The sequence below is a fragment of the Lepidothrix coronata genome, unplaced genomic scaffold (assembly GCF_001604755.1).
Source record: "Lepidothrix coronata isolate B3197 unplaced genomic scaffold, Lepidothrix_coronata-1.0 Scaffold82, whole genome shotgun sequence".
NCBI lineage: Eukaryota > Metazoa > Chordata > Aves > Passeriformes > Pipridae > Lepidothrix > Lepidothrix coronata.
The window spans coordinates 744,962-817,050 of record NW_016690262.1 but is presented as its reverse complement, the minus strand read 5'-3'; positions in this window follow the sequence as shown (position 1 = coordinate 817,050).

Sequence of the window (72,089 nt, the reverse complement as noted above, 5' to 3'; positions counted from 1 at the left end):
TCTCACATTTCTTCAGGTGAAAGTTACATATAAAGTCTCAGCAGAGAGGTCGGTCCCCCGAATTTAAGGTAGTATTTTAGGACAACTGAGTACCCTGGTGCCTGAGACAGGAAGGCTAGAACTGCTTGGTCAATTCCCTGACTTTTCCACGGCTAAGGTTAGATGAGATCAGCCCTATCTTGGGTGCATTCAGATGTAGGACATACATATTGTTCTAGAAAGCAAGCAAAACATTGGGCTATACCAGGTGTAGTGGGACATTTCCAAACTAACCAGCCAGGATACACGCTTAATTCTGCCTCTTTACAAGGGATACAAACATTGCTTACAAGAACAAGAGAGGGAAAAGAAGTGACAGTGCTGCACAGAGCAAAAGCACAGTTCCCATCCTTCAGTGGTTAAGTAGATTTGCCAAGACAACATGCTTTGTTACCGTCCTAACGCTGAAACTCGCAGCAGATTAGAAAAGACAGCACACTACGGAGCACGGAGGGAAGGGGATGAAGGGTGAACACACCTTGATTGTGTTTCTGTACCAACTGTTATTAATCCACTGGATAAGCATCAGCACCCACAGGTCCCATCCACTTTTGGGTCTCGTCCATCAAGAGCTGTGATAATTGGCCTTTTGTTAGAAACAGCTTCAAGCAAAGCAAACTTAACCTAAAAGCGTGTATATATATATATATATATATATATATATTTAAAACAAGAGTTTATTCATTAAAATATCATAGAGCACATCTTTTTATTAAAGAATAACTGAGAAAAGATCCCTAAATTCCCTTTTATTACATATTACTACATTCTTTAATTGACTTGACAGTTGCTGTAGCATGGATTCCAGACAACTACCAACAACAAAGTCTTCACATTTTCCCACTAGGCCTACAGATCTTACTGAAGCATCAGTCTCTTCACTAAAACACTGATTTGTGTTTTAGCGCTTCTAATCTAAGGCTTTATTGAAGATGTTTTCAGCATTCAAATATGGACACATACTTCCCAAACTCAAGCAAACTAAAAAGAATACAAATATTGGTGTAATATATATAGCCTGCTGAAATTCTGTGTTAAAAATTTTATTTAGACAAATGACACACAAGTGACGGGAGTGTTAATTGACACAGACATTTCTCATTTCTAAAGTAGCTCATTTGCTGGAGCCGCTATCAAATAAAATTCTGTAATGGTTAAATTATGGGGCATTTCAAAGCACCAAATTGATCAAAGTGGTTATTTTTTTCTTGCTCTGAACACAAACAGTAGATAATTTTAGTTTGGTTGGTGCTTGCATACTTTGTACTTGAAATGTAATACAGTGAGGATCTGTATTCCGAAGTAAAATGAGGATCCCTTTTTCTTCCTGAGTACACTTTAAACAAGTAATAGTAATAAATATCTGAAGATATATAAAGACCATGATCCTATCAGAATTTCTGCACTTAATCTTTCCCCATTTAGATTACTGACATGCAATAACAGAAGCTGTATCCATTTGAAAAGCTTTCTGAAGCCCTGGTTGAAAGGTAATATTCACAGTAGGATGTGCATATTCTCTTCCGAAAAATTCTTTTCCTCTTCTAATTTTTGACAAAAAGTTCATCAATATTTCCATTTGTCAAAATTTCCATCCTCACTGTGGTCACTAAGGCCACAGGATTGCAAGGTAAGCAATGTTTCAGATCTGATTGTATGTATTTCTTTAATAAAAACTTATAATTTTCAGTATTTGCTAAGGTAAAAATTGGATGCACCGAGATACTGCTTTCTAATGGAACAAAAGGTTTTAAAACCAACAAAAGGTGATAACAGGCAAGAAAATATTTATGTTTACCTCAGATATCTCTATTAGTCATAGTACTTTAATGTAGAAATCTGAAATTCTTCCCCAATTTGCAAGCAACAAATATAAAAACACTATAGATTTAAAATACCAAAGTCTGCCTTCTTAATGCTTAGTATCCTGATAATATTTCTTACTTTGTGTCCCAGGCACACANGAAATTTGGCCTAGATGCATGTGCTTAAGCATAGAAATCAAACAGATTCTTGACCCCTACCATAAACTGCTGTGAGACAATAGCTCAGGCCAGACAAAAAAACAAACAAAGAACACCAAACTCCTCACTGGAAATACGAAAAACCCTTTCCTAGGTTTCCTGGGTCAAGGTAAAAGAAAGTGAAACATGTACAAAGAGTCGGCCTTCTTTTAACAGCAGAACCAACACATTTCCCTTCTCTATTCAAACCTGCCTCTGAACTTTGCTTCATTTCACACAGGTGCCATTTCTCGGATATTTGCCTCCTCTGGAAAAATAAATGGGTAAACACTACCTGAGAGTATAGAGGAGAGCTAAGAACTGAGAAAACAGAGAACAGCTGCAAAATAATCAGGAGGAAAATAGGCATCAAAAATGAAGAAAATGTTTCCCAACTAAAGGAAGTCCATTTCAGACTAAAACTATTCTAAACTATTCCTTGTACCCCTAGTTATATAACTTTGCTTTCATGAGCTTTATGACCAGAGTGTTGATTAGATTACTGTCAGTCAAAAAAAAAATGGCATGTTTGGATGTTGATACCATCTTTTCCTTAACCCTCTACCATCTCTCACTCCTCGCTTCAGTGAATACCAACTAATTTCCCCTGGGGAAAAGGAAGTGTTCAGCTGAAATAGCTTTACATTTTTATTTATTTTTTAAAAAATCTGAATACTGTTTATTTAAACTCTATGGGTTCTGTGAAACCCCAAATTATATTCCCTCTAGTCTAAAATTATTTGACTTAAAATGCATTTTCCTCATAGCTCTCTGGTTAGCAAACTCTCCTTTTTTTATGTTTCCAGATACAGAGACCCAAAAGGGTTTTTATTTAACAACAGCTCAATAATTACCTTTTTTAAATTCCCATCTCTCCACTATTGTTTTTGGCATATTAGTTTTCAAGTTCTCAAAGTTCATGGCAGGTTTTTTTGCAAGAACAGTGATAAAGTGCTTGGATTATGAATAGTAATTTTATTCTCTACTACTGTAGCTGAATACAGCGACATACAGGCTACCTGGTTTCAACATTCCATTCCAAATTCCTTCGGGTTCTGTGTCAGCAGCAACATATTTAGCAACCTTGGAAAAACCTTTTTTTTATGTTGATGGTTTTATTTATTTAAAAGCCATCCTCATCAGGGTAGCACATGATGCAAGAGGACTTACCTGTGGGGAGATCCAATGGTATGGAAAATGTTCTAAAATTCTCAACAGCTGTTAAATCAGATTAAAAAATGAGCATAGTTCCAAATACTCGTTAGGTATTGTATTTTAATGAGACAAGAACATCATATGATTATTCTGCTTTGAATGTCTTTGATCTGGGATGTGAGGATCTGAAGGATCTTGCAAACATTAACATTGTAGCATGATCTTGCTTAGCTGGTATTAATTAATTAATTAAGTAAATCTTATTATGCTGAGCCACTGCTGTCTCCAATTTGAAATTTGAAGCAGGTACTTTCTTCTTTATACAGATTTCAATCTTTGGCTACACATACATTTAATTTCAGGTTTAGGTGTTGGTATGGAAATACAGCATCTTGCCAAAATCCTAATTTAAAAGAAATATTTTCATTGACATAGATTGCTTATGAAAAAGAAACAATATGTATAGATGGTTTTTTTTTTCAGTTAACAAAATAAAGTATCAATTTTATGCTTGAGCCAAACCTCCCAAATGAGATTCTATTTCATTTATGTAATCATAAAAATACTGTATACTATTCCTTTTCCCCCCATATACAGTATATAATGGAAATAATACATCACTTTCCACAAGCTATACTGTTGAAACTATCCATCTAAAAGGTGATTTTCATTATACGGATTTAAATTTTATGATTCAAATACAACTTCACAACAGTTTTTCCCTAGCATACTATGTGAAATATATATCTTTGTAGTTCGAACTACAAAACATCATATAAAATGAGAAATTCTTAAACCTAATGAAATTTTTAAACTCAATCAGACCTTCTTAAAATAGCATCTTCTGTAAATATACATAAGTGACTAATAGGAAATCTCTCTTTACATGTGTCACAGACACACGTACAAATTTATTACAGAATTTATCCTTGTAAGACATTTGCATAGATTTCCAGATATTTTTACAATAGTAAACATTCATTGGTTTGACAGCAAAAATTTCAGTAGAAATCCATTTGTTATATTGTTGATGCCGTAAATACAACAGCAACTAGTTTCCAAACAGTGAATTATTTTTTTCTAATTATAGTTGAGTTAGTCTCAAATGCTAATATCACAAAGTTAGTTACAGGAAATAACTTGACATTGAAATCAGCTACCTGAGTTTCAGCTTGTTACAACTCCTTAGGAATGCTTATTTGCTAATGTAGTGTAATTTCTACCACCTCTATATTTATATCACAGTTGAGTTACTTTCATACAACCTAATGCAGTGTAACTGGATGGACAAGGCAGCAGGTGAGAAGGGCTTCAGCTCAGTGCAAGCCTTCAGGACTCCAGCACTCATGCAGCAAAGTGTAAAACCTGAAGCTAATTTAAATGGATAGAATTGCACAATATCTCAATGAACATATTTTTTCATCAGGAAGTGGCAGGCATTGAATATATTATGCACAGTTACAGTGAGGATGTTCTATTGCTCTTCCTTATGCTTGATGGGCTATTCCAGTTAACACACCTGATTTCACACTCTGAAGCTCCACTACCTTCCCAAATTAGGTGGGGTGGAAAAAGCATTAAGTGAGTCAGGTTATTCTGTTCACCCACCTGTTATGAAAAATAAAAGTAAATACTGAATTGGCTAGGCAGAGAAAATTCACTAGCCAAGTTTTACCCTATATCAGAAATAAATGAGAACGAGTTCTCTCAGCTGTGTTATCTATGTTTAGAAGTTCTTCCATAGCAATAATTTATAGCTGTCTCTAGCCCACTAAAAATAAACTCAAACTACATTCCCAAGGTTAAAACCATCTCCACCCCTCAAGAGCTGGAATTCAAATTTAGGAGCACCATATTCCTACCCTGAATCACAACACAAGTTCTAATTTTTAATATTGATAATATTATAAAAAGATCTGAACATACACACTAAATGTGCAACACATGAACTAAGGTTTTACTGAAACTTTGGGAACAATTTGTTTAACAAACCACTTTAATAAATTCAGTTGATCACATTTTAACCATTCCAAGCCTACTTGATTTCTTGTCTGGGTTATTCAATATTTGAACAGAAACTGATGAAAAACACAGATGCTAGATGTACAGTAAGCTGTATTTTGGTATAAATCCAAACTTTATAAGAGCCAGAAAAACCGTACATTCAGATGCATGGTCATTCCTCAATGAATGAGCATGGAAATTCCATAGTATCTAGACATAACTGCAAAATTTGCATTTCATTGAAGCAAAATGAACATCACATCAAATTAAGTTTCTGGATATATTTCTTGTGCTGCATGTTCACAACACTGGCTTAACCTATAATCACTGGTTTAACGCATAATAATTTTGCTCTCCTTTGCCCTCCTGAAAACATCTTCAAATACTTGCAAGACCATATATTTCCTGTCACATTTTGCTTTAATCATCACTAATAGTAATAAAAACATCACATTAATAGTTAAAAATAAGTTAAAGCTACAAAGACTGTTTCAGAGGAAAGGATAAGGAAGGGATAGATATGAAGATTTAAGGTCTTTGACAATAAGAAAGGATAATTAGAGATTATTAACATACTCCAATTTTCCTCCCCTCCAGTGAAATTCTTGTAGAAATAGGTCAACTGAGATTGATTTTTCAGTGGCTTTGAGCTGTTTTCACACCACATGTCCGTCTTTTTGAAGGGCAGAAATACAATCTAAGTCCTAAAAAAGTATTTATAGAGGGCAGAGTAAAGTAGATTTTTCAGAGATACACACCTAAGCAAAGTAATCTATCAGCTCAACTCCAGCACTGCATCTGCAGCACCAGCTCAAGGAAGGTTGAAGTCTCATGATGAGTTGGGTGCAATATCCAATCTTCTAGAAAATATCTCTACATATAAATAAATTTATTTCTACACTACTTCATCCTTGGAAATTTTCTTAAAGACTTTCAGAAAATTTGCTTTAACATAATCCCAAGTCAGATGAATTATGAGATAAACTATGAGATGGAAGGACTAAAGGAGAAGTGCAGGTAGACAATTTAGACCTGAGGAATTAAGCTATTTAGGTCAGAATAACCAACTGCACAGATACAGGGTGAAAAACAAGAGTTTGGGACAATTTCTCTTCAGGAAATTACCTGTGGGATATAATGGATTACATGTGAGACATGATACAGTGAAAAAGGCAAAATGTTTTCTTTAGCTCCATCTAAAGAGTCCTCAGAACATATGAAGTTATTTTTTTCTGCTTTTCTCAGCTCAATACTGCATTCGGTTTAGGACGCTGCATTTGAAGACTGATACAAACAAATTGGAAAGAGTCCAAGAAAAGCACTGGAAATAAGCACAAGTCTAGAAAATAAGATCTCTCTTATAGACTGCATAAACTGGAGTTATTCATAACAAGAAGAGCAATAGGGAAGATACCGATACTCAAAAATATAAAAAGGCCATAAAGGAAAGGACTATATTATGTTTTCAGTGACCATAGTGAATGGTTCAAGAACTGAGAAAGTTAAGAAGATTCAAATTAGACAATGAATTAGAAAAAAAAAAGCTAAACAAATTCTAATTTTAAAAAGAGGTTTCAGTAATCTAAGAATAGAAGAGATTTAATTGAAAGTTAAATTAAAGATTTCAAGAGTGTTGGATTATGATCTATGACATATTGCATGTGTGCTACTAACATTGCTTTGGGATCAGAATCAAGATTAGTTTGCCTTTTGAGGTCAATGTGCAGTTCCACTTCCTTATGTTTCAAGAGCTTAATAAAAACAAGGTAAATTCCACTCCCACTTCAAAACAATCTATTCCTAAGTAAGATAAACTACATGCAACTGATTTTATTTTCTCTATAACTGCCTTGAAGAGAGCAAATAAAACATATTCCCGATTTCTAAGCAAAGAGGATAAAATAACTTCTTTCTGTGAGTTTCAACACACTGAATATTTTTAATCAGAACATGAGATGTATTACAATTTATAACAAGACAGCTCTGCCTGAAATTATGACTACCACTTAAATGCTTGCCACAGTAATTTGCCACACTAAAATTGATACAGCAAAAAGGAAAAGGCAAACAAGCAGAAGATAGAATAAATGTTTTAAAAACCTTCAGATATGGTAGAAAAAAGGATAGGAGGATTACAGAGAGGGTTTTGGAAACTATCCTCTGGGAGCACTGCAGTTACAATTTTCTTTCACATAGTTACTGTCATATGCTAGTGCTTGAAGGGCGCAGCCAAACCAAAGACAATGAACCTTTTGCCTGATTAAGGACAAAAGATCAAAGTAGTAATAATTAAAATCAGGGCCCTAATACTTATACAAGTCATCTCATTTGGACTAATCAAAGTGGCAGAATTAAACACTTGTTTCTGCAGTATCAATGATTAGGTGCATATATAAAGTAATTCTCAAAGTAAGTTCTAGTATAAATGTAAACTACTGAGAGAGTAACAAAGATGAGATAAATAAATAGGTTTGAATGATCCATGTAATGCTTGAGCTTGGAAAGATATATACTTCAAGACTACTTTAAATAGTAATGATTGATTTGTTCATTACAACTTTATATGACTGGCTGTAAATTTATTAACAGAATGTTAATAAAAATTACATGTCAAAATCTTTTTGACTTGCATTTCCAAATGTTGTTGTATGCAAATATCTCCATTGCGATATAGTTTGTTGCTGACTATTTTTTGTTGTATTTGTTGAAAATCTAAGTACTAATAACTAACATTTCTTTCCAGTACCAATGGTAGACTACTTAAGAATTCCGTGCATTATTCATGCATTCCATTTTGTTCTAAATTATATTTTGGTTAGAAAGTTATTCTTAGCTCATTTTTCCTTTCATTAATATGAAGGCACATATGATATGAAGTAACTTGCAGCATTTCTGCTAGAACATCTTGTTCATGTGCTTTAATCTTTTGTGCTTAATAGCCTCATCAGACTGAAGTACTCAAACCACTGTTCTAAATATTGTGTTCTCAGCAGTAGCTGTCAAACTCAGATTTAGTTGCACTAGAGTTAGGTAGAGTTTTGCGCTGGTACCTGCAGTTTACCTTCCCATAATTTTTGGTGCCAAAAATATACTCTCAGATTTCAGATGAAAGCGAGATTGATGTTTCTTGATGAAACCAAAAAGCTCAAACATTACTTTTCCCAGTAGCTGGCTTTAAAATCATCACAAAATCAGAGGGGGGGATAAAAACCTGCAGAGTGAATAATTTTACACAGTGTTACACAAAGCATTTTGGTTTTCGACACTAAAGTCAAGCTTGAAGAAGAGAATCTAGAGGCAGATAGATATTACAGGAGCTTTGGTTGGGAATATTTAAATGCCACCTTGTTTGTGGAAAATACTGTGAGTGAGCACCTTAGGACACTGGCTGTGCTTACCCAGAGTAAGCACCATGGGTAAGCACTATCTCTTGGCAAAAGATGTTAATTTTAAGAATCATAAGCCAGTCTACCTTGAAGCAGGGAAGGGAAGAGAGAAAGGTGGCATTGTTGGTTTTGATATATTTGGTTTATAAAAAGCTTTGCTTACCTTGAGTCCTAAATTGAGGAAACTTCTGAGAGCACTGGAAATTCTACCTGCTCATGCGAGAGCCTGAGTTTTTAACTGAAACCCTTTTACAGTGTAAATCACAAACAGGCCACAATGAAAAACTACCACCTACTCCAAACCATAGAAAAACACTATTTTATTTTTTTTACCACAGTTATGCACTGCTCATTTTACTTTAAAAACTATCTTTGTTTTTTCAAACTCTTCTAATTCAAACACTATAATGATAATGGTTCTTGTCAAAGAATATTTATTCTACAACTTGGAATCTTCTCTACATGATCTGACTTCAGAGCACTTTATTATCTTTAAAAGGCATCAGAAAATGTCTATAAATTAACTTTTATTCAACTTATTTTACTAGATGAACTTTCCTTGAAGGAGACTTACAGAACAGAGACTTTCCCAGTCCAGAGCAAGGATGAGTAGAAGTAAGTTGGAGATGACGAAGTGTTATTTGATAGGTTTGTACTTCATCATCTCTATCTCTGTGATTGTTTAAACTTACCCAGCAATGCCATTTGCAGTGAGCCACAACCAGTATGCTTTGCCCTAATTAATTCTGTCGTAATCTTACACACTAGTAGGTGGCATTTTGTAACTTCCAGCCTTTTGACATAGTGTACTGTAATGAATATAACCTTTAATATGTAATTTCCAGGGTAATGAACACTATTGACTTCAGTGCCTCTTCTGGTTGAACTTGTCAGTAAGAAGATATAAACTATGAGAATACAACTCATCCTACGAAATGTTAAACTAACCAGGTCCACTGCCTATAAAGGACTGACTTAACACAAGATGCACATTAAAATACACTCTCAGCATGTAGGTTGTAAAGTACAATCTATAGTTGATTTATAGCTGGTTTATTTAGTGTTAGACTAGAAAATAGTGTGTATTCTAACAGAAACATTGAGATGTTTGAACTTGGTGTCATTTTGTAAATCATCTCAAATGTCCTGAGAACAGAATGATGCTGTTGTTTCATCCTGTGTTGAAGCATAGCCAAGAAGGAATTTGTCATCTGCAAATCAGCAGACAGCAAAAATATAATTTAGACATGGAGATGAAAAAAACTATTGCATCTGGTTGAATAGGCAAGATAAAAAAATAGGAAAATAACATGTAAACCAAAATTGGCTGAAGAAAAGAGTTAACTTTCAGCACTTTCTGAAAAGAACTATGAGGTCTCAACATATCATTTCTCATCTGTGTGTGAGTTCCTGATTGATTCTAAATAATTCCATCACTGCTTCCCAAAATTACACATTCTACTTCACAGCACAAGAAATAAATCCAGCCTCTGAAAATATAGAAATAATTTAATCTTAATCTTGTAGCGATGCTTCCAAACCATAAGGATTTCTTTTCTTTTTAAACTCAATAGAACAAATTTCTTTCTCTGTTCCTTAGAAAGAAAACCATGTTGGAGTCTTGTGTATATATCTAATAGCACAGGCCTACTGTGGTTTCTTGAAGGCATACAATAGATTTTGGGAAATACGGATGAAATGCAAGAATAACAGTAAGAAAATAGTGCTTGAATGCAGATTCCCCAAAGGAATGTCATATAACATTAAAACTGATGTGCTCCTGTGTGATAGCTAAGGGAAAAAAAGATTAAGGAAAGTAGTACATGGTATGATTCTGATTAATTCATATTGGCTTTCTGGGAGATTCAGAGGCACACAAAAATGCTAAATATGATGACATTAAAGACTTTAATGAATTCAGGTGGAAAAAAAAAACCTCAAATGTTTTTTAAAAGTCTTACCAAATAGAAGTATATTCCCAGCAAAGAATTTGGAAATCTGCCATGGTAGATACGGGTTAGTAAGTCAGAAATTTATTCAGGATGCAAAGCTAAGCACCTTGCAAGTCAATATGTTAATCCTGAATTCAGTCTTCCCTTTAACAGTCACCTGGGGTGAAGTTCCTGTAAAACTGATATGATAGGAATTGAACAGTTAGACTGAATAATACTGGGTTTTACCTACTGCAAGTCTGGGAGTATAGAGACTGACATACATTGGGGGCCATTAATCTTGTAGTATAGAGATTATTCTTTAGGGGAGCAAGAAAAAAAGAAAATATGATCTCTCATTGCACTTAATGACTCAGAGTTTGCTGCCAAGTCAACAAATTATTAAAAAAAAGTTCTCTAAAAGATGGTAAATTACAAACAGCTTGACACACACAAGTAGCTAGAAATGAATTTAAAAAGTAACAGTAGCAGTAATGGCGAAATTAAGTTCTTTTCATATGCATATTTGTCTTGTCGATAAGAATAATAATTATATTTTTTTCACCAATTACAAGAGTACTCTTTCAAGCACACAAAACTGCTTAACCCTACCTTTGGCTTGGTCAATAAGAGTAACTTTTAATTATATGTGTCCCATGAAGCCTCAAAATAATTTCCTTTTACAGACAGCCATAAAGACCATAATTGCATGAGTTGAGTATCATGTTTGGAAAACTCTCACAGGGTGATTTATTTCACAATGAATTGGTTTTGAATTTCTTTTCCTTCTCACCTAAGGATTCCCTTGGGAATCTCAGACCGAGCTTCGGACATGCAAATACTTAAAATTTTCGAGGCAGCAGACATTGCTTTACAGATGCTGCTAACTGTGGTACTGCCCAGGCTGTCCAGATTATTTCAGTTCTTTCTGTGCACACTAAGATTTGATTTTTTATGCAACTCATAGAAGGTATTAGCAATATCACCAATGTAGCAATAGCCAGAGTTCATAAAATAATGGATTCAAACACTTTACAGAAAAAAATCTCAGAAATGAAAAGAATTATATAGTCGAGGCTGTCAGAACACACAAAGTCTGAAGACTGACAGAAGTTACCAAAACCCATTTTCACGAAAAGTCTGTAACAGAATGATATATTACATAGTAGCAGAAGAGATGCGAGACAGAGAATGCTGGTACCCCAATGTGAGACCAAACTGAAATAATTACATGTTTCCCCAATAAGAGTTATAGGGCAAAGCAATGCATTACAAAGCAATACACAGCCCTGGGAAAACACTGGCCTGGAAATAAATCTAAAAAAATCTAATTACTTGTTCTAAGCCTGTAGCACATCCCGCTAAGTAGTGACAAACATCATAAGGGCACTATCAAATTGAAAGTCCTATAATATACAATTTATCTTCATTAACACATATCTATTATTTTGTAACACATATCTAGTCTTTTGTTCACTATGTATCCCTTTCACATTTCCCAGTGTTTCAGCAGCGTTGGGGTTTTCAATGTTATACTGGAGTATTTAATTTACTGGATTTTTTTAATACTATGCATGACAGAAGTAAATTGTTACAGAAGCCAATTTTAAAACAATTCAGTGATGACCCACTCTACTATGGTGAACTGTGTAAATCTTATTCTTGAGTTTAATTTCTTTCTGTTTATATTACAGTAACACTTTTTCTAGCTGAGGTTTTAACAGTTAGATTTTTTAAAAATTAATAATTACTTCTGGTGACTTATCAACAGTCTGGTTTTGTGCCCTCTCTCTCTAGTGCTCCTTCTCACAACTGAAGAAGCTCTAAAAATATATTTTTTTTCCTTTATTCTCTTCTGATGAAACAAGCAGAATCAAAAATTTACACAGAAAGTATTAGTTCTTATGCAGAGGTTGTATTTCATGGAGTTGCACGTTAGCAGGGTCAGAAATATTTCATTTGTACTTCATGGGGCTACTGCATCTCCCTAGGAGCTGTGTGCTTCCCAAACAGAACGTGATGAAGTATTATTATGTTTCCTCATCTGTAAACTGACAACTTTTCCTACCACTGAAATGTTCTCTGTGCATTACAAATCCCTCCAAGAGCCACAGGAAGGAAAGAACAAGTGTACAGGTCAAAAAGGCATGCTTTAGGAAACTTAGAAAGAATGAGTAATGTCATAAACAAAATAGGTTTACAACTACCTCTGAGAACTACTTCATCAAATCGTCCTCCTCAGGGAAATAACAAAATTAACTACTGCTCTGGACTCAAAAAAATCACCAAATGTCCCTTTAAGAAATAGTTTTCCCAAACGTTTGTGTTTTTTTTTTCCTGCGAAAGTTCCAGAGTGTCAAGAAAATACATATTTCCATTCATCAAAGGAACAATAAAATATTTTTGCAAAAACATGCTCTTTCCTCCTGTTAAATGTTAACATCTATTGAGAGACTTCAATTGAGATGCAAATTTTAATAGATTTTTATATTAACTCGGGTCCAAAAACTACAAAATGAACATCCTGGGGAACTCCTATAGCATGTAAACCAGATTACATACAGTAAAATACACATTCTTATTCTTTTGACAGGCAATTTTCTTCATGGCATGACTTCTGCAGACCCTTGCGAATCGCTGCTTGCTTTGGGGGATGAAAATATGCCTCCAGCAGGTTACAATAGTTAATCTAGTTACAAGAACAAGCTGAGGTTCATTTTGCTCTAACTTTTGTATTGTTTTGTTCTTTTAACAAAACTCGTGCTCTGGAATTTCATTATGTTGTACAGGAGAGAGCTGAAGTATTACCTGGATTAAAATCATAAATACAGATGTTCTGGCTTCACCACAATAGTGCCTTGTGTACATATTAAACAATTGCTATCTCAAATACATTTTCTAAGGTCTTACAAATTAATACCCGGCCCTGTAAGACCTTCTTGATTGGTCAGTTAAGAAGATCAGTATATCTTCAAAAGGTGTAGGGATATATTTGGCTGATATAAGTAGCAGGACTGGAGTCTGACTGGGCAAAACAAATGACATAAATGCTTTTTGCACACTTTGCAGATGGGAAGCCACGGACCCTAAACATTAAGATAATATTAACAAATATTAACCTTTTTTTTTTCTTTGAACTGTGATGAAGTTTGGCCTCATCTCTGCTCAATGACAGTTCTCTCACACTGATCATTAAAGAGGTCCAGTTAAACTTCATGAGGAAGACTGTGAGTAAAATTAACCACTGTTCCCCTGGGATAAGCATAGTTTGCTCAAGGTCATATGAAATTATTAAGAAAGGTGGCATTTTGAGACTTCTAGTTAAAATCTGGTGCTCTAAGCATGAGCTCTTCTTTTATTTAAATAGCATTTTCATCCCCAGACTACATCAATGGGTCTGCAATGTACTACAGATGCTGAAATTCCTTATTGTTAATATGGAATCCTGTCATGCAAATGAGAAAGAGCAAGAAATCACCAGACACCTTTTCATAGTTGCTATGGCTGGGACAGGAAGCTACATGTCTTGAATTCTCATAAATCTATAAAGATTCCTTATCCTAGACAGAATTAACAAGATTTTAAGGGCAAGGATTAGGATACAACAGTTAGACAGTCAGCCAAAAAGAAAACTCCTCTGTGCTCATCCCTATCGGATTTCCTGAAAAGGACCTACAGTGCTTCATGTAATCTTTGCAGATTTTTATTTCAAGAGCTTTATTGGAAGTTTGATGATAGCTGAACTTATCACCCTCATTACTAGGAAAAAAATATTACAAATTCTGGGAGAGTGAAACTATTTACTGGAGTTGCAATTGTCAGAATGTTCATAAAACACCATCATCCAGCTATTCCATGAAGTTGAATTCTTGTTCTTCAGGATATTCTTTTAATACTTTTACCCTTCAGGACTGTTCTTCTGTTAAATTTGAACACAGTACATGGGAATAATGCCTTGTGAAATCAAAATCCAAATGAGAAAGAGAAGCTTGTTAGCTGACCTGATAGAGTGGATGCAGTCATAACAAACGGGATCTACAATGTGTGGTAAACAAGGAATGCTTCTGAACGAGTTCTTTCCAATACTTTCTTAGTGTTAGGAGAATGAGGAAGGACTCTCAGAATATTTTATTTCTTGTGATATCCAAGGTAACCTAAGATTATAAATCAAATAGAAACTGTTCAAGTCTAGAACTAAAGCTCTTCTTTGTGCTACACCCTCCAATAATTGAGCAGAACTGGCAATTTCTGCAGCTCCATTTTGGGGCAATTTTTAATATCTAAATTCAAGACTGCAGTGTGTGCAGATGTTTCACAGAACGTAAGATGTGCCAAGTTAATATTCTGATTGGGTTCTGAAGATGAGATTTTCTATGCAAAGCTATGTATTTTGTCTTATTTTGCATTCAGCATATCCATAACTGAACCAAACAAAGTCATAATACTACTATTCCCTAACACTAAACATCTCATAAACTCGAGTTTTCCTTATCAGGAAAACAGTGGCCTCAGCACTTGAAACTCCACAAGCCAAAATCACAAGATAAAAAGTTAATATTGTATTTTGCTAATTATGTTCCAGGTCCTCAGTTTCATGATGACTCATGTATTGGACTAAGCTGTGAATCAATGTTATCAAATTCAAAAGCACCTTTAAAAGCACACACGTGGGTGTGACAGATGGTGAATAAACCTTTATTTTCTTGGCACTTTCCCGGCATTAAAGCAGATGGAGACATTTGCAAATAGTGGATGGTAAATCCTTGGAAGGTCAGGCCTTCTCACCACTTCTATGTTGCTCAGAATCTGCAGGTGCACCAGTATTTCAAACACATATTTGGGGGTTAACTTTCAACTTGCAACACTGTATCTAAATTTCCATATATAATCTTTACCTGTTTCCTTTCTTTTCCAACACAGACCACTGGTGTCAGGCAAATTTTCCAGCTCTGTTTTGCAGTAGGTTACTACAGGACAGTCGCGAAGCAGAGCTGATTGCCTGGGGACTTTGAAAGACCAATGTAACACAGCTAAACCATCTATCAAATGCTTTTTTTCTGCTTATATTTCCATATTTTATCAGAACTTAGTCAGCTCCAAATCAGCTTTCTGAATTGATATTGCCACAAAAAAAAAGAGTATTTTCATTGCATACAGATTTTATTAGGCCCGGACCTGAAGTGCTTTTCTTCTTAATTCTCTCACAACTTCTCTTTCTTCCTATCTTTCAGGATCTTTTAACACAACAGCAAGAAAAACAGTGCCTTTCAGTGTGTGAAGAACAGATAGCTGACATTCCATTGTAATTTTACCCCAAGATCAGTCTGGTAAAACTTTTCTTTTACAGAGTTTTATCTAGCCTTTCTCGCCACACTTAGTTCCAGATGAGTCAGGCTCTTCTCTATATCCCATTTCTTCAAGTTAACTAAGACACTTCCAAGAACAGAAATAAGTATTCTCTGTTGGTTCATTTGGCCTAATTACTGCCTTCTTGATCAAACCCACAGATAAGAGCAGTTTAAGCTGTCCACACCAATTATAAACAACATAAAGCCTAACTTGAGCAGTCTCGTCTAGTGGAAGGTGTTCCTGCCCAGCACAGGGGGTTTGGAATTAGATGATCTTTAAGGTCCCTTCCAACCCAAACCATTCTATGATTCACAAATAAAAAAATACGTAATCATAAATTAAATTAAGCAACCCCAATGGATGATAACCCTCACTGGTTTTGGATTCCCTACACAGAATTTCTTGTATATCTTTAAATATTCTCTTTAGTAGTTTAGACTCAATTTCTCTGCAAGCAAAACTCAGTCTCTTGAATGTACAGTAGAGTTGTATTTGTAGAGCAGAGTTCCTGTTCTTTTGCCTAACACTGGGAATGTACAGAAAGGAAAGGAGATCGTTCTCTCCTCCTGCTTGGGAAGAAACTATTCCATACCACCACCTACCAGCTGAATGAGTCTGGGTGAAAATGTCAAAGCATTAACGGAATGCAACTTTCATTGATAAATTTTTTCCTGCTGTTCAGCAGAATCCTGGGAATACATGTGCTAGGCTATTTGTAAAATAGATTACTTTCAGACCTGTATGAATAGGAACATTGTGAGACCTTCAGATGTTTTGCTGCAATATTGTAGTTGATACAGAGTATATATACTTAAATCAAAAATTGGATGTGCTTATGATTTCCAGAATTGATTTCTTGATGGGTTTTCAGCTAGGGTGGAAACTTTCCTGGAGAATATAGTTAAGGATATCTTATACATCTAACAGTCCACTCATCAAAACTATCTCCAGTTTAGAGAGAAGGGCACCATGTTGGGCACCATGTCAAAGTCTGTACAGAAGTCCAGATAAATGACATCTGTAACCCTTCTCTTGTCCACTAGTGTAGTTACCCCATCACAGAAGGCTACTGGGTTGGTCAGGCAGGACTTGTGAATTTGTGCTGGCTGTTCCAAATCACCTCCCTGTCTTCCATCTGCCTTAGCAGAGCTTCTAGGTGGATCCGCTCCATGATCTTCCAGGCACAGAGGTGAGGCTGGCAGGTAATTTCCAGGGTCCTCCTTTTGACCCTTTTTAAAGATGGTGACTTCATCCTGGAGACGTGCCCTGCCCATCGCAGCTGTGTTCTTATCAGTATGGCTTCTATACTTGTGACTGCTGCTTGTTCTAGAACAGATGTATTGGTCACATAATCTGACCAGTGGATGTTTAGGATTGTACGGAGGCAGCGTTGATGGGAGCGTTCTAGGAGACGCAGGTGGTGGCGGTAGATGACCCATGATTAGGAACCATACAAGAGAGTAGACAGCACTATGGCTTTGTAAGCACTGATCTTGGTGCTTTTTCAAGTGTTTATTATGCCATACTCTTTTCTGGAGTTTTCCAAAAAACTCCACCGCCTCCCTAAGATCCTGCTTTATGGTGAACTTGCCACTTGCTGCCGGAGGGGAGGCGCCCCGAAGAGATGCTAGGAGTCCTTGCTGCAACATCTTCTCCTTGTTGGTCTTATTGTTGATCATAACTGGTCTACTCTGGCCTCCAATTGGGAGGCCTGGAGACACACCATCTATAACGCAGCTGTCTCCTTTGAGAACCCACGCAGGATCACTCTCGAGGAGAAAAGGCAACGCAGAAAGAACCGTGTATTGCAGAATACACCATCTAAGGAGTCTTTCTGCTGTGCCTTTTGCAATCGGATATGTCTGTCACGTATTGGCCTCATAAGCCACCAGCGTGCCTGTAGCAAACGTGGATAGAGCCTTCCCAAATCTTCGTTCGCGAAGCCTGGCCATGAATGAAAGATGGGTACAGTGTTTCCCCTTTTCCAAACACCTGGGACTTCTCCTGATAGCCATGAATTTTCAAATATCTTGGAGAGTGTTCTTGGCAACTACAATAGGACTCTGGGATGCACCTCATCAGGTCCCATAGACTCCGTTTCCTCAGGTGGCCACAAACCTGATCTCCTCTAATGGTGCGAGGGACTTTGCTCTCACAGTTCCCATCCTGCTGTCCATCCACTCAGGAACTGTGGGAAGAAAGGTTGCCATTGAAGACTGAGGCAATAAATCTGTTGAGCACCTCAGCCTTCTCCTTATCCATTTTTACCTGTTTTCCAGTGCTGTTTATCACAGGAGGTACACCTTCTTTGACCTTCCTTTTCTGGTTAACATACCTATAGAAGCTGATGCATGATCTACCTTAGCATGCGTGGAATTAAAATACCTCCCTAGGTCATTATTACTACATTTAAAGTGGCTTGTTCATATACTTCCTTCTGCATTTCAGGAAGTTTGTGGGTTTTTTCCATTTTGAAAAATTGCATTTGATGGTTTTAGTCTTAGCAATACTGAATGATAACAGATTAAATAATAAGGGAGTTTTTGCTTTCAAGTTCAACATTCCCCATGATATGTATCTGAAGAGTTCTTTATCATGCATCCAGATGTATATACAGTGAGTTTAAAATTAGAGTCAAGACTTTTAGAAAAAAAATATCTAAAATCAGCTTCCTAAATTCTATTTCAGCATTGAAGTAAATGGTCTTGTTATCAAACTCCTATCTCTTGGCTTGACAGATCCTACTAAAAAAACCCAATCCTTTGCAATGCAGTCTTGTGTTTGCTAGTGGAATTTATGAGTCTCCAGAAGATAAAATCTGAGAATGAACCATTTATCTTTGCACACTTTGGACTCAATTAGTTTTGAAAATGTTTTAAGTCTGACCTAGCTATAACCTAAAAACATATTCCAGCAGTATTAGTTTATGTTTTAAACATATCCATATGCCACATGTAACACAAAAGCAGAATCTGACAACTTATTCTTTTCAAGGAATGTTTTATTTTCTCTTCATCTGTATGAACAGTCTGAAGGAAAGAGATAAAACATGTGAGAAAATAATCACAGAATGAGGAAAAAAATTCATTCCAACCAGAAATTAAACATTACTTTTTACAGTCACATTTTTTAAGAAGAGAAGAATATCTTATTCAAATAAAACAGACTTCCTTACCAAAAACAAACAAACAAACAAAACAAAACCCTTCAATTTACATATATTTTCAGTAAAAAAATAACCATTTTTACATTATTTTACATATTTTTGGTACTGCAAACATTTTTCTTCATACCTTTTAGAAAACGCAACTGAAAAATGCTTTGGAGAAAAATCACTTTTTTTTTCTACCAAAAGTAGGAGTTCCAGTTCCTTTTTAGTCTAGACAGTGGAAGTGATAATTCTTTATGTTAAATTGATACTTATTTCTTCACTAAGCAACTCTCATTAGATAATATGTTATTTCATTTTTCTAAAATACTCTTTCTTCATTGAAACTTGGCATTGACATTTCAAAACATATATTGATGTCACTTTCCATTCACTAACATTTCAGATATCATCTTAAACTGGTTTGCAGATAAAATGACTGACATATTTTTGTCTCAGAGAAAACAAACCTCCTGTTTAATACTAATAAAAATGAAATTATATAAACTTAAAAGCAAATATATATATATAGGGTATTTTCCCAAAAGTGCAGTCTAGTTTCACTGGCATTGTCTTTTTTTTTCCTTTACAAGTTTTATGTTTAAAACAGCTTAAAGGCATAGCATTCCTTAGAATATAATTTTGTTACTAGATAATATTGTTTATACCCAGACTTTGTGTTCTTATAGATTCACAAAATGTAAACATATTTTTTTATGTTTTATTTTGACTTGTTTTTACCTCCATGTTGATATTTACTTGACCATAGCAAGTTGTACTATCCTCATCATTTGAGCAAGCATTGTAAGTAGCTTTGAGGAACTGATGTGACTGTCCACACATTGAGTGCCTTGAATTTCCTGCAAACCTCGTGGGTCAGAGACCTCCCTAATACCCACAAGACTGTTTGGCACATGCAGGGCAGGAGCTGCATCTGTGGATATAGTTTTATATGGCTGATCTGTGAACTCCTGTAACAATCATGCACTGACAGAAATAGCTACGAGTTTGCAGGTCAGTGAATGGCACTGTGGATTTCGTGCTTTTTAGTATAGAGCAAAACAGACAAATTCAGCTACTCACTCAAAATTCTTGCAAAAACATAATTTCTGAAATAAAAATCAGCCCAAAACACAGATGGCACAGTAGGATACGTGCATAATAAGCTGACGGAACTTTGTAAAATACCATCCTTTCAATGCAATCTGCAACTACTGAACAAAGTAATTCCTTAACTTGGGAAAGCCGTTCATTATCAAAAAAGGTTCAGGTCAAAGGATGTAAAAACAAGGAGGATTAATCCAATGTAAAATCCATTAATGATATTTGTGGGGAGCAAACAAATAGTATCAGCACTAGACATTAATAACCGTTGTTTCAAAATAAAACAAAGCAATGCTTCTAACTCTAAACCAGATCTTGGATTCACCAGTTCTCAGCTGGTATTGTTGTTGTAAATAAAGATTGAAAAAAATGAGGAAAACAAGAGTTATAGAGATTGGCTTATTAACCATTATATGACTTGAATATCTTATTTTCAATTTTGGAAGAGTCAGAAGTAGATGTCAAGTCTTTAGTAAAAGATAAGAGTTAGATCTGAGATTAATGTTCAGGTTTAGAAAGACTGGAGTTGTGCAGCTTGAACCATTTTGAATCCTATCAGGTTTGTGAGCAAAGCTGACAGCTGACATCAGGAGATAAAAGTGCCTTAGTTTTAATTTTTAGTTTAGTTCTTACTCCACCACCACAATGAAGGCTGGGTTTGGAATTGGAATCTGAGAAAGCAAAGGATGAAATTAGTGCTGTAGTTAGCAAAAGCTATAGAAAAGAACTGCAAGCTGGTATAAGCAGCTCTGAGTGCCCAATTTTTCATTTCCAGGCTTCGGCAGGTTCCTAATCTTGAGTAAAGTTTACCAATCAAATTGCAATGAGTTTGTAAGGTAATATACCTGAAGAAAATGTTATTGATTAATTTTTCCAGGACTGCAATGATAAACAGATTGCTACCATCAGGAGGCTCAGAAATCCGAATTTAGGAGCATCAGTCTCATTTCAAGCACAGGATAATGGTTTCTCTTCAAAATTAAGTTAAGGATACTTCATGAAGGCAAGGATGCTAAAACTTCAATTTGACAAGCCAACAGAAGTCAACTCCTGACAGGAGTGAAGCAATTGCAGGGCACTGGGGAACATGTGCTCATCTGGGGAACATGGGGCATCTGTACAAAGGCACAGATAGAACTACTTTCACTGGTTTTCATATTTCTGCCCAGCCTTCTCAACCCACGATTGTTAAATGGCCCGAAAGGACTGTACATACTAGTTGTGCAGCTCGGGAAGATTTAGTTCCATCACTACTGCTGTTCTGATTATATCTGTGGTGATTTGAGGACAATTTCAGTTAATCTTAAGCAGGACTGTTCTCATCATTGGGAAGCAACTGGTCAAAATCTCAAACTGCCTTTGGGTAAGATCCTTTATTGCCTCTTTTTATTGCTTGCAATTCCAAGCATCAGAGTGGACTAAGTTTGAGGCTGGATTTACAACAAGAGATTTCTCTGTGAGTGCCATTTGCCCTCTTACCTCCTTAAGCACCTATTTTGTTTCTTCCCTACAACACTGAAGGGGTCAGTAAAATAGAGGGAGTGAGGAGTTTTGACTTTCTAGGCCACAACGATAATTACAGAACCATTTGTTTTTGTGGGTACAGGAGTTCCATTTCCCCTCAGTAGATCTAAGATTTTATAGACCCAAAAGGCTACAACAAAAGTCACAGTGGGATAGACTCCTACCCATTCACTGCATTAAAAAACAAAACCAAAACAGAACAAACAAACAAAAAACAACCAGCCAACCAACCAACAAAAAAACCCACCAACAAAAAAAACACAAAACCCGATGGTTTTTTAACCATAAAGAAATAAAGCGTTAACCCAGAATACACCATGTTGCGTGAGTTTGTTATTAACAGCATTATTAAGAATTATTATTGCTTTTTACCAATCTGAAAAAGTAATACAATCTTAACTGTGAACTGTTAGAATACCATATTGAATACAACAACAGCCAGATAGGTAAGATCTCTCAGAAAGGTGTGATAAATCCATTAGCAGCTGTTAAGCACAATGATCTGGAATGCAATTCCTCAGGAAATTGTTAATACCATTGACTGCACATGTGAGGAAAGGATCATTCTACTCTGCTCCACTTCTTCGATATTTGTCTGTCAGATGCTGTTGAAGAGGTTAAGATATTAGAAGAAATAAGCCTACATTCTAAAACAATATGTTTTCTTTGGTCTTAAAGCTCAAGATTTGAGCCTGAGATGCCTCATAACCAGTAAACTTTCTGGAACATGTAGGATACTGATAAAAAATGGAGATGATGGTGAGAAAATGTGGAAATACAATAAGTGTTTGACTCTTCAAGCCATGCTAAAGAAAAGAATGACACTGGAAACCCTTAGACTCAAACAAGAATGAGGAATGAGAAAAATAATAGGATATGCTGACACCTACATGTTGTGGAGCTTAAGATGCCAGTTCTGTGAGTGTTACATCAGCATCCACAGACAGACAGAGAAGTTGTTCTACCAAACTTGAATGCTAGTTAAAACAGCCTGACAAGTCACAACAGCTGACAAGGAGAATGCTAACCAAGCAAATGCAGTACACCTGGAAGTTATGAGCAAGCTTGAAAAGGGTGTTGCCTGCCACTTAAAACCATATTTAGGGGGGTCAAGGAATGGGCTCATGGGAATCTTATGAGGATTAATAGGACCAAGTGCAAGGTGCTGCACCTGGGTCAGGGCAATCCTCAGTATCAACCCAGGATGGGGGATGAACAAATTAAGAGCAGCTCTGCTGAGAAGGACTTGGGGGTGTTGGTGGGTGAGAGGCTGGACAGGAGCTGCAATGTGCACTCACAGCCCAGAAACCAAATGTGTCCTGGGCTGCATCAAAAGCATCGTGGGCAGCAGGTGGAGGGAGGTGATTCTGCCCCTCTGCTCCCCTCTGGTGAGACCCCACCTGCAGTGCTGCATCCAGCAATGGGGTCCCAGCACAGGAAGGACATGGACATGGTGAAGCAAGTCCAGAGGAAGCCACCAAGTTGATTAGAGGGATAGAGCGCCTCTCCTACAAGGAAAAGCTGAGAGAATAAGGTTTGTTCAGCCTGGAAAAGAGAAGGCTTCAAGGTGACCTAATTGAGGCCTTTCAGTGCCTGAAAAGCCTACAAGAAAGAAGAAGAGACACCTTTTACAAGAGTATGTAGAGACATGACAAGCAGAAATGGCTTCAAACAGAGAGTAGGTTTAGATTAGATAGTAGGAAAAAATTCTTTACTGTGAGGATGGTGAAACACTGGAACAGGTTGCTTAGAGAAGCTGTGGATCCCCCATCCCTGGAAGGATTTAAGGCCAGATTGGATGGAGCTCTGAGAAACCTGATCTAATGGAAGAGGTCTCTGTCCGTGGCAGGGGGTTGGAACTAGATCTTTAAGGTGCCTTCCAACCCAGGCCACTCTGTGATTCTGTGATGATTCTATCAGCACTATACAGTATTGCCAAAGCTTAGACTAATTTGAATTTAGAACAGATTAGCAGATATACGCCCAAAGCAGCTGTGAAGCAAAAGTCATTAGTCAAATATAAATGTAAGTATGATTCCTTGGAAGTTAAATTTAGGGGTTATGTTATGAAACATATCAATCATTAAGAAATTTAAAAATTATGGATTATGCAGTCAAAAATGGTAGCATGGTAAATGATGTTGAGAACAGGCATTATAAAGAATGATCTCAAGACATTCAGAGAGAGGTAAAAAATGTATTTCACTGCTTCTTGTAAAAATGTTCAGAGATGTCAGTCTGCTCAGTTCATCAAAGAAAATTTGAAAAGGGACTTGACAGCAGTAGATGAGCACTTCCAAAGAGAGAAAATATGGGCTTCTACAGGTCTCTAGCACAAAAAGGCTTAATATAATTCCATAGCTGGAACCCAAAACCAGAAAAATTCAAACAATGTATTAGGAAAAACCTACCAAGAAAAGTAATTTATTTTCTACATCTTGATATCTTCAAATGAAAACTAGACAGTTATCTAAAAAATACACTTTAATCAAATACAAGCTATTCTATGAAGTGCCTGAATACACTAGTGAAAGAACTGTTTTCAATATACATAAGATCAAAATATACATTCACAGGTCAAGTTTAGTCTTATAATTTATACACCTAGTTTCAGCGACTATATATATGTAACACTAAACACTGTTCTTTTATTTCATTTTCTTTGTCATGAAATGTTTTTCTAATCATGCTAATTCTTGTTCTTGGAAACATTTACAAAGAGAGACCCCCTATAGTGATATTTATGTTCTTTCTAGTGTTCTGATATACCATTTCTTACTGTTAATAAGCCTGAAAACTATATATAACTGTTTTACACTTCAGCTTACTCAATTTACCTGAGATTCTCTTTTTTTCTTCTGCCAAATATGTATTCTGCAACTTTGCTATTTGTGTTCAAGAATATAACTTGAATGTTTCTTTTACAGTTTTCTATGTAAGAAATTCAGTTTTTGTTGTTCAGTTTGGTACTTCTATTCCTTTCCACCCTCACAAAGAGTTACAGCATGTTCAAATCATTATAATTCTTTTTCCATGACTTACATTTCACCCTATAATTCTGTTTCAAATTATATGATGTGTAAAATACATACTCAACAAAATGCATGAATATTCTCAGCTCTATTACAAACCAATCTAACTTCTTTGGTATTTCTTTCTCAATACTAAATGTATTATGCTCAAAAATTCCTTGGGATTTTTACAATACTATGACTCTGAGCAAGGCAACAATTTTCCCTCTTACCCACACTTCTTTTTTTCAAATGTGAATGCATAAAGTTCTACACAGTTCTGGAGCTGTGGACCATCTGACTTTCACATTTACTATGAAAAAGCCTGATCTGTGCCTATGAAAGCTTAACAATTTTAGGTTGGTGAACTCCAATTACTTTCTTTTTATTTTTTTAATCTTAAAGAATACCTTTATATTTCATGCTGACACCATGGAATAGCAACAATAAAAGCTCACTCACATTTCTGGTCGGTCAACCATCTTTCTTCAACTGCTTTCCGGGCAGTGCCACTACTGACTGCCAGTTCAGCAGTAGGCATGTCACATACCTGGGAACTACTGGTGAAAAGAGTTGAAGTCTCTGCCAATACAACAGAAAATTGTGATTTAACAGAACTACATCATTGTCCAAAATAGCATTATTGAATTGTTCTTTGTTCACCCTGCCTTGGATATTAATAGAGGCATCCAGGTATGCCAGAAGCCTTAGAGAGCTGTGGTAGACTTTTTGAGTATTACTCTGCATCAGTACATAAATTAAGCAACTTAACCACAAACTTTGACTTGCTTGCTTTTGTGCTATCCAGATGTTTCCACTTATCCAGGATGGAGATAATCTATTTGGAGAAGCACGGTGCAATGTTTATTGAACAAATGCTGTATAAACTTGACTTCATCAAATACTTGATTATAGAGTTGATACTTACAAAGAACAAAAATTATCAACTGTAATCACGGATTCCTGTGACCCTGCTCTCATGAAATACAGCTCATTATGAGTGGTCCCTTGAAGTCAACAAGACTATTGGTGGAGCAAATTGACAGCAAATCACAGTAAAAGTACCAGGCTTAGGAACCATAGAATATGCTGAGTTGGAAGGGACCCATCAAGATCATCAAGTCCAGCTCCTGGCCCTGCACAGGACATATTTGACAACTGACAAGTGTTCCGTATGCTAATAGAGGAATTCTGTATGTACTGTGTAACAGGGAGCTTCAGAAAAAAGAAGCCAGAGACAGCTGAGCCTGTGAGGTTTTACTCTGTTTCACTGCAGTCTGAACTATGCCTCTGCAGGTGATTTGGGAGACTTTTGTTCCTCAGTTTCTCCATCCATATAGTCTCCACATTGTCTACGTAATGCTTAACCACTTGCTTCTCAGATATGTATGCCTAGATATTTAATACTTCTGTTAATACTGGTGTTGCTATAATATAATTTCTGTAATGACTGAAATGTGCTGAATAAAACAAGCAAGTAAATTTTAACTTATGATTTGATGAAACTCCTACTTTTTGTTCTTCATATTCATATTAATAGTGACATATTTTTCCTATATATAAGATTAATTTTATGAAATTTATTTACTCTGTGCCTTCTGATTCAAAATATGAAATTTTCCATTTTTTCTGTGCTTCAGTCACAGAAGTAAAAATTGTACTATCAATTTTGTAGAAAACAAACTCTAAGGTAGTAGTATTCATGTAAGACACATTAATATCATCAAATCATAGAATATCCTGAGTTGGAAGGGAACCACAAGGGCTATCAAAGTCCAACTCCTGGACTTCCACAGAATACCCTGAGAATCATATCATGTGCCTGAGAGCATTGTCCAAACTCTTCTTGAACTCTGTCAGGCTCAGTGCTGTGAGCACTTCCCTGGGGAGCTGTTCCAGTGCCCAGCCATCCTCTGGGTGAAGAACCTTTTTCTAATCTCCAACCTAAACCTCCCCTGACACAACTTCAGGCCATTCCTTCAGGTTCTATCCCTGGTCACCACAGAGCAGAGATCAGTGGCTGCCCCTCCTCTTCCCCTCACAAGGAAGTTGTACCTGCAATGAGGTCTCCCTTCAGTCTCATCTCCCCCAGGCTGAACAGACCAAGTGCCCTCAGCCACTCCTCACATGACTTTCCCTCAAGGTTCTTCGTCATCCTCCTTTGGACACTCTCTAATGGCTTAATGTCTTTTTTATATTGTGGTGCCCAAAACTTCCACAATGTTCACAGTGAGGCTGCCCCAGTGCAGAGCAGAGTAGGACAATCCCCTCCCTCGACTGGCTGGCGATGTTTTGCCTGATGCCCCCCAGGACACAGTTGGCCCTCCTGGCTGCCAGGGCACTGCTGACTCATGTTCAACCTGCCAATGACCAGGACCCTCAGGTCCCTTTCTGCAGTGCTGCTCTTCAGCCTCTCGCTCCCCAGTCTACACACACAGCCAGGGTTGCCCCATCCAAGACAGAGAATCCGGCACTTCCCCTTGTTAAACTTCACATATTTGGTGATTGCCCATCTTCCTAATTTGTCAGGGTCTGTCTGTGGAGCCTCTCTGCCTTCGAAGGGACTCAACAGCTTCTCCCACTTTTGGACTTTCTTCAAGTCCTGTGTCCAAGCCATTTATAAAGATGTTAAGAGAACTGGGCCAAGGATGAAGTCCTGTGGCACCTCACTAGTGACCAGTAAGACTTACTTCTGCATCTGAATGGCTGAAATCAAACTGCATAAATACCAGTGAAGAACAGGCAAAAGCAGTACAATAAAGAAATTTTGAATATCAAGATAAGTTTAAAATTAAATTAAAACCTGTGAAATTCAGTCCCTATTTAGCTGACACATATGTATAAAGATTAACACATCTACTCCAGTACATATATACTATATACAGTAGAAAAAAGTCAATCTTTACCAGCATTAGAGCCAACATTACCCAAACTATAACCATATTTTTCTCTTACAGCACAGTAAAAATTTTAGATTTATCCTAACTGAGACTATTATGTGGATTGTGCTGCCATTTAACAAATGAAGGTCCACATGTAAATATTAAATTGGTTAAAAACCAGCTACAGAAAACTCATTAATCACCAGAGCTGAGCAGCCAACAATTCTTCAAACTTGAAGCTATTTTTTACGTTTATGGTGGAGATACAAGAAGCATGTTATATATTGGACAAGGGCATTGTTTTAATTCTATTTTCTATGTATAGTATGGTAAAACCAAGCCACTGCATTAAAAGGTTACTGTGCAGTGAACAGCTTCTTCTTCATCAATTGTAAATATCTAATTTACTATCCTAAGATTAGAAAGTAGATTTGCCTAACTCATATTACTAAATCTGACGTTCACAAAACCATTATAAAGATCACTATGTTACCTTAATATCCTACAGTGGTCACAATTTTAGGGAAAGAAAGAAGATTAAAGAAGGATTTTGTGCCCATTCTCTTTATAGCCAAATCCCTAAACTAATGATTAGTCATAAAAGCTGGAGTCCATTAGCTAAACATCATAATAAGGGGCTACCATCTTGATTATATAATAGAATTTTAGCATTTTAGATTGATGAACGCTCACTCTTTGCTAACTTTTGGTGCTCCTCCAACAGTATTAATTTTAAAACTGTAAAATAACATGAGTTTCTAGAACCTCTTTCTAATTCTAAAGTCAGTATTGGAACTTGCTACGGTGTTTCTGCTGAAATAGCAACAGATTTTTAAAAAATGAATACATTTAAGAGTTTCCAGACTATTATTAAAGTACTGTCACAATTGGAAGACAGAAATAAAGTTCATTTGAAAATCTCTTTGTGTATTATTAACATTACCTTTAAACAGAAGGAAAATGTTGTGAGACAGTGGAAGGGCTGCTGCCCATTGGTACATAAATTTGTACCTCCACTCCACAGAGATCTAAAGTGATTGCTGCTTTTCCCTGTTTTCTAAGAGGAACTACAACGACACGTGGACATATCTGAAGTCCTTATTCATTCATTGTTTAGCTGAAACACTTTCCAAACTTCATTAGTATGTGCAAAAGCATCATGCAACCCATTTCTTCGGATCCATCAGGATAAGTTACTTGCAAGACTAACCAGGCATGTGGCAGTATTACCAAAAGGTGAAGGGGACTCAAGGTTTAGCGTGCCACTACCATCAAAACACGGAGATAATTCTAGTAAATGGTGTTTATTTGATTACTTACTGTGGCGTTTATTTGATTACTTACTGTGGCAGGCTGGTAACTTTACAAAATACCTTTGTATCCATATTCCTTTCATTCAGTTCCTTAGAATCACCAGGAACATTTTTACAAAGAAAACACACACAGACAAGGTCTGTTTCTTTCTTGCTTATTAGTTCTTGTCATTATTCTTCCTTTAAGGTGGTGGATTTGATTTTACATAAATAGGAAAACCATTACCAGAAGTAATTAGAACCGTAGGATGGTATAATAAGCAACAAATGATTTCAAGCAAAATACAACAGACAGATGGGTAAACAAGTGATGTATTTCCCTAGATGCTTTCCCAAATTAAAAAAATAAATAAAAAAAAATCATTAGCAAATGTTTTTGCAAGTATTTTTCAAGCTTTCCTAATTTTTCCACAGGCAAATTTAATACACATGTAATAGGAGATTTCAGCTATTCACACCGAAGTTACATGACACGGTAATTTAAAGACAGCTAAATCAAACTGTTGTCTTTGTTCTCTTTTGTGTGGATTGAGCTCTAGGTTAGGCCGGCAATCAGAAGTTGGTGGTAGAGCAATACACTGAGTGCTAAAATCTTTGTGAACCCGGTCAGGATAATTTTTTTAAAAGCAGTACACTCTGATCACCAGGTGATGGAAAGTCTTTCCTCGTCTATGCGAACACTGATGATAAGAGGATGAAGAGGAAAGATTTAGGGGATGAAAAATAAATCTCTTTGTTTCCTCTTGCAGAAATTAATAACAATAACACCCCCTCCAAATTACAAATCAAATTTGAAATAATATATGCAGGATTTTCTATGGCATCAGTTCTGTCTCACAGAACATCTTAACACAGCTCTTCATTTTCAGTCTAATGTAGTAGATAGGAATGCAGATACATTTTATTGTTTTTAATTAAAATACAAAACATATTGCACAACATGTGCTCATAATTTATTCACTTAAGAAGTAATATCTTCAAAATATGTGACTGAAATCTGTACAAGCAAAGAAAATGAGTCATATGGAAGAGTCACATGTAACTAAGAATTGGTAACCAAGAACAGGTACCAAAGCTTTCTCTTGTTTACTACTTGAAAGATCCAAACAACAGTTTCTGACCATTTTAGCACATCATTTGTATCTCAGTTGCACCAGCAGCATCAAATCTCTGCCTCATTTTACTTTAACACAATATTAAACCAAACAGAACAGTAGAAAGTACAAGTTTGGTTGAAAAGTATATCTACAAGAATTTTCAGAACTTTTATAAGAATGTAGCAAAAACTTTGGTAATCAAACTGTTACAGAATGGGACTTCTTCTTGGTTTTATTATTCTTTTTTTTTTTAATTGCTTTGTATTTCCCATGGAAAAACCCAGATTGTTGAATTCTCTTTGCTGTGCTCTGTCAAACTACATTTCTTGTCTTCAAACAATGAGATCCTAAAGGATTTTGCATGAATAGAGGTTAGAATTTTAGGTTACTATTTTGTCTGAGGGATGCAGAGAAAGCGATAATGGGTGGTGAATAATGGTGACTAAAAGAAAGCATACAACCTGGGTAGAACCTAAATCACAAGTGCTACTTGTGATTTTAAATACTGAGCCCATAATTAAAAGGACTATAAAAATCAGCAAAAATTGTGGATGTAAGCAAACAGCTGAGACTGAAGTTTCTAACACTAGGATGGTACTGATGGTACTGGCAGTGTAAAAATCTGGAACATCCAATGAACTTAAAAGAGTGTAAATTTAGAAGAAGTAACAAAAAACCCTATAGTGATAATCAGAAATGTTATTTGGAGAAAAAATATGGAAATTCCTTTTTTTTTTTTTTAAGCTATTTAAAATTAGCAATGAGCTGGAGAATATGTTAAAGAGAAAACCGTGTGCTGAGAAGTAATTGAGGAAGGATACATTAACAGGATGACAGATCAGTTTGTTTCTAATATCTGTGATTTCTAAAGCACAGTCAATATCTCGCAGGAATATGCCACTAATGTTTTGCAGAATATATATTGTTAGGAGACAATACATACATTGCACTATGTGTACTTCATCTTTTTTTTTTTTTCAATGACCAACTGAACTTTATGAATGGCTGATGAAGTCTGCAGTCAATTCCAAAGCTGGCTTCCAATGTGCCCTACAATTTTTCAGTTCTTGAATGGATTTTACTAATATCTATTCTGGAAGCTTTGCAACTCCACTTCTCCTAACCAAGAAATACATTTCAGGGACTGTTGCGGGTCTTGTAACATTTTAAAACAAGCCAGAAACATGCATATTTACATTGCCTAATGAATAAATTTCTGATATTTTACATCTTTCTGGGTCAAGGCAGGGCACCACAAAGGTTAAAAAACACAAGCCCTGACCCTTATTAATGTTGCTGTTGGCAGTAAGAATAGAATACATAGCTGCAGATCATTTTTTCAGTACTTCAGAACATACAGAAATGGGTAGAGTCTCATGATGATTTGCTAGATCAACATCAGAATCATTTAGCTGTAAAATCTCTCATTGGTCTTATACACCACTCAGACAAAAAGTCTCCCTTAATTTAAAACCATACCGGAAGAATTTTGGAGAAGACTTGCCCCTGTGCCGTGGAGACAATATTCCGTGCTTCCACGGGTAAAAGGAGAGGCTTCAGTTCTAAAAATCGGTTTCAGCTCCAACGCAGATGAACAGAAGGGGCGTCATCAGCACAGGAATTCACAGCAAGCACAAGGTGAGCATAGCAGCCATCTGCTTCTCCTGTCACACCACTGATATTATCACAAACAACAAAGCCAAAACCATCATAGTGGGATGGTTTTTGGCTGCCTGTAAAGTATGATTAGGAAATATGATGATTGCCTTGAGCAGATTACAAAGACACTGTCATTCTTGCCCACTCATCTGGTTTTGATTAGCCCCTTGAACACAGATATCATGATAGGTTTCTTAATGATTGGGTTCATATGGAATTATTGATCACAAATTGACAAACCTCTATTGCATCATTTCAACAGACTTGTTCATGAGCTTTACAAATACAAAAATACAAGGCATTTTTTCACTGAATTCTTGTGTGTCCTCATATACTGCATGTAGTAGTCTCTCCTGGAAAGCCAAAGCTTTGATACTGAATAGGTAGTACTCTATAATAAAAAGGCAGCAAAAAGGACATCTTGACAACATATAGCACTAAGGTGATGCCCCATATCAAAAAACAGGATCAATTCTCTACTAACAAAGGCTAATGAAAAAAACTACTTTATGAGATAAATAAAATTGTAAGTTTACGCTGTATCTAACATCCTATTTTAGAAATATATGCTGAAAACCACCTGTCAACATTAGTGGTTTAGTGAAATGTACATACTCACACAGGAAAAACATATTTCATCCATCTTTCAGTCCTATGGCACAACAAATCTAAATAACAGCTTGAACAACAACAGTTTCAGTTAAATATTGAAATATACTTTTGGTATTAATATTCACTTTCATGCCAAAATCACTTTCAGCCTTTTCATATAAATTAATGATCTAAATTGTGAAATCTATTTAGTAATACAGTAAACATTTATCTAGAAATATTCCTTTATAAATTAAGCATACAGTCACAGGCACTGCAACTTTACCACAAGCCTCACACTATTCAACTTTTTTCTTTCTCAATAATTCATGATACTGGAGTTCTGAATGTACATGAAAAATTCAAGTTTCAGTTAAAAGCAAAGAAATGAGTTTCATAAGCAAGGAGAAAAGTATTAAATCCAACATTAAAAAGCATATTTTCCTACGTGCTGATCAAATCTCATGCTCCCTTACTGACAAGGCAACAATCATTTATCATGTTAACATTGATGAAGAGAATGTGGTAGCATACCCACAGAAACAGAGCAGCACCTTATCACCAATTAAAAAAGAATTTAAATAAATTAAAAAACCCAAACAAAAAACCAACACACACAACAGTTTTTTGATGGAGATACATCACTTGAACACTTAATTTTCAAGAGTGTAATTTCCTGAATTTTAGAAACTTACTGCTGTAGTCATTGATGTAAGATGTAGCCAAACAGAGATTCTAATCAGATTTGAAACTTCCTGAATTTCACTCATACTATTATCTCCATTTGATTTCCTACAGCTGCTCTGAAGAGGAGTAAAGAGCTGCTTAGATTGGAGACTGAAACATTTTCAGCAGGTGGAAGTAGAGAGCAGAAAAAAACCAGGCTTGCTTGTACACAAAGCAGACAATTTTGGGGGTGATCTCTTTTTGAAAGTCTATGTCAGGTTTTGTAAAACCATTAACAAAAGCTGAAGAATCATTTACCATGGTTTTATTATAAAAAGTCTGTGAAAGATCTAAGAACTAGGCTTTTCATGAAAACTCCCTTCTCTCCGGTAGGACAGCCCCTAATTAGATGTCCATCTCATGTTTTCTTGCTTGTCTCTGAAAAAGCACTACTTACAGTGCAAATTATTACCCACCAACACCAGTATTTCACATTGTGGTAAGACCCCCTACATGGCTCTAGTAATGAGTATTTTAGCTAAATTCTGACTCAGTCCTGTGGCACTTGGGAGTCAGTGCCTTAGAGCACTACAGAAAGTCACCTTGCTGGAGAAGGACAAACTGCCTCAAGACTGATGACATATAAAGCACATGATACAATGCTTTATTAAATATATGTGTTACATATGCCTTCTGCTTCTTCTTTACGTTGTCAGTAAAGTGGTATTATATTTCTTATATATCTTTCTGTAGTGTCTCTCTTGGCTGACCTGCTACTTGAATTAATTGTTTTGCTGGCAGTAAATGCCATTTCTTAGTCATTCTTCAAAGCCAAGTCAGATAAATTTTTTGAAGTTAATCAAACCACTTTTGAATATTAATAATTCCCTTTATTCCAACAGAGATTTGTTTCTTTTCTAGCATCCAAGGAAAAATACTGAAAAATATTTGCATCTGCAAATGCAAATATATATAATAGGTTGAAATCCATCCTACAATGTGTATGCACGGAGCATTGCACAAAGCACAATTCACCTTACTTTTAACTGCTTTCTTTTGTTAATAGACCTAGGTATTTGTAACAATTCTATGAGCTCAGCAAAGAGAGGATACAAAAGATTCGGTAATTCCAATATTAAAGCTATTGATTAATTTCAAACTACAGGACTCAGTCCTGTACTGTCTTGATTAAAAATGTTAGGTACCGATTCCAAGTTAAAAATGTACACTCAACCCAAACATTCTGATCCAGATTAGTGTTACTTTGCAATTTCATTAAAACTTCATTGGAATAATGCAAATGGAACAGCCAAAACAATACAATAAATAAACCCATTTTTTTAAATCTAGTCTCTATCTCCATTGACTGAGTCAATTTAGAATATTAAAACTAAAAAAAAAAATAAAATTAAAAATTAAATAAATATGTCTATGCTTCATTTCTTTAGTTTAGAAAAGCAAACTAGCAGTTAATCAGGTAATCTAAGCACTTCTGTCCACAAAAATGGGATGCCAATAGAAGCAAACTGGAACCACAGGGATTTTTGCACCCTTATAGTAGCCTCGCCATGATGATGAGTACAGTTGTGTAGAGAGGTAAGGAAAGCTAATTCACTCCTCTACCTTAAAAGCAGCAGAGTGATGCCCTCACAAGCTTTTTCTTGTGAAATACAGACCATGTAATAAAGACAAATTAATTCTCCTCAGCCTCAGAAGTCTTCATACATCTCCAATGTCCAGCATGGCCCCAAAGGTTACAAAAAAAGAAGTCCAGAGTGAGGCCCTCTTTCATACAGTGAGAAATAAATATCCCTTTTTTATACATAAATAAATATATATAATTCAAACTTGTAATTTTTTTCAGTCAAATTATAAATATATCAAAATAAAGTTCACATTGTGGAAGACAGGCTGAGCCTACAATCATGTGTTGTGCCCTGATAAGCAAAAGGCAGAAAATACCTTGGAGATGGGGTAGGGGAAACACATTTCTTTTAATCTCCAGACTTTTTGAAAAGCTCAGTTGATTACAGCACAGTGTTAATAATGCCAAGGTTGTGAGTTTGATCCCTGTGGGGGCCATTCACTTATGCGTTGGACTTGATGATCCTCGTGGGTGCCTTCCAACTGAATATTCTGTGATTCTGTGAAAATTTGAAGCATGTGTGTAGAGGCATGTCTGCACAGCTCAATAACAGAACCCTGAATGTGTTCCTTTGCTGAATATTTCCTGCTGTACTAGTGGAAAATCCCTCCTGTGGAAGCAGTTTCCATTGCAAGGCTGTTTGGCAGGGCAGCCATGCAGCGCAGCCTCCAGGAGCTGCTGTCAAGTTGGAAGTGACACTGTGTGCCTCTACCCTCGGGGCAAGTCAAAGTAGCAGCAACTTTCATCTCTGCTAGCATACAATTCGGCCTCCAGGGCAGGCTTCTATCTTTATAGCAGATATTTTTTTCACATGAGCCCCACAGCTCGGCATCCAAAGCCCAGCAAGATCTACAGCCTGGTGTGACACAGCTCTGGATCCAGCAACAAACCCAGACCATGCTGTGCCTCCAGCTAGGAGCTCCTACCACCCTTTTATTTGTTGCAACGATTTGACTTCTGTTACCATCACAGAGCTTTGTCTGAAATGGAAGACCTAATTCCACACTGACGAGCTGCCCTGGCAGACACGATGTGCTTGCTGCAGCAGGCTGAGGCACCAGGGTGGGCGCGAGAGGCCCCACTGGTGGCCTGGATGTCCTGTAAGCCCCAGAGCAGAACTGTCAGCACTGCCATGTTCTGGGACACTATCATCTGGCTGTTTTGTCAGTGTCAGCAGCTCCTTCCTTGCAGAAGCTGCACAAAACCAGCAGCTGCAATTCCAGTTTGGAAGCACACTGGCAAATGACACTTGGTGTGCCTGTGGGGCAGATACTGCTCTGGAAGCAGATGTATTTTGCATCACAGGAATGACCCAACTCCCTTATTTTGGCAGCATATCAAAGTCTCACCCTGGGTCACTAGCATTGCGATTTCTGCTTTTCAAGGTAAAACTCTCACTGCTAGGCAATTGGCACTGCAGGTACACTACAACACTGGGAGGGAAATTTGGAGGCAGTGTTGCAGTGCTTCCCTAGAAACAGAGAGTGAGACTCCTTTGTGAGGTGGTTAGTGAAACTAATCCATAAAAATCTATAAGACTGGTCATATGAACTTAACCTCACTGGAGGGAAGGACTTCAATGAGCACCACAACTTATTTCTGCTAGAAATGTCTCTTAAAAAGAGCCTCACAAACAAGAAACAGAACTGCTTCTGTGGAATGTGTGGAACCCTTCCCAGATCTCATGTTGCATTAATTAAAACATTATATTTTCCATACATGGCTTAAATTAAATATAATCCTTTCTTTGCCAAAATATGATCTTTTTCTCTTTTAAACCTCCGATAGATTCTTCCATCTTTATTCAAAATAAGCAATTTTTTTCATCATATTAATTAAACCACACCATCTGAGTCAACTGCATATGTAGAGACATCTATTTGCCTATAAAAATTATTTTTATAAATACATTTATTTATATACTCATACATACTTACATTTAAAGTAAAAACTTGTAGCACCCCCACAGATAAGACACTACTCAAAATAGTTGAAACTATGGTTACTCATGACCGGTTTTAGTGCGTTACAAGTGTTAGAGCTGTTAACGTTTCACTGGATGATCTGCTGTTTCAAAACCACAAGATGATCTAACTCAATTATAACCCACAGCTGACCTGTGAAGCTGTATTAGCTGAACTTACAAGAGAACCACAGGTACCACAAAATAACTCGGTACACACGAGTCTGATTTTCATGGTTCATATCTCATGTTTCACTGGTCATGGAGAGAACTCTAAAAGGAGATTCTGACAGGCTAAGTACAGTATGTAAGATTAATAGAGCAAACAAAAACAAAATAATGCTTTTCTGCTTGCAAGTACAACAGAAAAGTTTATTCTTTTAGAAAATCTTTTTACCACATCACAGCATATCCTTTTTGATGGAAACAAACACTTTTCCTCCAAGATGTACTGCTTTTCTCAAACCACCTAAGGTGCTATATATATTACTGTCGTATAGTTTGCAAAGCTTTCATCAGACAGTCCATGTCAGTTTGTAATTTATAGAGAAATTGAAATGACTTTTATGTACTGTGTGTAAACAAGAAAAAAATCTACCAAATGCCCAAGAAAATCCTTCTATTTGTTTTTCACCCACCCTATTCCTCATACAGTCCTGGAAAGCGGTGAAAGATGGAGAAAGAAGGAACTAGATCACATGTAATTCTGAATATTTTACAATAGTGTTAGTTAAACGTGTTACATTGTGTAGTTCTCAGCAATCCAATGCTGCAATCACATGACCGCATATACACACAGAAGCAAATATCTGGTGTAAACTATCACTGAAAAGTTGTAATAATATTAGAAACAAAAGCTAATGAGCATTGGATCTTTTGAAGGCATTCCAAGACAACACAAAATGGAATGTTACCCTGCTGGCTAGTGATTTCAGCAGCAGCTACTCTACATCCAGCTTGAAATTACCAACTGCCAAGTCTTTTCTATATATTTATATTACATTTATACGTGTATGAACATTTCTATATTATACAAACATTTGCAATTTTTGCCCATCATTGCTATACTTTCCTCTATGAATCTGCTAAGAAGAGATTTTATTTATGTAGTGACAAAGTGCTCCTTGAGATGTGGGGGCAAAATCTACCACCGCAATACAAGTGTATTATCACTGTGAATGCTCAGGTGGGCTTCTGCTCCACAGAGACTGTGCACTTTGTTTGAGATAAAAACTCAAATCCCACAACCTTATCTAGGTATAAAAACCCTGCACTACAACTTTTTGTCCTGCATCTGTAGAAGTGCTATTTTACACAGTGCTTATGGATTTCAATGACAGCAATGTCTGTTCGGTGCTTGTGAACATGAGACCACATGAATTTATCACTGCATGACAAGAATTCAACCCACCTTAATCTGAGAGGTCCTTTTGAGGTGCAAAAAGACCAATAAAATAGGCTTAATTTAAACAAGTGCTGCAAGATTATTCCTCTGCAGTTTCCTGAGAACATCACTGACACCAGAAATACTTTTCAGCAGGAAAAACTCTTGAATTATTTTTATTCTTTTCATTGTGATTTAGCAAGAATCCGAATTTTTAATAGTAAGTTGCCCAAATCCTACATTTAAGGGAACATTTTATTCATCATTTCATATATGTGAAAGAACAGCTCCTGAACAGAAGAGAAAAACCTATGATTTTTAGATATCTTCATAGAATTATTGCTGATGGGACAAGATTATTATTAAGAGAAGACTTACTTTAAAAGCAGATAGAGTGTATTTTAAAAATCGGTGTACTGGAAGGCTTGAATCTCACACAAAACAACATGGTGCTTACAGATGTCATCCCTGGGCAGTTACTATTGTAAAACTAGAAGCTAAACATTCAAAGCAGAGAAAATATGTTCCTCTCTACTCAAAGCTCTTAGTAAGGTCATAAATATTTTGAAAGTGATTATACATTTGCTAAGATAGTCTGTTTATTTAAAGCCATTCAGGAAGAGAATAGCTGCCCATGGATATTAAGATTTATCTCACCTGTTTTAGACTGTTGTACTAAAGACATTCATTTTTCAGCTAATCATACTGAGTGCTCTCTAAAATTGCTGAGGATAAACAGACATTTTTTGTGATGTATGTGGTCTGCTTCATAAATCTACCTCATGATGAGATAAGCTATATGTTAGTAGTGCTTATTTTTCTCCCTTTGTTGAAAAAATTATTATAACAAGCTACTAGTCTAATTCAAAGAAAAGAAATGTCTACAGTTTGGTGGGATGTAACCTGTGAAAAATGTAAAGTCAACTTAAATTCAGTAAGATTGTCAATATCCTAGAGTACGCCTTCCTCATATATCTGACCTTGGTGCCACAGCCTAATTATGATAAAGAGGACAGAAGAAATAATCTGGTTAAAATTTAAATGGGGGTTTAGACTTGAGGTTTGATGAAGCAAAAAAATAAGCAAAATTCTAAATAATTTTAAATAAATGCTAAAAATGTAATTTTATTCTAGGAATTTGGCTTAGCTCTTTGGGAATTCAAACACTTGCTAGGCTAGATCAATTTTCAAATGAAACCTGCTGTTTTAAAAGGAGAAGTCAAATGTATTTCTTTACTTATACTGAACTGAAATGGTCACCGTTTCTCATACAAACCATTTATTTAAATGCATTTAAAATTCTTTCCTTTTATGGGATAAAAAAGTTGCCAGATATTTGAATTTGCAATAATTAAAAATTCTTGTTCTGTTCAATGTTTACTTGTACTTCACAGATATGCTTCACATAGATTCATAGTATTTGCTTAAAAATCAAGGAATGTTGCCAGAAAGCCTTACATTATCTATGAAAGGAAAAACTTGTGGATAGTTCAAAGTGGTCCAAGTAGTTTCCTAAAAAAATCTAGAATAAAGGCTATATTCTCATACTGATTAAAAATAAATTGCCTGATTAAAAATAATATAGGCTACATGCAATCAAAATTTACACTTAAATGCAGTTAATCAATGAAATATGAGACTATGCAAGTTCAATAATACTCAGAATGAAATATTCTGACTCAATAGTTTAATTAAAGTCACACTTGCATTGACTGTGCTTTAATCTTTGTTCTTTTACATTTACTGAAGTGTCAGCAAAAGGATAATGGAAGACTCAAAATATTAAAAATAGAGTAAAATAAAAGAAAAATAAATAGATGTACTAAACCAAAATTAATATATATGTGGAGATTCTGTGTTTTTCTTCCTGAAATGAGAAGACGACTAGATTTCCATTGTCTCAAACAGCCTCCCATATGAAAAAGTGTGGTACAGGCACGATGGTATGATCCACTGAGTACACTCTGAAGCACCTATAGAGTCCTGAGCTTCTAATAAGGCTAGAGAACTGGAAAAAGAAGGTTTTTTGTAAAGTAATTCTAGTACTTGAATAAACTTACAACTTTGCAGACAATTCCAATCAACTCTTTTAAGACTTTTGCCACATTTTTAATGCAGACTCTTCAACGGCTTTTGCCAACATAAAATTGAAGCTAGCTTTGTATCAAGGGAAATACAATAAATGATAGTATTCATCTGCAAGACCACAGATGGCAGCAATGAAAAAAATATTGTTAACCTGAGGAAAAAAATCTAGAATTAATCAGGGAATGAGTAATATGGGAGGTCTAGAAATACATATTCAGACTTCATCAAGCTGAAAAACCTGTGCTGAACTGATAAGGTAGACTTAGAAAAATAGGAATTTTAACTGAAGGCCAGAGTTGTCATCACAGATTAGAGGGAAATACAAGTATCTCAAAGAGCAGTGGAAAGGACTGGTTTACACATTGTAGGTGGGTGGATGAGCAGATCAACAACTAAAGGTGCTTGGGTATCTCAGTAATACTCAGCATTGCTGTACAATGCACTGAGAAATAGCATAGTGAGTAGCAATCACTAAAAGAAAAAAATAATTCAAAATTTACTATAAACTTAAAGTAACCTATCATTACTGAAACGTTAATCTTTATAAAGGAGAGCTCCATGAACCATAACAAATGTCAGTCATTATTAAATGCCTTGAAATTAAGTGTGATTGTTCCTTCCTGAGGGCTAACCAAATTCTTTTCAGATTCCTGCTGTATCTGCATCACTGGGGAAAGGCAAAAGTGATTTAGAACAAATTCCAAGTCAGTTTCCCTTTCATTTTAGTGCTTTGAGTTTAATAGGAAGATTATGCAAGTCTCACTGCCTTTTCCTTCCATCTCATGTCAGTCGAAGTGGAAGAGTTTGCATTATTCAAGGTCAATTAAGCCATGCAAATGCATTCTAAATGATTTTACAGTAGTAATAATAACTCCTCAGAAGAACGTGCTGAATTTGTTAAAAAAAAATTAACTTATGGTAAAAAATACCAGAGGTGTTTGAGAATTATATTCTCTGCTCAAAATAGCCAAATAGATGTATGAATATAATAACCTTGAACTGTTAGTGGTACAGGTTTTAGGCACAAATTCCCCAGAAACTTGAGCCATAACACTAGCCTTGGAGCTACAGTGATGCAAGTCATAAAAAATGTCTCACATTCTGCTGCTTGCATTTCAGAAAAAATTGTGTGTTTATTTAGTTAGCAAATTATAGCAATTTTTTAACTTGAAATCAAGTTTTCAAAAACATGCCTTGACAACATTCAGGCCTGAATGTAAATTATGGAAAAACTGAGATAAATAATTTATTAGTTTTTAAACTCCTAAAATTATGTATTTTGATAAGCATTGCTAGTAATATAAACTACACTTGAAAATCCTTATCTCCATGAAGATGTCTTTGCTAATACAAATGTACCATTACATCATGAGAAAACGTTCCAAGTCAACACGATTTTTTAAACCCAACAAAATGACACTTCCTGTACAGCTTAGTCCAAGCCTCTCTCCAAAGAAAGACAAGTACACTGGTCAAAGTTCACTTCTGCAGCAAACAGTCTGAATAGCATGACCCAGCACAATAAGGGCCATGTCTGCAGCACTGAAATCAAGCTCCTGAATATAAACTCAGTTGTGCTGCGTCCATATCTAATAAACAAGCACAGCAGTTACATAGCAATTACACTTGCAGTCACACTGACATGGATTCTCATCCCAAGGATCACAATTGTTGGAAAAGGCAAGGAAAAAATCTCAGTCTGCTTTTTTGCTATATCTGACGATATGAACACACCTAAGTCCCTTTCAGAACAAAAAGGTTGTAGAGTTAGGCTTAAAACCACTAAAGATGGTTTAAATAAACATTTGATCTTCCCTTGACCTGGCCAAATTATAACACAGTGGAATTGCCAGTCTGAGAGCAGCTGACCATATACTTCTGCCAGTTCCATTCCAGTGCACACCAGGAGTAAATAAAGCAACACAGGACAGACTGAAGAGAAGGGACCATGCAAAATACATTATTCTCATCCGGAAGAGAAACACCTTCCAGGTGAAAAAACAGCCAGTTGCATGACCAGCTGGCTCTACTCCATACCAGCACAAAACCTCATTTGAGAAGGAGCAGTGGAAGCAGTCAGGGTCTTATTTCAGGTGGGAGGCAGCAAGTAGTTACTTTATCTCAAGCATGCCTACCAGAGCATGGAGGGGATAGCAATGCAATGGGAATCACTCCTGAAAAATACAAGTGTTTGCATTACCATTTTTTTTTAATAAAGTTTATAAACAGTGGCTATTTCTCTTCACCAAACACATTGCATTGTAGAACTGAAACCTGAAAAACTATTTAAGCAAGAATTGCATTCAGCTCAGTCCTTTTAATAAAAATACAACTTTGAAAGCCATTTCTTGGGAAAAGAGGGTTAGGGATTTGGAGGTGAGGGGTAGGGAGGTTTTTTAGTGGAATTTATTGCACTTTTCTTTGAAAAATATAGTAGAAAGATAAAATGAAAGCCAATCATTTTATATTACTGAGATCTAAATGGAACCTTCCATGCTAATTAGATATTTTACAAATAGCACTTGGAAATTACACTTCTTCTCAACACTCATTGTATTTAGCCTTTAATAGAGAGCTAACAATATTTACCACATATTTATGTTAAAATCACAGATTTGAGGATTCATTCACAATTCTCTCTTTTATGCAATTATGATTGTGAAAAACGCAGATGCCTCATTGAATGTGCACACTTAAAATGCTGCCATTGTATTCACATCTGGACAATATTTAAAGCCATATAATACATATAAATAGAGTCCTCAAGCCACTCTGAAATGCCTAACACCTGGCAAATGAGATAGCAACTCATAGTAGTTTAAATACTGTATTTTAATTCACTTTTCTGAGGCAGTCAGGCTATGTAATTACTAACTCATAAAGTTGAAAATATGACTGAATAAAACATTCCCCTTCAGATATATCTGACAGAGTGCACAGGTAATGTTTAAACACTTGTACTTGATGTCTTACGTCTTAACATATGCTTCCTTCATCTTCTTGATTACTCTTTTCAGTTTCTTTTTCATGCCCTTTCTCATTTTGATGCCATTTGCCTGGCCAATTACCTGGCATCCCCTCATTCTTTTTGATTACTCTTCCACTCCCCATTATGTTTTTCCTCACTTTGCTTCATTTTGTTCTGACAATTTCATCCTGTACTTTCCACATTCCTTTGAGCATGCTTGATGGAAAATGAGTGCTTTTATTCTGTATTACCACCTGAGTCTGAATTGTGGTTGCATCTAATGAAAGAAGCCAGACCTCCTTGTCATTTGGAGTGTCATTGACTGTGTCAGATAATCCCACGCTGTGACCACAAGAAACAGATAAAGAGGAAGTTTTGTGCATCTCTTCCAGACTGAAGTAAGAGGAATAGGAATGAGAACTCGTTCTTGCTTGTTGTTCACAGTCTCGGTGGCACCTCTATGTAGTTCCTCCTGCTACTTACAATTTTTCATGTAACTAAGCAAAATATAAGACACAAATATCACTAAAGGCAGCAGGGCTGCATGGAGGAGGGAAATCTAAAGAAAAATAATGTCTGCAGCTTGATATATAGAATCTTTAATGGGTGATTACGTTATAAGAGGAGTAAAAATGGGTGACGTTTTAAACAATGTTTCAAATGTGATTCTAATTTAGCTCATTAAAGGTGAATGAATAACCAAATTAATAATTTATACGAGGAAAGATATAAAATATTCATCACATTATGGTATTTCTACATTATTGTGTGCCACATACAACACAATCAGAGCACTGGTGAGAATGCTACATTCCAGGAGCCCTATGGAGCCACTGTTCATTCCTCACAGTGCTGTAAGACAGGTACTGCAGAGTCCACACTTCCAAACTAGTCACTGAATGATTTTTTTTTTTTCCTAAGGGGAAAGCTTTAGCAAAACTGTGGCTGTAGGAAAAATGCCAGGTGTTCAAAAATGAAACATTTCAGTCAAAGTCAACTTTGGCACAACATCCACCAGGAAAGAAGAGAAATTGTATTAATAATTTAGGAACTTGACTTGAGACATCAAAACAGGTACTTGGTTATCACACATTGGTGTGTCTGAGGGTTTTTTTAATACTTGTCTCATCTTATTTCTCTTCTATATCTCTCTTCTCTACCAATGAAAATCAACAACTATGCATATTCTCACGCACACACTTATTAAGCCTTTTTTCTTAGTCCTTAAGAAAGATGGGAGAAGAACTTCAAAAGTTGAAAAGTTTCACTGTATAGAAAACTGTTTTCTACGTAGCTTCTCACACTGCTGTAGTTAAAGAGGCCCTATTATTGCTTAGGGCTGAGGCCTGTCTTGGCAGTAGAGAAATAATGCTGTAATTCCTAGAATAAACAAACTGCACAGCACTGTAGTATTTGTCCACCATATGGAAAATCTTCCAGAATTCTTTCACTTTTAGAATGTTGCCCCAGTGGCTACCCACTGCTAAAAACTGGACTGGCTTAACAAGAAAACTGCACAGTCTAAGTCTATATGCATGAAATTGTTCCATCGTTCCTGCAGGTAAAAAGGGTTGCTTCTAAGCATGAAATATTGAAAGCACAAAGGGTACTGGGACAATGCTTCTGGCAGCAGTCTTTCAAACAAAGGATTCTACCTCTAGCATTCTCTTGCTTGGGTCAGGGATAATATCTGCTACACATATAATTCTTTCTCTGCATATGTTTTACAATAAGCAGTTGCTAGGTGTCTGTCAGTTCAGGTGAAATACATGTATATGTATGTTAAGTAGTAGCTATTCTGTTTGTTTCTCTCACTATTCTAAGTGGCATATTCTAGTAAAGTGGTTTGTAAAAGCTTTACCCTAAAAGATCAGTGTTATTCCACAATGTGGATTATCGCCCATTAAAATAATGAAATCAATCACCAAAACTACAGTGGAGTTTCTGTCTGTATTTGTATGTGTGCATGATAGTTATACAAGAAAGCACCCATTTATAAAAATGGGCCATTTGGGTGATTAAGCAGATGTGCTCTTTACCCTATATCAGGACAAATTTCTGAAATGAACAGTCATCTGCTTCTGCAGATGGAGAGCTCTGAGGGAGGATTAGCGCTTTCCCATTGCTCTTTGTAAACAACCCCAGCCCCAGAGAAGCACAGAATTATCTCCAGTGACTAACTTACTATAAAATGAATGTGTCTGAGCACACAGTGACTGGCCTGTATGGTATGTGCAGGCACAGAGAAAGAATTTCAATGAATTTTACACACACACACAATAGAAACTTTCCATTATTGTACTTAGCAAGAAGCAACAAATGCAGTTTAATGGTCTTAAAGTAAACTAATTGTCATTTATTTTCCCACCTGTAAAAAGGAGAAGAAAACCCCATACAATTACTCTAATGAGCACTGTGATACTGAGAAATAATTTAGCTCTTTAAATGATGGCTATTGAGCCAGGGAAAGTCACCAAGGTAGGAGGAAATACAGTACAAATAAGAAAAGATTAGTAGTCTGCCAGTTTACTGTTTGACCACTAGGCACAACTGACACTAGTTTGTATTACAAATAACCACAGAGCCACAAGTGGTAAGATATCAATTATAATAAGTTTGACCAAAACCAGAAAGTCATTTTTAAATCTCATACAATAAATATAATGATGGTCTCATTTGAAGAATGAAGATAGTATGTAAAGAACAAGCTGCCAAAACAACTGAATAAAACTGTCCCTCATTATACCACTTTTTGGGACGAATTTATGTGAATTTGCCTAATGAAATCAGTATTGCATACTTCAGAGTAAAAGATAAGGATTAAGGAAGACTACATTTAATCCTCAAGGAGTATAGAACATTCTTACTGCAAATTGTAGTGCTGGCTTCATTCCTCTCACTGTGGATGCTCTGCAACCAGCTGGTTTGAAAATGGAAAACACTCAAAACTAGTGTTGGAGACCCTGTGCTAGGGTATACATGCAGAAGTCTAGGGCTAATGGCTTTCTGGAAGCCCTGGGGAATATGTTAACATTTCTACAGCTGACAAAACAACTGCAGAGCAACAATTGTAAAAATCAAAATAACTGCCAAAGATTTTATCAAACTAACTTGCCAAATTTATTGCAAAGCTGCTAATTAGTACACAATGAGAGGATGGTACAATATATTTTGTATCTTAATACTGAGAAATTAATGAAGCAACCAGAACAAATACTACAAAAGAGCTAAACAAATCAAACCAGGCACCAGAATCTTATCTCTATTATTTAAATTCAATACTTAGGAACCTTTTGCTTGAGCAAACTTTCCTTGTTTACAAGTTTTTCCCTGAAGAGGTTCATTTCTTCAAAATAATAAAATAAACACAAATAAATGGTAACTAATATTATTAAAATAGAGTCAAGCATAAATTTGGAAAGCCTTCTAAAAAGTCTAATAAAAAGAATATGACCCACTACAACTAATGTTTATTCAGCAGCATCAGATTTATGACTACTAACACTGTACATTAAAGCAACTACAACAGGTAAATTTAACAAACTAGACATTTAAAGTGATAGAGTAAATTAAAATTAATTAATTTAGACAAGATTCAGAACTACATACATAAACAAAAATTTTCACAAGCTAGTACAATGCAGCTGAGTGCCACAAAACTGTCAGCTGGGAAAATACTCTGAGCAAGAAGTTCCAGCATTTTGAACCTACTTGATTTATAAACCAGCTGTTGCTCTCTTTAGGAAAGGCATTGTAAATAGAGTGTTCTTGTTTTGAAGGAAAAAGCCCGAACTGACAAAACTAATGAGAAAATGCATTTTTCCTGTACAAAAAGCAGGGAGAAAAATCAATACAAATAATCCTTCCCCAGAATCCTTTAACCAGTGGGAGGACTTACGAGTCCATTTGGGTGCCAAATGTGAGGCAACAGGGGAAAGGTGCTATCAGAAGCTACAGACATACAAACAGATGTCTGACAGGTCTGAAGGCAGACTCCTGAGTCTTGCTGCTAAATACACTCTTATCATTTTTTTCTGCCAACACAAAGAGAGGTACTGGGGACATTGTGAAGTGTAACATTTTCTGAGATCGTATACAAAACTAGTGAGAAGATGCTGTAAGCAACTACCGAGCAATTTTACTTGTAGTTTGAATTGTTTTTAATCAAAGACTTCACAGCAGAACAATTCTTTGACAGAACACAGTCAGAAATATACATGCAGGTGTTCTATTTTAAATGCTTTCTGTATTCAAAAATACGCTTTCTTAATATGCTACCTTGCGCTTTGTGTTATGTTTACTTAGAAATCTGTGATAAAAATCATGGTGCTTTCACTCAAACTATGAATTAAGTAACCACTACATGTTCTGAAAATACTATCATAACAACAAGGTCTGTAACAAAACCCACAAGACCACATTTACTATGCAATAGTGGGAACAGCATCTCCACAGATGTATATCTCTGCTCTCCTCCCTTACCTGTCCCCGGATGTCTATTCTGATCTGTATATGCAAATCGATTACCTTTTATCTAAATTTTCTCTTACTTTTTGGGGCAGCCTTTAGGTAGGCCTTGTATAAACCCAGAACTAACTAGGGAGAAATAAAGCTTCAGTACAGATTAGATGCATGCAAATAAATCTGATTTTTAAGATCATCTATTCCTCCCGGCAGAGTAAGGTCTAGAGATCTCTGTCACATTCCAGATCCACACCACTACACCTTTCCACCAGCAGACCTGGTCACCTAGGATGAGATGAGGGAGATCCTCCACCATTTATTTTATTGAACAGAAAGGAAACATGGACCTACTCAGCACTTGGTTGGGGAAAAAAGTTAGTAAGTAATTTTTACCTAGTCACTAGTTTTTGATAGCCTTTATGCATACTGACATGAAACTGCCACATATTCAAAAGAGCTCTCTTAATATTTTTTTTTCCCATCGATAATTGTCTGGTTTCATCCTCTGATAGTTCCAGTCACTTCAAGTAGAATTTACACAAGGGTTAAATTTGGCCTCATGTATCCTGTGGCTTGCAGTGAGAATGACCAACCTTTTCTGGCATTTGCTGTATTGTACAGAGAAGCAAGACTTTCTTCTCTTTTGGGAGTCCTTTGAACTTGCATAAAGTAGCTATTCCCAAGTGATTACTTCCTTTCTCAATTGATGTAACAAAAGCTCATCACACAAAAAAAGAGTCCCACAGTCATTTTTCTTTTGAACACAGAGGCAATGATGAAAACATAAATTCACATGTGCAAAAGCTCTCATCTCTAGCTCCTTTCTGATACCTATTAGCTCCACAGGAAAGTAAGGGAAAGAAGCAAATTAAAGCTTCCTGCATCATCAGGTTGAATCACTCTTTTTCCTTTTAGTCTTGCAAGGATGCCACTGATAGCTAGAGAAAAGGAAGAGCTTACCTGTAGTTCTCCAAATTATTACAGTTTAATGTTAAGTCTAGAAGGAAGTCTAAAGGGGGAAAAATTCCCCTTACTAGTAAGTAAAGCAAGTTACTAGTTACTAAAAGCAAGTCACTGCTTTTTTCTGCCTTTCTGTGCCACCTCAGACAGGAAAGCAAATGTCTTTCAGCCTTCTTGTCCTTCCTTTTTCCATATAGGAATCACTTTTGTTCTCTGATGGTGATGATTTCTGTAAATTCTGGTCCAGCAATATAAGCAGAATACCTACCAAAAATATAGTTGAGTAGGTAGAGGTTTCTTTAATAAAAACTGTATCTAAGTATGACCTATATTGAATAGGGAAGTCTACCATCTGCCAGTGTCTCCATTTCTATGCATGCTACTCAGTGGAAAACTTTAGAATACATCAGATATTTAAAACAAAACAAAAAACCCCAGCCTCTTTCTACAGTAAAAGTAACTGTAAGAAAACCCCAAAATTAATCCAGAAAGCTTCACAGGCCTTTATTAATGTCATCATTAGCATGTCATCAGTCTGGCTTCTGGTTGGATTAGAGCCACCTCCTGCCTTCAGGTCCTCACTACTAGTGCTACTTGAGCATTTTAGGTTTTCCTTTATCCGTCAAATTCACAAGTAATCCCTGAAATTATGACTGCCTTCAATGAGCTCATGCTGACAGATCCAGTTTCCTCTGGTTTATTCTTAGTCCTCAAACCCCAGTTTGCATCTCTTTCTACTTAGCGGCCCATTATGAAAAGATGGAGAATGGTCCAAATTGTAGCCCCACAGGCTGTGCAGGTAGGACACTTCCACAGCTAATGGATGTGGTGGATCCCTTCTCCCTCACAGCTGGGAAATTCTATAAACTGACTTTCCACTTCTTGAGCAAGTTTTCTAATCAACAGGCTGTTTTATAAGAGTTAGGAAAACCTCCCTATTCCCTTATTACATTTCAGGTCGAACTCAGTGCTATTTGTCAGTGTTCTTTTCAGCTTGAGGATCACAAGGCCTAATGGATTTGCTCTTTCAGAAGATTTAAAGAGGTTTAAACTTTAGAAATTACAGTTTAAGTGCCTGTTGCACTGATGACCTTATACATCTATCAGCTAGAGCTCTAAATTTTTGGAGCTTGTGGGGCAATACAGCTTTATTTACCAACTATATAGATAGTTCCAGAGGAGAACACCTTAGACTGCAGTGGGATGAAAGAAACTCAAACTCAACTAATTCTTGATTATTTATCACAGAGGCCATCAGAAGAAATACTCCTGCATCTACTCATAAGAAGTTTACTTTCCATGATAACAGAAGAATAAATTAGATTATTTCTTTCTTGAAATGTAAACATCTCTGTGTTTGAAAACTTGGGATGGATAAATATTTAAAAAAAATCTCAGACACAATTTTACCTATAATTTATCCATAATTTTATCAATTAATTAATTTGGCAAAATGCTAACATATATATCATGGATGTGACTTAACAGCTTGTTTTCCACCTTGGCAGAAAAAGATGGATTTGTACTATCCAGATGAACTGAAAAAGTTAAAGCAGTATCCAGCAGATATCCTTCAGTTTAATACAATTATCCAGGTGTTAAAGGAAGCTGCAGATTTGTGATTCAAGATGAGACTGTCAACAGGAAATAATAATAGAAAAAAAAAAGGCATTTGCAGTGCTAATAAATACAGGGATACATTCCAAGCATTCTGGACATTTTAACCATATCCTGATAGGCATGGTAAAATAAGGCAAGACGTACCTATTTTTCAGATACAAAATCAAATTATCAGAAGTGCTGTCAACTCTATTTTTCTCATCAGTACAGGAAAAGCTAAGATGCTAAAAGCATTCTTCTAACAATCAGCTACACACCTGCCTTTGAGATGTCAGCTTAGTATTGGTAATTTTATCAATTGTCATCCTCTGTCTAAACTGCCTGTAGGGAAGAAGGTGACTGAGAAGTTTATGTTAAACAGCTGTTATGCCATCTGGCATCTCTGACTTCCATGACCCTTTTCAATCTGGCTTCCAGCCTAGGTAAGGTACAAAGTCTACACTGGCTTAATTGGTCTATGATCTACTCTTGGCAAAAACAGAGGTCAAGTTTCCACGCTGATTATTGTAGATTTGTCAGCAACCTGTTAACATGAATCGTTAAGTTTTGTTGACTCATCTGTGGACACTGGCAAGGATGGCCAGAAATCAGTGCAATGACCTCTCCTCTCCGGGAGGTCTCAGAGGGTGATGTCCGACAATTACTCCTCTGCCCAGAGGGTTCTCATAAACAGGTTGGTTTTTCATCATTCCACTCTGTTGCCTTTCTTCTTCAATGTTTACATGAAGCTGCTCAGGGACAGAGCAAGACCATTTGGGCCTGTCATTTCATCAGAACACACACAACATTTACCTTTGCTAACTGTGCTTTTCCATCTGATGCAGATGGTCAGGCTGACTCATCGACTAGTTTGGAGACAGGGGCAGGCAGACTGGCTAAATTCTATTTTCACTACCTATTTATTTTTAAGAAAGCTTTTAAAGACTGTGAGAAAGCAGAAAGTGAGGCTTGGCTTGGAATCTGCTAAGTCACAGCTGTAGGTTTAAAGTTTAAAAGAATTATTTGACTCAGTTACATAGAAAGACCACTCTCAAAAGAGCAAGAGAGCCACTAATTACACTGTTTGAAATGAGGAGAAAGTAAAAAATTTCTTAGTCCACAAGGAATACTTCAATCCTGAAAATGTTAATTTAGCTATTTATCCTATTACTAGACTTTTTCCTACAATTCTAAAATACATGCACTGTATTAGGGTCAAAGCAGTAGTATATCTTCTTTTATTTGTTAATATCTTTAGTTTGCAAACCAAGAGTTTTATACTGGAGGTTGCTTATGAGGTATTAAATAAAGCAGTAGACAGTGCTGGAAAAGCATAACTGCTAGTGATTACTTGCTAATAAAAAGAATACTAATTATTTATGAGAAGTTCAGGCAATTATTCAATTATTTCAAGTTAAATTATCAATAGTTCATTGCTGAATCAAAAAATATACCTATTTTTTTCCCTAACCTCTTTGCTGAAATAAAGCTTTTACTGCATCAATCTATTAGATTTCCTTCACAGATCTTGGAAATTACTTTGCATCACCTCATAAAGCATATGGAGTAAACCAGCAACCTCTGAGCTGTATTATGTTTGTCAGTCACGGCTTTCCAATGAAATTTGCCACTTGTTTTGGAGAACTGTTCCACACATACCACCTTAGGAGCTAAGCAATATTTAAACTTAACAGCCTTAACATTAATAGAAATTTCATATTGAAATTGGGCACCCAGAGGCAGAGCTTTACCAAGAAGCAGAGCTTTACATAAATACAATCTACAGAGCAAAAACTATTTTAAAAATAATAAGCAAGCACACTGCAGATCAGCAGATAGCATGCTCCAAAACAACTATCACCATAAAAAGAATACATTTCATAGAAATAGATTTTTTGACTGTGCCCAAGACCAAACATTTGCCTGTTTGGTATTTTACCCACACACTAAATCACATGCATTAATTTATACATTATTCTATTTGATCCAGTGTTCTCATTTCTTCTCCAGAGCCCTTCCTGCCCTGTGCCTCGTTGCTGAAGGCCTAAATTATCAGTGGCTATGAAGTACCAAAGGATCCTGAAGAAGAAAAGGGCAGAGACTTCAGGATGATGTGAGAGAAGGTAAAACACAGAGTGTTTCTTGGCCCTCATAACTGCAGAATAGACTGGAAACTGCCCAACCTTCCCTGTCTAGCTGTCCATCCTCATCGTGAGCTCTGCTGTGAGGTTTTAATCTTCTCTAATTCAAGTATTTCTAGCAGCAACTAAAAACAAACAAAACAACAACAACAACAAAAAAATCTTCCTTCTGTGAGATGTGGAGAACAAAATCAAGAAAACAGTTGAGGACTCAAAACTTTTCCCTGATCAGACAAGAGACAGAAGAGTGTGCTTCCCTGCTCTGCCCCAACCAACCCCTTTTATGGGAGGGAAACTGAAAGGGAAAGCAGAAGAAGCTTCTAATAAGAAAGCTCACAGTCTATAGGAGGAAAACATTTTTAATTAACGTGAACATCAACATTGTTCATGCTCCTTGAACAATACTGGCCAGAGGAATACAATTTGGCTACTCCTGTTTCTTGGGAAATGAAACATTAATGTCACCTGAGCAACATCATATCCTTCAGAATCCCTGAACCACTTCAGTATCAACATTTTTTTCGTACATTTGACCTCATAAATGATCAGTAGAGGTATTCAAATTTGAAAGCATGACTGCAAGCATGAAGTAAGATTTGGGTAAAGCAAGATCATTATCAACATATAAAATATATTCCATTCTCCTGCAAAAAATTCTATAAGTGGATATCTAGCAGAGGTAAGATGTATTTGAGGGTATATCTGTGTGTTGCACATAATACAAAAGTATTTCTAAACTTAAGATTTCATTAAAATTATCAATAATTCAAAAGGTAAGCTATTAAAAGAATATGAAAAAATGGGTAAAACAAAGCAGTACATGAATATGAAAAATCATATTAATTTAAGATTAATGTAAAAGATTTCCAAACATGGAAGAACAGACATGAGAGGCATCAGCTTTCTCCTGTTACTGATTCTATGCATTAATCATGAAGACATGATAAAAGCCTTTTAGTGACCAAGATACCAGCTTAGAGAAAAGTGATTCTAGAAGATAAAGATTTCCTTTTTCCTCCTGGTGTCACTACAGGGCTGAGTTAAGGTTGAATGTCTCAAGTCTCTGCTTCTGTAATTTAAATCCATTTAAAATCTTCTTTCTGAAGAACATTGCAAATGTAAAAAAAAATAATAAATTGTATCCTTGCCTATAAATTTTTAATAAATACCGTTGCATAAGATTGTATTTTTAAAAGGTGTTATTTTAGATTTTTTATTGTGAGGGACAACAAATACACCTTCTCCTCTCTTCTACCCCAAATTCCATATTTTCCACTTTATTTTATGCTGGTACGTCTTTACAAGAAAGAAGAATAATTTACTCACTTGAAAGCCCATTAGTTAGTACATGAGTTTATTGCTCCTTTAGAGAACTTCATTGCCCTAGGTATGCACAGAAAGCTTCAGTTTTCTATAGCACTTTTAGCAGAAGAAATCTCCACTTACATATTTTGCTTCTAAATTGACAAAGTGGTGTAAAATGTCCCGTAGAAGTCATGAGGAGAAAATGTATCAACTCCAATTTTGAAAGCAGATAAGTGCTTGGATGGAACTTCAGTTCAACATCTTTATAATGAAAAAAAACTTATACTCCCACCTATTTATTTGACAGCAGGCAGTTTTTAACATTTACAGTTACCTTAAGCAACTCACTAATGGAACTTCAAAGCCTTCAGAAAGAAATTAAAGTAGGTTTCTAAGTCACTGGCTATACAACAGATATGAGAAATACAGCAAATTACAGTGAGAGTTTGAATAATATTAGTATTTAGTTAAACATGTACTGCATAAATTAATTATTTCAGAGTTCTAATTAAAAACTATTAAAAATTTAAAAACCTTTATTTTTCTCTGGAAAACTTAACATTTCCATCCTACTATGAATATTCAAGCTTTTATCAGTCCCTACCAAGAGAGGTGAATATTGCAGTGTGGAAATCCACTGTTCACCAGAATAAATAGCCAGCTCTCCCACCGCTGCAAAGCTGAGTTTCAGAAGTCTCATCTACAACAAAAAATCATAAAATATCTCTATTTTCAAAATATTTTCAACATCTAGAAACACAAAATTAACTCAATTACAATATTTATTACAGAAGTTGATGTCATTCTTTTTTTTTAAAGTACTGATATCTACTACCAAATACCATCCTTTACTGAAGACAGACATGAGGCCACACATTAGTCTCCTATTTGCACACGGAAGCAAATGTTGCTGCTACCTGAGTAACAAAACTAATGGATTAGTATGTAAACAGAATACAAGAAAAAGTATTTCCCAAGGAAAAACCAGTCAGAAAGGAGGCCTTCAACTGTGATTCTATTGATTCTATTACATTGAACATTTTTTTATATATATGTTTATACTGATAGTATTTAATTCTTAATTAACTGTACAGATAAAAATAGTTGTCTATATTTTAACTAAGACTTAGTTTTATGTAACTGTGATTTTAACTTTTTTTTTAGTTATGATTTTCTCCCAGAAATTTGTCTCCATGATTCATTATTTCAATAGAAATAATTGCTCAGACAGAACTTACTGCTGGTTTAAATTTTGTTTATCTCATCTGAATTATAGGAAACTGAGACAAAGTATAGAAGGGCAAAAAAATTTTGGCCTGATGATGTTATTTTCTACAGCATAGATAAACAGAATAAGCAGTAATGTAGCAGTTCTGAGTATCAAGAAACTGAAAAAAGATTACTATTTTCTATCCAAAACCTTTTATTTCTGAAAGTCTTTAATGTATAAGCAACAACAACAAAGAAGCATGATAATTTATTTTCACTTATTTTCAAAGAGGGGTTTTTGTTGTTGTTGTTGTTGTTTTTTTCCTTCCGATTAGTGCATAGAGGGCTAAGCATTACTGGTCAGTGAGTTAATATGTCTAGGATTATATGAATTAGAGACTTTTGTTAGTGAAATATTTTTCAGTTTTAAAAACTATTATTGCCCGAATTCCCCAGGTCTCTCTATCATACTCCATCACTCACATAAAAATCATATTGGCAATCATATTGTAAGTTACATTTATATGGAAAATACTTCTAAGTACATACTTTGAACACATTAGCATTTCAAGTGATCAAAGAACAGCAAGAGTTTCAACTTTTAAGCCTGAGAGTGTTAGCAATAACACTCTTTATCATTTAGGAAACTAATATTTTAAAGCGGTTTTAAAATTAAATTATTGCAGTAAATGTAATGCCATATCACTCAGGAAATCAGTCAGAACGTCAACCCTTGTACTACTATAAAATGACTGGCTATCAACCCTTACATCATAAAGACAGCCAGCAATGGTGTGCTTGTCTTAATCCCATTTATATGGCTCTGTTGGACATGACTGACAATGTCCATCTCTATATAAAACACAGTTGTCAGAAAGACACAGAACTGTTTTACTCTTGTATTGGACATGGTCCAGGCCTATGAAAAAAAATAACATTTTGTGTCATACTGACTTCACAATACATTTTTGTCTTGCATAGTGTTGACCTACTTGGATGGGTGACAACTGCATCTACCAATGCCCAGTGGATATTAATGCTTCTACTGCTAAAGTGCAAAGAGTGGTTGAAACTAATTTCTCGTAATATTAAAGACTAAAGCATTGTTTAAAGAAAAGAGAGGAAGAAAATCCCCTTAAATGAAAATTATGCAAAGTATACATTAAACAGCATGGATTCCCCAAACTGCAACTCCTTTCCATGAGAGAGACCTGACATCACAAGGTTAAAAAAAAATAAAAAAATCAAGTCATCGGCTTACAAAACATCTATAAAACATCTCTCAAATGTATGCACAGAAAGTGAGAACTAAAAACAGAGCTAATCGAAATATTTATTTAAATACAATTTGGGGTTTCATTGTCCTCTAGATATACCTATATAAAGTTTTTCAACTCTGTTTAGTCTGCAACATTGTGAGGGAAAAAAAAAGGAAAGAGATTTTAGTTATTTTATGTTAATCAATATTGAGTCAAAACAAACATCTAACTTCATCACAGTCTGTTTCTGAACTCAGTGGCTCATGAAGCCAAGTTCAGAAGTGACTTACACAGACATCAGAACCTCTGTACACTGAGTACACAGTACACACAAAGAACAATAGAAAATGCTGATAGTGGGGCACTATATTTGGCTTTAAGGGTTAGTTTGGGAAGTGAAATATGCTCCAGTGACCAGAAATGCCACTGCAGCCTCGGGGAGTTCTGATTCCTGATCCTGAATGAGTAGTGTATTTATAAACATATAAAAATCCCTGTGAGGATTTAAACTTTGGAGTGATAAAGGACTGCTGTAAAACATGTTGTTGTGTCAAAACATCACTACTTGCTCTTCAGAAAAAACATTTTTACATTCTTTGGAAGTTCTTTAAGAGCCACTCTGAACAGCTCAGTAACTTAGATGTTTGAGAAAACATCTGTTTGCCTCTTCAAGTAATCCAAAGATCTGCAAGCTCCTATAGATGAGACTGTCTTATCATTTGATGGTAACAAAACATATGAGTTACTCAGTACAAGAAGAAAAATGATAAAAACCTAACTAGAACATTAAAGGCAAAATGGTTATAATGATTAATTCTGGAATCTTTTAAAAGATGGTAGCCTAAATATCTTTAATAGTTGATACCAAAAATCCAGTTGCCTGGGAACAGAGTTATCCTAAGTAATCTCAGTATTCCATTTTATGAGAGTTATCATGTTGTTCAAACACAAGCATAAAAACAATGCTCTCCCATAAACACAGAAGAAACACAGACTTAATATTTCCTTTACTATATGCTGCTTTACAAACATTACCCTAAAATTCAAGTCCCCTTCTGAAAACTGGGTTTTTTTCCTGATCTACCATAATATTAATACTGCTCTTAATCCATATATTGTTCATCAACATAAGGCACCTCCACTTACAAAAAGTAACCTATTCTACATCAGGACTTAATATTACAGAACAAGTAAGAGTTCACATCAAATATTTGAACTGGAAAATTGGCTTAAGTTTTGCTTCTCTAGTGCAGAATTATTTTAAAGCTGTGAGTTTATGTGACAAAAAATTAAGACCCCCCCCAAAAAAAGGAAGTAAAACCTGAAAACCTGTATGACAACTTTTTTCTTTTAATATGGAGTGTTTTTCTATTCTTCATACTAACCTTCACTGCCATATATAAAATTTGGACTAGCCGTCATTAAGATTCCAATTTCCAGACTATAAATTAAAAATCTCTTTGAGAGAGATATGGATCCATTGTTTAATTCAAGATTTTATGTCAAGAGATAATTGCATGAGTTCATGCAATTTTCAGGGGTAACCCTAAAGTGTTTGTCCAGTAACATCTATGACAACTGATTCAGCAAAGCTCTACTCTAAGAAAATAATTCCTTCTCAGACTTGGCAGAGAAGGCATAAAAATGGATTACACAGGGAAAGGACACCGGGCTATTTTGCCTATATTAAAATAACCCTTTGCTTGTCACCAGTAATATTTCTTATTTTAAGCACAGTCAGTGCAGCAGGCATTTTTCAAGTCATCCCAGTCCTCATACCTGTAAGACATCATGAGTGGAGGGGTAGGAGGAAGGGCAATCTCTCTGGCTTCCAAGTTAGCCAAGAAATAAAAAAGCCAATGAGTAACTGTCTTTTCTAATTATGAAATGGCCGGATAATTCATCGTGGGAATGCAATGCAACAGAAATACTTTATGGTGTACACTTTCATATTTTATGAGTAATACACATATGAGGAACATTAAGATCAGAAGCATAACAATATTGCCCTCTATACTATTTTTTTTCCATACAGCTGTCATCATCTCCTGGGACACTAGTAGCAGTTAAAAAGGAGTGAGAAGCTGCCTTTAAAACAATTTTTGTGTCTGCACTGAGTTCATCAGTGGCAAAAGCTGGAGAATGTTGAATGTAAAAGCTCACCTACCTGTTAAGGTCTGCAGTTTATGTGAGTAATAAATAGAATCATAGAATCATTAAGGTTGGAAAAGAACTCCAAGTTCATCTAGTCCAACTGCTAACCCAACACTCCTGTGTTCACCACTAAAGCATGTCCCCAGGTGTTAAATCCACCCCGTTTTTTAACACTTCCAGAGATGGTGATTCCACCACTTCCCAGGGCAGCCTGTTCCAGTAAGTGTGGGTTATTCTTTTCTTCCTTGAAAGTATCTGAAATAGTGGTAAGAGGAACAAAAAATCTTAAAAAATGTTTGTATCTTTAAAGCAGTCAAAAGACTTTCACTAGCTGTGAATTAGTAAGGGGGAAATAGTATCTAAATCAACAGTGAGTAGATTTAGTAGTGCTAAATAAACTAGTAGTGGTCAAGTAGTAGCACTGTTAGATGCACATCCAGTGTCACTGGCTTTGCTCTTGTCTATTGTACAAAATCATGAATTAGCTAGCCAGGACCAAGATAATCTAAGATTGAAATATCTAGAGGGCTCTTAAATATCTCACAGGTCTGCAGTATCCCATAAAACAGATTTCTCCATCAGATACTATTTCTGGCATTCAATGTGTCATAAAGCTATTATTTTTAATACATTATTACACCTATCAGGGTACTCCAGATCCCACAACAGATCAATAGGTCATATAAGTGTAAATTACTGTAATCAGATAACAACAATACAATCACACAAAAATATTCTTCAGATTCCCTAACAGTGGACAATTTTTAAGACTGGTTGGGCATTAAAAAAGCTGAGACTGTATAAAAGTATAACTTGCTACAGTTCAGGAAAACTTGGGAGTTACCAGGGGCAATTATTTTGGCAGAAGAAGAAAAGACAATCTGGAGCTGCAAATGGAAAAAAATAGATATTATTCCAATGGAAAAATTTTAAAAGTTACTCAAGACACAGAAAACTTAAGCAGAAAAAATATTACAAAATTAGCAAGCCGTTTATCAATATTTTCCAGTTATTATGTAAATTAATCCATAACACCCTAGTGAAAATATTTTTTCAATGCACAACTTGCCAGAACAAATTAAAATTTCATTAATGCTTTGGGATTTTGCCATGGAAATATTAACTAAACAGCTTTACATTTGTGGCAAAAGCATGAGATATTTAGGCCAATGAGCTATAGAATGACAGGGTAATAAACACTATTTTATCAGTTATTTGTGTTCTACATATTTGTTAAAAGAGACATGGATAAAGAAACGTTATTTTTGAGGAACATTTCCCCGTGTTTTACCTACTCACTGCACAGGTACCTTTCTCTTCCACATCTCTTCTATGCTACCTCTCCGTCTTAACTGCACTGACAAGACTTCCCCAGCTCCACTTTACTTTTTAAGCACCCTCCTAAGTCCTCTTTAAAATGTCAAAATTTCCTTTTCTCTCTTATTTTCTTCTTTTCTGCTTTTGTCATAACTTTTCATCTTTGCAGTGTTTAAAGGGATTCTATCCTATGATATAATGGGATACACGCGTTTTTATGCTTGAACTTCTTGCCCTTGTGTTGCTTCACTTGGTTATGACTGTGACAAGTCCCATAGAAAGGGGGAACAGGTAAGACACACTTTTTTGGTTTTGAATATACTGCTTTAGCCTTTGTGATTTAAAGAGCTAATAATTTTTTTTCTTTTAAGCTCACACAAATGACATCAGATTTTGTTTCAAACAGCTGAATGCGATTCTCAAGCACAACCAACTTATTACCATGAAAACCAGGCATTTACGTGCTACACTTCTGTGTACACTCTATTTATCAATCACACGTCTTCACATGGTTTCAGGTCTCAGATTTGACTTCGACTTTTGGCTGTAGACTTGCAAAATTATTTCATCTATCAACTTTCAACCAGTAAACTGAAATTATGTGAGTTCTCTGGAGTTTCTTCCACCACTTTTAAAACAGAGCTGCAGGATTAATGCTTGTTACGGTTCTAAAGCCAGTTTCCCAAAACTTTTTTGGAATTGCAATTCTGTACTTATTTTCCTTAGCAAGCTATGATTTATTGGCCAATTTCAACCCAGTTTGAGAGAAGAATAGAAATATCTAAAAGATAAAGTTTCTACATGCCCTCTGAAAAATCAGTAGAAGCCTGAGAAACTGATATAGGGAAAATACACACACGTTAAGTGTTTCCAACATGGAAAGGCAAGTGTGACTTCAACACTTAGATGGGTCTTCTAAGTGGCCAACACCAACACATATATTTGCCAACCAGGCAAATTACGTACCCATAATAAGGACACAAGGACAAGCCAAAACTACTGGCTAAAAAAGGAATAGTTGGGCAACTGGAAGTATCATGGAATTTTGGACTTCAAAGGGAATAAAGGAAAAGCTGGAGCAAGGGATTAAGGAAAATAGGTTTTCATTTATGCACTTCACATTCTCTACCACTTAATGCAATGTCTCATGTTGACTATTAAGCCTAATGCTAGTGAGTGGCAACTTCTGCAAACCTCGCATTTTAAAGCTCCAGAGCAGTAATATAAGAGACAGGATATTTCTGACATCAGCAGTGTTCTAAGCCTACAAAAGCTTATAATATGATGATCATTTCGAATACTCACCGGGCTACTGAGGTGTGACCTAAACTATCCTATGATTCTAAGACAATTGTACAGTGAAAGCAAAAATGGTTTTACCACAAATCTCAGGCTTCAGTCAGGGTTCAGATTTTCTACCTACTGAAATTTAAATATGGATCACGTATAGTCAAGTTCAAACTAGAATAGAAGGAGGGAAATAAAAGTCTGAACAAGCTTCTTTCTTTTTAGTTGCATGTAATCCTACCATTCTTTGCAATTTGGAGTGGTCCCCATCTGAGAAAACCAAATAAAATGTAATAAAGCAGATTTCTCTATTGCCCTACATTACAGATAAAGCAACATGAAAGAAAAAATTTATGTCTTTGTCAAAAGCACTACATTCTGTAGTGTATTCTTATATTAGAAGGAAATTCCCCAGTTGTGGATGAAAATGGCAAGATCTCCAAGGATAAACATTATTTTCACTTATAGAAGGTCACAAATTTTGTTTTAAGAAATGTGGTGGTAAAAATATTACTGTTTAAGACTAAGAGATCTAGCTAGGAAGTTACCTTTGCTAAAAGAACTTTCCTTTTGACTAAAAGCTAACAGCCTGTGATTGTAACTCCCCACTTCTGAGCTAAGATAACACTGGGTGTGTTACCTCTGAGACATCTGTTGAACCTGTCCTAAACCATTCACTGAGGCTTTTAAAGTGCTTCGTAAGATATTTCAAAGTTTTCCTTGTTATTAATGTTATTCTAACTTGTTCTGAATTTTAGGCCTTCCTTCTAAATGTGCTAGGTGACTTCCATTCATGTAGAGTCCTATGGACCATGATCATTTTCAAATACTATGAATTCAGATATTTTTTTAAGGTAACTCTACAGCCAGTCTACAACGAATATCATCACATTATCCCAATTTAGATTTAGTTTATTTAAATATTCCAGACCTATATTTTCATTGCCCTAATAGCTAACAGAAATTGCTCTGTGATAATGCTGGTGACCAGATGATCACTAATAATTTAGAAACTAGAAAACAAAATTATTAAGCATTTCAGCCTCATTTATTTCACTCACTCTTCCCTTATTCATGTGGTTAGGCACTGGAACCATACTTCCCTTTAGCTTCCCCCATTTTCAAATGTGATTTCACAGTATTTCCAGAAACTTTAATAGTCCTTATCTTGTCCAAACTTTCTTATGTTATTATTTTATATCCATTCCTAACAATGCCTACTTCCATGTTCCTCTACAATTCTGTTTTGATTTTCAGCTCACTGTAAGGCCCTGGTAAATACATGTTTGGTACCTTGCTCTCCTTTTCAACATAAAAGAGGTCATTACTGTGCATTTAGGTTGCTCCCTTTCCAAAACTGTCATCTGACCCTGGGTTCTTTTACTCCAAGTGAGATGTTTTCTTCAGGGAATTCCTCATATACAGACTAATAGATACTAACTTCAATTAATAATACTGACTTCATAGAGGGTTTTTTTAATCCAAATTTTTAAGGTTCTAAAGGTTTTATTTCTCTAGATATGCTTCATTGGCTCTCACAATCCCTTTCACCCTAACTACTAAGATGTTCGATTGCAACTAGCTCCTCAGAAGTAGGTTTTAAAAGTGCTTCATCCCCAGTTTTACTTCCAAAAGAAGAAATGCTCACTTTCTTCGTGGGAAAGTTACTTAACTCTGTGATGCTGAAGTCCTGCTTGTGTATTCAAAGAGCTTGCTACAGCAACAAAGTGTACCCAAGGAAAAGTCACACCATTGAACACACTGCAAAACTCTTCACATACATTTATCAATCAGTACCTGTTGACTGGTGAAGTCCCTTTTCTAAAAACCAGAGCTGTTCAAATCAAAATCCAAGATGTGATAAGAAAACAAAGACCAAAAGTACTTGAAGTAATAAGATGATTATTTCTCACAACATAAGGTGAGAAACGAAAACAGAAATTACAGCACTGACATAAGACAGCATCTGCACTTTTCTTAGCACAGTCTGTCCCTAAGCAGTTCTTTAGCAATGTGGAACTATAACAGGGTCTGGGTGAACAAAAAAAAAGGGTGATAATTAAGTAATTAAGCAGCATCTTGCTCTTCAGCCTGCAATCTGCTTGATGTATTCAGTGAGACTAACACATTACCTCCTGTGACATACAGGATCTCACTACAACTTCCAGTAGCGTTGACAGTGGAGCACTCAGGTAGCTCCAAATGCAGAAAGTGAAGCAATATTAATCGTAAAGCATGACTGGGACATAACTGCAGAACCAACTACCTGTACCTGATGGAAACAAAGCAACAATAAATAACTTATTTAATTCTTTCCTTGTAATCTCCTTTAGGCAGTTCAAATAAAACCCCTAATTTTCAAATTTTTCCCCACCTACTGTGGAAAAAACTACAAACACTGTTTTCAACACAAGCAGGACACTGACACTCAAATTATGAATTAAGAGTTTACTACTTCGATGACCTCATTCTCAGGTTTTCTGCATGCAATCCACTCCTGAGAGAATGTTCTGGGCCTGACTGTGTAATTTACACCCAGGCAAAGTGTAAATGATAAACCTCTAGCACTGTTTCACACTGAGATAATTACAATCTAACACTGTTTTGCATCCACTGTGAATAGGTGTAAATAACTCAAGAAGATATGATCTTATGGGAAACACAGTGAATAACTTCTTTTTTCCACAACTGTTTAGTTCTTTCAGTATTGAGAGGTTAAACAGACTGCATAACATCATGCTAAAAAAAATCATATTTATCATCAAGATCAACTGTAAAAATGCTAAAGGAAGCTTTTATCTATAGTTATCAATGTCTTTGTATATTTACCTATAGGGATTTTGTTTGTTTCATTAATAATATTCTAAGAAGAATGACGATAGTAACACCTCCCAATCAAACACTGTCACTTTTTTTCAAATTTTTGCCTAGTGATTCATTCATTCTATATCACAAAAAGAAATCATAGAATGGTTTGGGTTGGAAGCAATCTCAAAGATCATCTACTTCCAATCCCCTGCCATGGGCAGGGACACCTTAAAATTCTCTAGCTCATTTCTTCTCTTGGTCAACGTGAAGAAAGTTGTGTTTATTTTTAACAGGGATAGTGAAGTTTTTTTTAGCCCTCTCCATCCTACTGCAGATCTCCCTTTCTTTGAAGAGCTTTGAAGATGCAGCCAGTTGCCCTTCTGGCAGTGAGGTGCCCCTAGGAGGGCTGTACCTCCTGCCTTGTGTTGCTGGTCCTCCCCCCTCACACTTCAACACACAACTGTTCATTACCTCACACCAGCTGAGCAATTAAGGAATTACATGGGTTCATTACATAAGTACAGCACCACTTGAGGGCAGTACCCTCCTAATCCAGACAAGGTCTTTGAATACAACTCCCTGTAAAACAGGAGTTCTGCCCATGCAGAACTGGGCCTAAACAGATGGGTTTGTCTGCTGAAGCATTTTATTTGCATTTTGACCATGTGTCAGGGTTTCACCCCAGCCCCACACAGCCGCTCACTCAGTCACTCCCCCACCAGCAACATCAGCAAGAGTATCAGAAGGACAAAAGGTAGAAAACCTGTGGGTTAAACAGGTTTAAAAGGTAAAGTAGCACACAGAAGCAAAGCAAAACAAGGAATTCTTTCACTACTTCCCATGGGCAGGCAGGTGTTCAGTCATCCCCAGGAGAGAAGGGCCCCATCACACACAACAGTGACTTGGGAAGACAAACGCCATCACTCCAAGTTTCCTTCCCTTCCTCCTTCTTCCTCACATTTTATATATTGAACGTGATGTCATATGGTCAGGAACTATCCTTTTGGTCAATTTAATTCTGTTGGGAAATATGACACAGAATAAGTTTTTTGAGATGTTTGTTCTCAAATTATTGCCCATGAGAGAATATTCTTCCAGTTTGCCGACAAAGCTACAGAAACAAAGAACGCTCCAAAAGTCAGTGAAGTACTTTGATGATGACAACCTCCTGAAGAGACACTGCAAAGAAATTCTGGATTTGTAAAAGCAGCTGGAGGAAGTATGTAATACACTTACTAAAACTAATCTATCCTTAGTACTGATAGCTTTGTGGAAACCTGTTTTAAACCAAAACTAGTTTGATTTATTCCCCCCACTTTATATACTGAGCATGATGTCACCTGATATGAATATACCATATTCTTACAGTTTGCCAGTAAAGCCACAAGAATGAAGAACACTTTGAAAATCAATGAAGTCCTTGATGATGATGACCTCCTTTGGTCAGCTAGGGTCACCTGTCACAGCTCTGTTCCCTCCCGACTTCCTGTGCATCTCCAGTCTCCTCGCCAACATGGTTATACAAAAGACCTTGGCTCTGTGTAAGCCCTGCTCAGCAATAACAAAAACATCTCTCTATTATCAATCTTGTGCTTAGCACAAACCCAAAATGCTGCCCCATACCAGCCACCAGTCAAAACCAGCACAACTGGTTTTTGAGAAGGATACATTTGCAGATCTTAACTTCCAAATAGCTGAGTTACCACCAGAAGGTACCATGATCACTATGCATCTGTGGGAGCTTCAGATTGCCAGGTCTATGCACCCCATTTCTAGCACAGGATCAAGGGTCCTGACATACCATCAGCTCCAGGGTGCAGTCAAGATCCTGCCTTGGGCAACTAAATTAGAAGAATAAAAAAGGAAGGATTACTCCTCTCAGCAAGCAGCAACAGGATAAAAATTAAGTACATCAAATACTAAGAAAACTAATGTGCTATTCAACAACTGGAAACAAAAGATTAATAATCACTGTGGCTCAAACAAGCAGCTTCCACAAAGACAAACCCAACTCAACTGCTTTTCCAAATCCCACCAGCGGCACAGCTGAGCAGGGGTATTTATTTCTGAGTTAATGGAACAGCAGCTGAGGAAAAAGGCAGATTCAGAAGAATGAAGTAAATTCACCAATACAATTTTGCTTTATGGGGGTGGGAACCTGGTCATGACAAATGCAGAGATTAATCTAGTTTGGAAAGGACTTCTGGATGTCCCTTGGTTCAGCCCTCTGCTCAAAGCACCATCACTTCAAGCTGAGTGAGCATTAGGCTGGGATACCAGGGGAATACCAATCACAGGACCACACTGTGACTTTTCTCCAGGCTCTGAGTGAAATTCTGGCACCATCCATCTCTGAGGAAGCAGGTGAAGGAACTGTCCACCCTTTCTTCTCACTTCATGTTGTCCAAGTGTGTGGTAGCAGTTTTAGCTCGCATACTTGAGTAATACTTGTCAAATCTAGTATCCAATGATCTCTAATTAGGACTGGACACACACTGTGTGATCTGCAGTATGACTGGTCCAAGAATCCTTTTATAATGGTATTTCTTGAGCAATTAAAACTGTGTTTTGGGACTGATAACTTCAAAAAGAGTGACTGAAAAGTCTTAGAGAAAGCAGCTTTCTCTGCACATATTTTTCACATTAAACCATTCACTGAAACAGCTGGGGCAAGCAGGGGGAAAGTATAAGCACAGGCAAGGGCAATTTAGCATATTGTTTTACTCACTGTAAACACAGGAGGGGTTTTTTTGAGATATTTACTTAGATGTAATTATTCTAATCTTGTATTGAGAAAGCATGTGGAGGAAGTGTTTTTTCCATCAAATGATCAAGAAAGATAATCCAAAGTGCTCTACATCCAATGTCGCAATTAATTCTCTTAAGCTCTAGCTTTATTCATGTTAAAAGCACTGTGTAATTCTGTGAACTATACCTCATGCTGCTGTAGGTATTATTTTGTATATCACTGCTGAAGCATAATAAAGCACCGGTTCAGTTAAGTGCAATTCTGAGAACGATATTAACACAGTTAATGCTTTCTTTTCATTTAAATAAACTGTATTGACCACAATGCTGTCTTTCAGTAGGCAGTGCACCTACAAAAGTCTGTTGTGATTACTAAGTTATGAAATAAAGAATGATGCAACACGACAGAGCAGCATTTGGAACATGCTTTTATAAACATATGCAGTAAAAGTCAAAACATGCCTAGAGCAAAATTTTGCCACAATGTTTATTAATTAGAAAAGTGAGGTCTGATATGTGATTTGGGTATACATGCCATGTGTCTTTCAATATGTCACAGCAGACAGAACATTTTATAACCAATGCACGCACCCCTGTGTACATAACTAGAGAATGATAAATGTGTTTAATCAAACTGATCAACCTTTACAACACTATTAACATCATGAGATGTGCACGTAAATGGATACATATGCAGATATGTTCCTTCTAGGAGGTCAGTTTATGTTTTCAGATGCTGCACATATAGCTGAACATTAAACTCCTTTTCAAACATTAAATTTCATTTGGAACAAGTGCACCACTCTGTTTTAAATTGTTGACCTTAAATAGCCGATCATTAAAGTGTCAGCCATTTGTCTGAAAATACTAAAATGGATTCTGGATGGCTTCCAGAATCTCAAAGAATTATGTGTCGATGTAAAATGGATTATATATTTTTTTCAATTATGAGTCCAGTCTGCCAGTTTCATTATTTCTCTTCTTACTGTGCACCCAAGACATACATTATGCTTTGGAAACCTAAAGGTCAGCTTTAGGTGGTGCCAATTACACAGATAACTCACAGTGCTGTGTCTGCCCATTTGTTCTGTTATTTCTGCTGGCAATGTTGAAAATGAGTAACACTTACTGCTCTGTCCAGCGTTGAGTTTCTGATTCACTCTGACAGGATACCATTAGCAGTTATTCAGACTTTGGCTGGATACTAAATTTCATTATATTATCTTTTAAGGTAATACTGAATAATGCTGAACAATTTTGTTCAATATTACATGCAACTCAATTTCCTCTGATATGAATGCAAGTCAACAGTGTGCAAGAAGCCTCAACAAGACATGAAGTTCTGTTCTGCAGTAAGGATATTTATACAGGAAAAAAATCCATTTTAAAATAGTAATTAACAGTTGACTGTGTTACTTAATCAACTAAGAGAATCAACACTAATAGAGATATCTATAAAGATTTTCCTTTGTTGATTTTGGGGGGGGGGTGAGGGTTCAAACTCCTTAAGCACTATATCCAATTGAAAACATTCAACAAACAGAAAAAAATTTGGTCATGTAATCAAAGCAAAAACATCTTAACATATACAGAACTTATATGCACTGCAAGTGAAAATAATTGTTACAATATCCTAAATATCCTATTGCATCAAAAAGCAACTGTTTCACAGCGTAACATTACAAAGCAAGAACCTTAATCTCTGCACTGTCAGGAGGCTTTGCAGTTACAGAAGAAAAAGGGTGGAGGGCTTTAAGGAGAAAAAAAGAACAGAATGGTCATTGTAACTTTTGGGATCCTCCTAAGGTTAGCTTGTAACAATAGGAACCGACTGTAAACATACATATTTAAATACAACGAATTTCAAAAGGCCCAACCTGCCTCTGAGTACTGACATATTTTTTAAAGAATTTAAAAGACTGTAGTTTAGAAGTAAGATGCAGGATCAAAAAAAAAAGCAGGAAAGTACTTTAGGCGCTGAGGTGCACAGTATAATAACAAGGCTTGGAAATTTGTGTCAGTTTCAACCCCCTAAAACCCCAAATAATTTTCTTGATAGCTTGTTGATAATTTTGGGGAAAAAAAAATAAAAATAAAAAAAGGATGCTTCTCTGTTACCTGTAGTTGCATTTACTTATCAGTCATCAAAAATATCCCGGGTTCACATAAATTAACATAAATTAGATAGATTTCTGGAGTACTCCTGACTTCCAGATCATGTAAAAGACAATTTTTGAAGAGTAACTAAACCTGTTCATATAAACAACAACTAATAATATCATGCCTATCTAAAGTTGTGAATGTATTGCCTCAAAACAATTATTTTCTTTTAAGCAAGGAACACAAATGTCTCTTAATAAGAATCGGGTTTAATGAAAGAACTGGTACAGCACACAAATCTTTTTAGTCTCTGTCCATGTGCACTGTCTTTGCAACACATTAAATTGGGGGCATTTGTACTAATTTATATGCATGCATAAGTGTTTCCATCCTCCCAAATGTACAGAGACTGTTGATCAGCTGTTAACACCAATAATAAGACTCCAGCAACGCACTATCAGGTTATTAGCTATTAAAGTTTGTAAGAATCAAAAACCCCATGCAACTACCTGACTATTTTTCAGCTCTTTTAATTCTAATAAATCCAAAAAGGCAGGTTTACAGCCAACTACACCTTTAATCTCCCAACTTCTGTCCCAATAGCCAAACACCAACATAGTTCTGACACCCAAATAAGAGTAATTTCCAAGTAGAGTTAACAACAGTCAAGTGTATCTGAAGCTTCACAACAAATGCACTTTCATCAGGATGTTTACTTCACTACAGGTTATCAGGAATGATTTGTGAACAACAGTTGGCAGGAAATTCTGTAAACAAGAGTTAACTTTACAGACTTGTGATTAGGGGAGATGTGTGAACAAGGTGCAGAAAAGCCAGCTAGAGGCCCCAAAGCTTGCAGTCATATGATGAAATTAAGCAATTTTGCAAGGAGTGCTCATTTATACTGACACTTGGCAAGAAAATTCTGGATTGTTGATATGCAGTGAGAGAGCATGTGTTTCATTAGGGTTGTGTGTGTGCACCTGTACTGCCCCACACACGAGTAGGGCTTTTCAGCATATCAGAGGTTTTTTCCATGAATCACAACTCGGCTTGTAAAAAGTACATGAGATGCTAATAACTCAGAAGGAAGTATGCAACCACCACACAAGCTTTTATATTTTAAGTAATAACTGCATTACACAAAGCCACAGCAAAACATTAGTTCACTGACATCAGTTTCTCTGCACTCCTTCAGTCAAATCCAGGCTCACTCTGAACCTGCTATATATTATTATGAAATTGTAAAGGTAAGATGTGGTTTCCACAAAGGTGACAGAAAAACAACGTTATGTAAAACTGTGCCAGACCATCATTGATTTTCATCAGTTTTGCATTGCTGGAAGCAAGGTAGTGAAACAGTGGGGGTATCCAATCAGTAAGGAAAGAAATCTCTGTCATTCTTTGACAGAATAGTTCCCTGGATGTTTGGGGAAGCAAATGGAGTCAAAATAAAACTGTAGGAGGTGAAGGGCAAGAAAAAAATTGAATTAATTGAGATGTGCATTAAAAAACGTGGCTTAGAAATTTTGATGGAAGAGACTATACTGTTGACCCTAGTTCTGAGAAGATAAAGGCAAGCAACACATCAAGAAAACCTTGTTAGAAGTAAACTGGGGTTCCTGGATGAGACTGTGCTGACCTCCAGGATCCAACAAGATTTGGAAGAAAGAGTTTACCTCTTGCCGTAACGAAAGGCAAGCTTGCCTAGGTTTTTAATTCAATAGAATAAGATTTTATCTGAATCCTAATGGAAGTATAATAAAACTGTTCTTCTCCCAGACCATCTTCTTTGGTTAGGAAAAAAGTAATGTAAAAGTTTTCCTTAATTGAGAAAAATATATCTTATTACATAGTATGAAGATTTCTGTCTCAAGACTATTTTAAGAATTGGTTTAATTTCTAGCTTGCTACTTAATCAGGATAATTCTTGAGTATGAAAATACAAAATTAATATAAGACAAGTACCAGTGACATCTGTACCCCCCTTATCCAATCCCCCCTTCAGGAGATCATATTTCCTCAACATTTCTGTAATCAAGTGCATGCATGTGTACTGATCTTTCTTATATTTAAGTCTTTTTCTCCTTAACTATTTATTTGCTACTTCAAAGCCATTTTAGTTGCAGAAAAGGAAGCGAGGGGGGGAGGGGTGTAAGACCTTTCCTGGAGGACCCACAAGCAGTCTACACCATAAGAAAGATTATTTTAGTTACATTGATCAAATTAGAAATAGACATGGATTTCTCCAAAGATAATTTGACATGTTAAGCCTTGTCCAGAAAACAGATATGAGAGACTTCATACATTTCATCATTTCTCTGATCTTTTAATCCATATTCATGCCAACAGTCCCAATATAGAAAAATAGATCAGAGTGCTTAGGTGGGTAAAAAAATATTAAAAAATTGTTTACTTGCTTGTATTAGGATTACTTACTCAAGAAATGAGTTCCATGATTGTAATCATAGCTAGTAATGTTTCCTGTGTGCTTGAGAATTTCTATGATCCAGCCTTGGACAACTGGATGAGCTAGGGATTTCCATAATCTTGTCATAAAAATCTATGCATAAAAGATTAGGAGGTGGCTCATCTTTGATCAGTGAGAAGCTGTAGTCCACCACCCCTGTTCCAGCATCATTCTAGAGAACAAAAAAATCATAATACCATAAGACAGCTTTATCTCCTTCTCTTGTCAGATTGGCATTAAGATGGCTATCTTCATAATGCTGTGGAATAATTTTGGATTAACTTTCTCTTTTCCTTTACAGAATCTTACTTTTCCAACTCATCAGGAGGATGGCACTACAAGCTACAACTCTACCTTTTAAAGTAATATCAGCAACAAGAAGAACAATTTGATATTCCTAAATATTAAGATAGGTTCCCTTTGTTCAGGTTCCCTTGTTCCCTTTCTCCATTTATTCCCAGAAGTTGTTTAGCTTCTTTGTTTAGCAAATGTTTCTAAAAATGTTTTATCAGATGTTTGTGTCTTCCTCCTCCTCCCTGCTCCATGAAAAAAAAAAAAGTATCACTAGATACGTGTTGCTACCCTGAAATCAGGAGATCCATTTGGGTAAGCTCCATTTCTGTGTTCATATATAATTTTTTACCTGTAACTAACAAAATAGTACCAATGTGAAGTTAGCTAGTGGTAGGCACATTTTCTTTTTTCTTCTTGATGCTACCACTCTTCATGAGAAGTTTTGCAGTATTTCTGGATTTTGACATTATAAACTAGTGTCTAAAAGTTTCCTCCTTTAGCAACTATCAAACTGAGTGCTACATGGATCAGTAAATATATAAAAAATATTAAACCTTGAGCACTCATCTTCAAAATTATTTGTAAAATATTTAATTCTTAAAATTTCCTTTCCTCAGATGAAGAAGATTTATAATATAAAAAAATGAATTGTGGACAGCATAAATCTTACTATAAGTATGCTACAGAAGAAGGACATATGATAAAACCTCTCTCTATATTCTGGCCTGTGCTGTTTGTCATCTCCTTAAGTTTCCTCCACATTGGTTCCTGCTGTCAAATGTCCCTGTTTTTCTTCCATGCCATTCTTAATGACCTGCTTATGCATTAGTGATTTTCTGGGATCATTAAAACTGTCAGTCACTCTGGAAACTACAAAGGAAATTAGACAGCAAGAATATGTTTTCAAATAATCTGATCTTGGATGCCATTCTAGGACATGCAAAGAATTGGCTGGCACCAACTCGGAGTTGTTGGCAGTGCTTTGGGAGCATACAGAACATGCATGAGCTATCAAATGACTGGGCAAGGTCAAAGACAGTGCTTACCTCTAAAAAGTGAAATGA